The following is a 72,089-nucleotide window of genomic DNA, read 5'->3' on the forward strand; positions in this document are numbered from 1 at the left end:
TTTATATAGAAGTTACATTTCATGTAGCTATAGAAGTTACATTTACGTGTTTTATATAGAAGTTACATTTTACATAGCTATATCTACCGTGACATAACTATAATATTCCAACTCCATTTTTTTCACACTTTTCAACATTTTAAAGATTTGTCTATTTTAGTGTGATTATGAAATTAAATAGTTGATATTGTTTAAGATATCTCCTATTTACAACATTTTGATTTCTTAAGTGGGATCTTGGGTAGGTTTTTGTTAGTACCATATATCATGTTTTAAGTAGATGGTGTTTTATAATTCACCCAAGAGACTTTAGGAGAAACCTTGAATTGCATGCTTGTTTCCATTATACATCTAATATTTGCAACCTTTTCCACATGAAGAACCCAATAGCCCATGTTGAACATGAAGAAAATACCTCAAAAATTGGGGAATATCAGTTATTCTATTTCCAGAGAAGGCATAAATGGCTTTTGTCAGGTTGTATTTAATGAAATCCCACTAGAATTTGCTACTAAAGTAAATCAACCGATGAATTTGAAGCTTGAAGGTAGTGTTGAATAGGTGTTACAAGGTATCTCTATAACACTATCTTTCTACATGATTCTAATTCCATGAGATGGTGTCTCAATAACACTATTGTCCAATGAGGGGTGCTAGATATAGATAGCTTTCTCATGTCCTACAGGTAAACCGTATCATTATATTTCTATGAAATCTCGGAATGTGTTCAAAGTTTATCTCAAATGAGGAAATATGTATGTATTCTTGAATTTATCTATGTTGTAATAAGATCAAGAATAAAGTTGTCATTGCAAATAATTGGGATCTACCATGTACGTTTACTTTACTACATGAAATTCTTGATTTGTTAGATCCTAACTAGTTAGGTTTGAATTTTATTTTGTCATTTTAATCACTGAAATATACCGTGTAAGATTTATTCACTACATGAAATTGTTTATTTGTTAGAGCCCAACTTATTAGGATTATTAAGAGTCCTCTTTCATGAAAATATTTAGGAATGATCTATTATTTCTCAAAGAATTACATATTACAGAAAGGTGGAAAGTAAATGCAATGCAGTTGAATGGTTTCTGTTTTAAAATGTGTGGAGGGAGTATAAAATCATTTTCAGTTGCATTCAAATATTTTGGTGCACTCACTAAAGTGCTTCATTTTCCTCCTGGTTAATTCCATTTCTACTATCCCAATGCTTCTAGAGGTCCTTCTCCAAAGTGATCTCTTAACTATCTTGGAGGGAAATTGATTACTTGATTGGAACCCATGGATTACAATTTGATTAGGAGCAAGGGATAAGAAAGCTTCATATTCTTCAATATATTCCTCAAGTTAAAATCATATCGAACGATTTCTTTTCTATTTAATTGATACAACAATCACTCAAGCATTTGTTAGGATTTTGAGACCTTTTACAATGATTTTTTTTTCTTTCTGAAAGTTATGTTCTCAATTAAAGAAATTAAAGAAAATGTAAAAATGATGCAATGGAAGGATTTTATGTTTTAGTGCCTATGAATGCCTTGCCAATGTGAAGGGATTGGTATTTTCTTGACTCAAGATTAGTCATATTTGACTTCCTAACATTTCTTTTAATTTCATTTTTGTTGTGTTTATATTGTTATCCTTGAAGTTGGTGATCTACTGTGTGTGTAATAGGAAGTATTAATTACTAATCACTCTCAAAGGTGATATTGATGGATGACTAACTTTAAATGTCCCTACTTAACACTTTAGTATTACATGATCATGAAAATAAATTATTAATCAATATTAAAGTTAACGTGCAGTGTTTCTTGGCTTGTCATATAATTACTGCATTTTGGTCCCCAATAATATATTTGAGGCTACTTTTTGGTTGTTACTTGTGGAGCTTCCCTTTGGCTCAGAAAAACATCAAGGATAAATGTCCATTGCATTGGCATTGGACACCATCAAAGAGGAATTCACCAAAAGCAATATAGGACATGGGAGAAATTGGTACAATGAGCGGATAACCACTAGAGAAACACCGAGGCACCATAATTTCTTATGTATTTAGATTCACTCGATATTAACTAGTCACAAAAGTACTATTTTTCCGAATATTTTCATGTATACAAAAATACTAAAAATGAAATTTCAGACTAATTATTCAAACTAATAATTATCTTATAGTCATAATTTATAATTAAATAGTATAAAATGATTAATATTATAGGACACAACTATAGGGTCTGACTCTGAGGGGTATGGTGACAATATATGTACACTTCTCATTGTATTAGACAATCATGTCTCAAAGTGTGATATCCATCCAACGAAATGCACTCCTAGAGGCCATTATGGGATTGGAATTTTCTTGTTTCAGTGGACAAGTGGTGATATATTTTCTTAGGCCTTAGTGTTCTCCTTCCCTAAGGTTTTGACACTACTCACAGCTAGCACCTTCACTCCACAATCCAATATGATGTTGGATCAATCTCAAGATCCTAAAAACATAGGTCATAATAGCGAGGAACTTTTACTATGAGCAAAAGAATATCCAAATTTAAGGAACATGACTCTTAGAACAAGCAATAAGGATATTTTTACACTGATCTTTTTTTTTCCATTTGTTTTAACAAATTATCAATTGCCTGATATTTTTAACATGTGACTTAGTTGGTATGGTTGTGCCTAAGGTTTTCTTGAAGGTTAAATTCTAAGTTCCTGAGGTGTTATTTTCTATGGTGACGTTTTATTTGCTTTTTTTATACAAGTCATCTACCCACATAGTGGCCACTATCAAATGTTGAGGTATATGTTGTATAAATATTTTATAGTCTACTTTATTTTATATTTAAGTATTCATTGTCTTTCATGTCTTATACTTTGCATTGTATCTTATTTCACTTTCAGGAGAGGAACTCAATATTGATGGTAAGAAGCAGGAATTGAAGAAAGAGGAGAACAATAACACTGGAGCGACAAATGCAAAATGAGAGAGAGAAGAAAATTTTTCTAGTGATACACTTAGAGCCAATATCTTGCATAAGACACACTCATAGAGACTGGTGGTCAAGCCTTCAGAGTTGGTGAATTCACTTTCAGTGCTTTGGCAACACAGTGATAATGTTTTGAAATGATGAAACAATATTTCATGTGTAAATTGTAGTCCAACCGATATTAAGTTGGAAACTCATATTGTAATACTTGATATTTTATATAATAAAATTTATATGGTTGAAATTATTTTTATTTGCACTTGATATTATTTAGCCTTGTAATTAACATATGTAACTTTGCATTATCATATTAGATAAACATGCACATTTTATGGCATTTTTTTAAAATTTAGTCGCAAAATTATACTAATTAATTTATGTTGATTAATAATGAACACATAAAATCAATCTAAAACTACTAAATTAGTAGTTTATATTAATTAATGATGAACACAAATAAAATGAATATATGACTTTATTATTCGTTTATAATGATTATGAATGAAATGAATATAAACTACTAAATCAGTCATTTATATAATAATTATGAAAATACCAAGAAAAGATAAATGACTACTACAAATGATAAATTTTTTATTAAAATGATGACTAAATTTTGCATATATATGACTATTAGTAGCTAATTTAGAGTATCTTATAACACTACTAAAATTTAGTCATATTTCTTTGGTCATTAATTGATTTCAAATGATGACTAAAATTTACATATTGTAGGTTTTAACCCTGTACATAAATTACCTACATACAAACTCTAAAACACATAAAAAAACAATGCGAGAGAATAACACATAAAACACATATACACAGATATTTTCCCCTCGATTCCAAAACCAAGACTACCAGATTGATTTTTCATTATGTTCCTTTCAATGTTACAATACATATTTATACATGCCAAAGCATCCAATACCATGGACCGAAAACCATCACATCCAAAACCATGGACTGAAAACCATCGAGTCCAAAACCATGTGCAAAAACCATGCACAAAACCATAGGTAGGTCCGCCCAACCTAATATAGGGTCCAAAAAAAAATTCCCAAGGCGCTACCCTGGACCCCGTAGAGGGGAGCTACCCGCCCCCCACTACACAATCGGCACAACGAAGGGGGGGTTTCACCACCCCTCTAACCCCCCGATTAACTAGGTAGGCTAGTCGTGGAAAGAATATAACACAACCCAACATTCTCCCACTTGTTGTTTTCTTTCCACAGGAGAGCTTAGTAATTTATCCAACCCTAAAATGCCCATTGTTTCTCTACACCAAGAGAACTTCTCAGAGCTCACAAATTTTGTCAATGCATCTGCATTATTCTTCAAAGTGTCCACCTTTACCAGCAACACCTTTTTGTCTTCTATCATATCCCTCACAAAGTGATACTGAACATCAATGTGCTTTGTCTTTGAATGGTAAGCAGGGTTCTTTTCCAAGAAAATTGCACTTTGGTTGTTACAATCTATCCTTATAGCTCCTTGTACTAACCCCATACTTGAACACAATCTCTACAACCAAACTGCTTCCTTTCTTGCATGAGTGACTGCCATGTATTCTGCCTCTGTAGTTGATAGTGCCACTACATATTGTTTCTTACTCATCCAACTGACTACACCTCCAAATAGGTTAAACACATACCCACTTGTAGATCTTCTCTGATCCAGATCTTTAGCCCAGTCTACTTCAACAAAGCCATGAATATCCAACACTCTGTCCAATCCTGGTCTTCCTTGGTAGCACGAACCATAATCACTAGTGCCACGCAAATACCTGAAAACCCGCTTCACTGCTGTCTAGTGCTCCTTCCCGGGTTTTGACATAAACCTGCTCAATACTCCCACTGCATGTGAAATGTCTGGTCTAGGATAGACCATTTCATACATTAGGCTACCGACTACACTTTCATATGGGACACGAGACATGTCCTCTTCCTCTTCTTGTGTCTTGGGACACTATTCAGCAGATAACTTCACACCTACAGGAATAGGAACCTTCATCGGTTTACTATCTTGCATATTAAACCTCTACAGTATTGTCTCGACATACTTCCTCTGGTTTAACCAGAGCTTCCTCTTTGCCCGATCGCTTTTAATTTCCATGCCCAAAATATAGTTTGCAGCACCAAGATCTTTCATGTCAAATTTGGAGGACAATTGGGTCTTCAAATCCTAGATAATTTCTTTGTCATTTCCAACTAGCAACATATCATCCACATACAAGACCAGATAAATAACATGGTCACCAATTAATTTAAAATACACACAGTGATCTGCTTTGCTTCTGGTGAAGGCAAGTCCCCATATAAATGTATCAAATTTCTGATACCACATCCTTGGTGATTGTTTTAACCCATACAGAGACTTCTTTAACTTGCATACCAGTTCTTTCTTACCCTTCACCGCAAAGCCTTCAGGTTGCTTCGTGTAGATCTCCTCTTCCAGATCCCCGTGAAGAAATATTGTCTTCACATCCATTTGTTCTACCTCAAAATCAAAAGTAGCAACAACAGATAAAATTAATCTAATAGAAGCTACCTTGGAAATAGGAGAAAAAATATCACCAAATTCAATTCCCGGCACCTGGGAATAACCTTTTGCTACCAACTGAGCTTTATATTTCTCCACTTTTCCTTCTGCATTTTTCTTCTTCTTGAACACCCATTTGCTGCCAATGGGTTTCCTTCCAATCGCCAACTCCACCAGATCCCAAGCCTCATTTTTGTGCAAAGATGCCATTTCATCAACCATGGCCTCTTTCCAGAGTTTGCCATCCTCTGAATCTACTGCTTCCTTCATAGTTCTGGGATCATCATCAGTAACAGATAAAGAAAAATTCGAACAGAAAGTAGATGGACTATACCTTTCTGGCTTCCTTCTTTCTCGAACTAATCTTCTCACACCCGAAGTTTGTGGCTCTTCATCTTCTAATTCCTCCTCTGCTGTAGAGTCTGATTCTTTCTCCTTAAGCTCAAACTCTATCTTCTTAGGTTCCTTTAGCTGGAATTCATGTTTAATAACATATTTCACCTCTCTGAACACCACATCTCAGCTGTACACAACCTTCCTTGTTACTGGGTTCCAAAGCTTATAACCATTTAAACCATCCTTATACCCAATAAAGATGCACTTTTCATATTTACTATCCAACTTGGTTCTTTTCTCCTTTGGAACATGTACATATGCATCACATCCAAATACCATCATATGTGAAAGAGAGGGTTTTTTACCAGACATACCTCTTGTGGAGTCTTATCCTCCAACATTGATGAAGGTGATCTGTTGACCAGGTAGCATGTTGTCTCCATCGCCCTTGCCCAGAATTCCTGTCCTAACCCAACACCATTGAGCATGCTTCTTGCCCTTTCCATCAATGTCTTGTTCATTCTTTCTGCAACTCCATTTTGCTCAGTTGTGTATGGAGTATTCTTATGTTGTGCTATACCACACTTCTTACATAATTCTTCAAATTACTTGCTACAAAACTCTTCACCATTATCTGACCTCAACACCTTTATCTTCTTCTCTGTCTGGTTTTCCACCAGATCAGCCTTAAATTCTTTAAACCTGTCAAAGACTTCAAATTTCTTCTTAAGGAAATATATCCATGTATTACTTGAGAAGTCATCTATAAATTATACATAGTACACAGACTTACCCAGTGATGGAACCTTCATAGGTCCATACACATCACTGTGCACAAGCTCTAATATATGTTTTGCCCTCTACCACCAGAGGGGAAACTCGCCCGATTCTACTTCCCATATAAACAATTTTCACAGAAATCAAAATCCAGAGAGCTATTACTCATACCTTCTACCATACCTTTACCATGAAGTATTTGAAGACCCTTATCTCCAATATGTCCAAGCCTTTGATGCCATAGCATGGTATCCTCTCCAGAGACCACTAGATTTTCTACTGCACATTCAGGAACCATAGGACTGTTGCACCCATCAACAACAGTGCTACCCTGTAGCTTTTACAAAATTCAAACAAACTGATGCACTTATCTTCCTCTAAAGTTTTAATATCAACAGATAATAACTGACTTACCACAATATTAAATGCGTTCAGATGCCCTATCACCAAGTCTCCATCTTTCATCCGCAAGTTATACAGTTTTTCTGCAAGAACAGTTTATTCACCAGAGACTTAGATTGGTACAAAGTCCCTAACTTTTCCCACAAAACCTTCGCCGTAGCTTCCCCTGATACATTCAACAATACTGAATCTGAGACACAATCGTATTGTGCTCTTTGCCTTCCAATCCAACTTCTTCCATTCTTCATCGAACAATCCCGTTGGTTTAGTACCTGGATCCACTGTGATCCACTGATCTTTATCCACCAACAGATCCTCCATCTTGAGTTTCCACAACTCAAAACTTTGACCATTAAATTTCTCAATCTCTATCTTTCCACTGCTCGCCATCTTCTTTCACCACCAAAATCAATCACGCAGATCTCCCACTGAACAGGGTCTACCATAGGCCCAAGCGAAACCCCTCAGCAACAAAAGCGTCCCCTTGAAGCCAAAACAGCTCTAATACCAAATGTAGGTTTTAACCCCATACAGAAATTACCTGCATATGAATTCTAAAACACATAAAATAAACAATGTGAGATAATAACACATATACACAAAGATTTTCCCCTGGATCCCAAAACCAGAACTACCAAATTGATTTTTCATTATGTTCCTTTCAATGTTACAATACATATTTATACATGCCGAACCATCCAATACCATGGATCGAAAACCATCGTGTCCAAAACCATGGACCGAAAACCATCGCGTCCAAAACCATGTGCGAAAACCATGCACAAAACCATAGGTAGGTCTACCCAACCTAATATAGGGTCCAAAAAAAAAATTCCCAAGGCGTTGTCATGGACCCCGTAGAGGGGGGCTACCCTCCCCCCTCAAATCCCCCTGTCAAGCAATCGGCGCACCTAAGGGGGGGCTCCACCCTCCCTCTAACCCCCCAGTTAACTAGGTAGGCTAGTCCTGGAAAGAATATAACACAACCCAACACATATATATGACTATTAGTAATTAATTTATAGTATCTTATAACACGACCAACATTTTGGTCATATTTCTTTGGTCATTAATTGGTTTTCTCGAGGATTCATATAATAATTGTTTTGTTGTATATTTGGTCATTAATTGCAACAATTAATGACTAAACCAATGAAAAATTTATGACTAAATATACTGCTAGATGGTAAAATTGAGGAAAACAATTAATGACTAAGCTAAACATTACTAAAAGTTGGTCGCATTATAAGATACTGTAAATTAGCTACTATGGGTCACCAACTGAAGACTGGTCATTTATATGCAAATTTTAGTTTTTTTTTTAGTAATTAAGTAGTAATTTTGTACTAGTGTATGAAAGTATCCCTATCCATGTCCACACATTTATTCCATAGGACAAGGATTCTCAAGTGGTTCATAACATCCACCACTATTAACTTGATGAGGCCATGGTGAGCTAAGTGTTGGTGCTTCCCCTCCCACACCTTCTGACTCATCTCCATGATTGAATGTAGGAGAAAATGGGGGAAACTAAGTCTTTGAGGGAGAGGCAAATCTACCTTCAACCTCAACTCATGGAGCAATCTGAAGTGGTAGGCATAAACCACACTTAATCTTCCTTCACAAGATATATACTTGAGGATATGGTAAGCTACCTCATCCCAAGGGTAAGGTAGACTTTCCCTTCTCACTACATTCTTATATTCTACAGGCTTCACTTTTGAAAGGAAGATTTTTTTCCTAGTTGTAACACTCAGTTGCTTGTCTTCTTTGCTCCACCTAATTCCTAGAGGAAATTTTTTCACTTTTCTTATGGTTTCAAGGCCGAGAGAGATTTCCAACCCTCTGATAAAAATAGTGGCACTGGATTCCTCTTGAGAGTGTCATGCCATGGAAAATTCATGAGCACAATCATCATCATACCCCTTTAGAAACTCAAAGAAACCCAACCATTGGTGTCCTCTTAAGATGTCCACTATAGGAGGGTGTTGGTGAATTCTCCTAGTGTCTGAAGGTTCTCTTATGTTAAATCCTCCCCCAATTTCTTCTACTATTCCTCCTTGATTCTATGTAGGTGTGGAGTTCAAAAAAATTCAAATAGTCTCAATGGTGAAACAATGTTAAGTTTGTTGTAGTGGTGAGGGATAAAGGTGCTCGAATTGATATCAGCCAAACTATCTTTTTCTTCTTTGAACCACAAAAAAATTCAAAAAGACCTCCTACTAATCAATTGATTGTTACAGGCTCTTAATTTCAATTAGACTTCTCATGCCATTGGATGTAGAAATGAGGAAGGAGGGTATCACTTACTTCTTGTCAAAACAATTCTGGATGTCCATGAAGGTTTTGAGACAATATCAAGCCTATATGACTCCTTTTTCACCTCCCAATTCCTCTTGTAGCTCCTCTCTGCCCTCCTATAGCACTTGCAGGCTTGCATGTAGCTTTCTCCTGTAGCACTTGAAAACATGGTTAAAAAATCCTCGGTGGCACCGTAGATTGTCTGATACAATAGCTTGTTTTTGGAATGAGTGATGGTGCAAATGAAGTTTAGCCCAACACATAATATCCTCTTTTGGTTAAAATATTGGAGTGCTCTAGTGACTTGGCATTAACACGAGTTTCCTCTTTTGGATTGTTTTCCCCACTAAATGTAATCATTTATCTCTCCTCATGATTATCACCCCACTCTTCGAGGACACCACTTTGTTTTGAGTTGAGATTTCCACGTTGCATGGGTCACTTAACTCAAAGTTAATTTTACTAGTTGAGGGTGGCCAAGTTTACTAGCAACCTCCAACCTATTAAAACACCTCTCTTGCTCAAAAAACATTTTAGTCATTTTATGCATAGGGAGGAGGTGATGGTTTCCATACTTGAGCCTACCTGTGGATTGAATTATTGTATATGGTTACATGCTATAACTAGGCCATATATCATTCTGATCAAGGGAGTTGACTCTTTGACTTATTTCTTGTGCATGTATTCATTCTTGATGATACCTTGACTGTTGATTTTGATGTGTGTGTGCACATGCCTCTCTAATGTCAAAGCTATTATTTCTCATGGAAAGCCTCCTTGAGGATGATGTGTCTCTTCCTAGTTGCAGACAAGGCTCCATCATCCCTTCTGGTGGTGGAAAAAATAATAATATCAGTGATTTATGTTGTGTCTGCACAGGTTTCTATAGGAGGAGTTTTCTTCTGGTAACAGTCTTTTGATCCCCCCCTAAAGTCTTCAGTTTGCATGATGGTGTTGAGGGATATGATGACAAGCTATGATGATAAGGTTAGATTCATGAGTGAGTAGTGGAGACATTGGAAAAATAGAAAACAGTTGCTTCTAAGTTTTTTTAAAGGCAGGACATAGTGGAAAACTTGAGAAAATTTTTGGTGAAATGGAGTGGATGGGTGACGGATGATTAATGAGAAAACCATTGGAGGACCCTCTTTTTCATTTCCTAGAGTCATAATGGTCTTTTGGCCTTTTCTCCTCTTATATCTCCCTCTTGTAGCTTCATAGGCTCCTCTTGTAGCAATACAAGTCATTCCTGTAGCATATCAGAGAGGAGGTGAAATTTGAATTTCTTGCTAATGAGATGGTGGAGAGATATGGTAATATGAATGGATAGGATGGATATGAGATATATGGATGGAAGGATGGATGGTAGATTGTAGGTTTCTCCCTGTAGCCATGAAATATTCCAATGTGCAAGATCTTGCAAAACAAGAGAAAGGTTAGCATACATGGTATAAGCTTCTTCCTTGTGTTCTTCTTTTCCTCTTTTTTTTGTTTTGTTTCTTTTTTTCCATTTTCTTGAGAAAAACAGGCTACTTCTGAGGACGTTTTCAACCTGCATGCCTTCCCTAGGTTCCTAAGAGGAGGTTTTCACCTAGGGATCTTTATTATTTTTTCTCTTTTTTTTTTTTTCTCCTGGGTTGTCTTAGAGAGGTTTTCAACCCTGGAGTTGGCCTAAAATGCCTCATAGATATTTTCATCAAGGCCTTTTTATTTTATTTTTTATTTTTTCAAATTTCTAGGAATGTTGTGGACTAGAAGCTATGAAACTCCCAATCACATTTAATTCTTTGTTCATTGAACTGGTAAATTCTTCCTTGGATGAAGGTCTTCTATATAGCTTCATCCTATAACCATTTAAAAGTAAGGGAATTAATATCTGAACTGAGACTTTTGTGATCCATACATTGGATATGAGAAAAATTGCGGTGAAAATCACATCATAAGAAAATTGTTGACAAGTTTTGAACCATCCAGTGTGGTTCATTGTCAGGAATTCCTTCCTTGTAAATAGTTTTGATCTGGACAAATTCATTTTCATGACACTTTTCTACTAGGTATGGATCCAACCATCTTTTCATTAGCTTCCCTTTGAAATATTTGAACCTAGAATCATATAACAAGGCCCAATCCCCTTCTTTAAAAGTCCTTTCTTTGATATGCTTGTCATGCCAGACCTTCCTTTGCAGTTGTATGAATTCAGTGTGTAGGAGAGTTTGCATTTTGAACTCATCTAAGCCATTAAGTTGGAGAAACCTTTCTTGTTGTGCTGTAGTGAAGTCTAAGTCCAACTAATCCACCATTCTCAAAGTGTTATATTCAAACTCAATAGAAAGCAAAGCCTTCTTTCCATAAACCAATTCATATGAAGTGAATCCATTTATGGTTTTTCATGTGGTGTTATAGGCCCAAGTGGCCTCTACTAGTCTCTTTGCCCACTCTTTCTTGCTATTTCTAACAACCTTGGTGAGGATTCTCTCCAATGCTTTGTTTGTGATCTCTACTTTCCCATTTCCTTGAGAGTGATAGGCAGTGGATTTATTGTGCTTGATATGGTGTTGCCTCATGAGATCTTCAAACAAATTTGATGTGAATTTTTCTCCTTGATCAATGACTAACTCCCTAGATACCCAAACTTGTAGAAGATGTTTTCTCTTAAAAGCTTAGTAATTTTTTTCTCAGTTGTTGCTTTGATTGCCTTTTTCTCAGCCCACTATGTCAAGTAATCAATTCACACAATGATGTACCTCTTCTATCCTTATGGTGGATCAATTGGCCCAATGAAATCCATGCCCAAATTTTCAAATGGATCTAAGTCCACTTGAATTTGTAGGGCCATTTCATCCCTGACTGTGGGTTTTCCCATCCTTTGGCACTGATCACATCAAGTGGTGTATCTCCTTGCATCTTGACATAAAGTGGGACAATAGTAACCATCCTGTAAAACTTTAAAGGTTGTAATTTTAGCAGTAGAATGACCTCTACAAGGTCCATCATGACATGATGAGAGGATGTAAAAGACCTCCTCTTATCTACACATCTCCTCAAGATCTGATATGGTCCCAATCTGAAAAGATTTCTCCCAATCCAAGTGAAAGGAGAGCTTTTCCTTACAATCTTGCTTTTCTCTCTAGATGATAGGTTAGGACGGAACCTCCGAGCAACCAAGTAGTTGGATATGTCACTAAACCAAGGAGAAAGCACTGAGATGAAAAGAGGTGTTCATCTGGAAGTTGATCATCCACCATCTCCTCATTACCTGTAGGCAAGGTCAACCTGGACAAAAAATATGCAACCACATTTTCTTTCCCTGGTTTGTCAATAATAGTCAATTCAAACTGTTGTAACAATAGCAACCATCTAATTATCCTAGCACTGACATTAGTATTATTCATCAAATATTTAATGGCTACATGATCAATATGAACAAAAGTTTGATACCTAGTGATATAGTGCCTGAATTTGTTTAAATAATATACTATAGATAAGAGTTCTTTTTCAGTGACAGTGTAATTCAACTCAGCTTTAGACAAATTCTTACTAATGAAATAGATATCATAAGGAAACTTATCCTCTACTTGTCCTAAAGCTCCCCCCACAACTTTATCTAATGCATCAATAAGGATATGGAATAGCAATGCCTAGTTGATACCCCTTAGGATGGGTGCAGCGGTCAATTTTTCTTTCAACACTTCAAGGGCCCCTTGACAATTGCTTATCCAACATAAATCTGAATCCTTGGCCAATAATCCAAAAAAAGTTGAAGCCACTTTACTAAATTCTTTGATGAATCTTCTATAATACCTACCTAGTCCCAATAAACTCTTGACATCTATTTTCTTTTGAGGGGTAGGGACCCCTTTTATGATGGAATTTTTTTTGGGTCTATCTGTATCACTTCCTTGGATATGGAATGGCCAAGGACATTCCCCTCATTCATCAAGAATCACAATTCTCAAGGCTCAGAGAGAGATTCATTTCAATACATTTATTCAAGACCTTGCACAGATTGGAGAGAGATTCATGGAAGTCATATCCATAAGGAGTGAAATCATCCATGTATATTTCAACCGAGTCATGAACAAGTTCAGCAAAAATACTTAAAACTTCCCTGTGGGAAGTAGCAGGGAATTGCACCCAACCGACTGGAAGGACTCTTTAACCAAAAGGTACCCCAAGAACATGTCAATGTGGTCTTATCTTGGTCTTCAAGGCTAATCTGGATTTGGTTGTATCCACTAAATCCATCCAGGAAGGATAAGAATTTCTTCCCTACAATTCCATCTAGGAGTTGGTCAATAAAGGGTAAAGGAAAATGGTCCTTCTTTGTAGCCTTGTTAATTTCTCGATAATCAACACATATTATACACTTCCCATTGTTCTTGGGAACTAAAACAAGAAGTGACATCTACTCACTATCTGAAATGGGGTATACGAACCCTGCATCCAGTAGCTTTTGCAATTCTTCTTTCACAATGTCCTCAAGAGTTGGGTTCATCCTTTTCTAGGGTTTACACATAGGCTTGCATCCCTCCTTGATGTAAATATGATGAGTAATAAATGAGGTATGTACACCTTTCATTTCCTTATAATCCCAAGCAAAAGCATCCCAGTGTTTCCTCAGCACTTTGCACAACTATTCTTCATGTTTGGCCAAGAGAGAAGGGTTGATATTTAAGGTTCTGGATGGGCCAAACTCTACAATATTGACATGTTCTAGACTTTAGTCAATAGGGCATAAGTCAGTCCAAGGATTACTCCCAGATACTTTCATCAACTCATCAATTGGTATGGGATTGTGAGGATGGCTCTGAACAATATGGTCAATGAGGTCATCTTCATTAGGTTTCCCCCCTCCTGTAATAGTATCTATAGTGCATATTGGGTAGGGGGTGGTGTGATACATTTCATCCTCTTCCTCCTTTCCTAACCACCAGGGCAAGTCATGCTCAATAGAAGGTTGAGAAGGAGGATACAATACCATTTGTTTTAATAAATGTCCATCCTTAATGGCCATGTTCAGAGCCCTACAACTAATGTAAGAATCAACAGTGGCCAACCATAGTCTTCCTAAGATGAGAAGGTAGCCATTAAACTTGGTTTTGGGTTGGAGAACCAGGAAATCAATAGGATACTACCAAGATTCAATGAAGACCATAACTTCTTAAACAACTCCCTCAGGAGCTACCATGGAACTTTCTACAAGATGCAACATTGTGGTGGTCTTCCTCAAAGCCCCTTGGAGATTTAGCTTTAGCGTGGTTTCCTTAGTCTTCACATTGATTGCAGCCCCAAGATAAATCATGGTATTAGGGACTATAATTCTATCAATGTGCACATCTACTATTGGGCTTCTAGGGTCTAGATATTTTTGGAAGATCACCCTCCCAAACATCAAATCAAATAGTTTTCTAACAACATTTATGGTGGGGGTGTCTTTTTTTCTTCTCCCAGGGTTTTTGAAACATTTATCCTTGATAAGCTTATTATAGATGGGAACATCTTTAATTTCCTAGAGAAGGGCTATCTTAACACACAAATTATTCAATTCTCCCGAAAGTTCAACCTCTTCTAGGGTGTGCTGGCTAGGGTAGATCAACCTCTAAGGAAAAGGAGGTGGATTGAATTGAGGAACACTCTCTTCCTTCTCTTCTTCAATCTTTTTAGGTGTACAAGATGGGTGGTTATCTGGAAGCACTCTCCTAGACTGAAGCTTGATCTCCTAGATTTCCACAACATAAGCAGGACAGGATGTCTCTCCACTATATACATGTTGTGATTTCTTGTTGTTCAGGTTCAGATTGGTTTGAGAAGGAATTTTAGGTTACTTAGGTGGATTAGGATGAGTGAGTTTTTGTTGAGGTTTGGGTGGAGGAAGTAAAGCAGGAGGATGGGACTTGAGGCCTCCACCTTCGTGATGTGTTGCCCCATTGAGAATACTGGGGTGGATATGGCTGAAAATGATTGTTGACGGGTTGAGGAGTAAATGGAGGATCATAAGGCCAAGAAGGAGGTGTGGACCAGGATGGATGATTGGAAGAGTACCAAGGTTGCAAAGGTGCATTCTAATTTGGACTGTAATAAGAGTAGTGTTCACCTTGCATGCCTTGTTGATATGGTCGAGGTCCTTGAGGTCTTCTTTGATTAATGAAGAAAAGTTTCTTTGACCCACCTTCTTTCCCTTGGTATTGTTTGTTGCATGATTTTCTTCACAGACTAGGAATACTTCTATGACATTTAATGGGTATTCATTTGTAGGATGCCTTTTGGTGCATCTAGGGCAGAAAAGAGCTAGTTCCCTTTCTACTTCCTCCTACTTTCATTTGATTTGCATGGTATCCATTTGCAACCAAAAGGTATGCAACATTTCACTCTTTAAATCTTCCAACATGTTTCCTATCTCATTCTTGATGGATGTTATGGAGGGAGAGGAATTAACCAAGCCTTGACTAGCCCTACCCTTCTTCCTAGAAGCCCTAGAGTGGTTATTGAACACAATTTTTATGTCATCATAGGATAATTGATAGATATCTCCTCCAAACAACATTTTTGAGGGTTTCCAACATATCCTCCCTTATCCATTGGAGAAGAACTAGCTTGAGTGATTCGGGATCAAGGGTACAGTTGGCTCTCCTATAACTGAGTTGAAATCTCTCCTCATAGTCTTGTACGGATTCATCAGGTCCATGAGTCATCCTAAAGATTTATTCCTTTTTTTCTTTGGACCTACAGTAGTCCCTGTACTTTTTATTGAAGGCATGTTGCATTTGGGCCTAGGTAGTGATACTACCCCCAGGCAGACCCATAAACGAGCCCAAGGCTGCATCTTTAAAGGTATAGGGGAATAACTTTAGCTTCTGCTCATCAGAGGCATAGTCATAGGTCCTAGAAACAACAACAAATTCAAACATGAAGGTGTAAGGATCCTTAAAAGTTAAGCCATGGAAGTGTGGAAGGGAACTAGGCTTATATTCTTTATTATAGCCTCTCCATTGGCCTCTTTGATAGGGAAAACCTCATTGTCCCTATTTTTAGCCATATTTTGGGTAGGTGAAGTCAGTTCTTCCTCTTCCCGAATAGGCTCTTAAAAAAAGTCAGGTTTCTTACCTAGAGGGTCTTCCAACTCCCCTTAAGTTAGAGAGGGAAGCTCATAATGACCAAATAAGAGTGAAGGTTGACTATTTGAGGGTGTGGGGTCTTTTGGTAAGAATTTTCCTTAATTATGCCTACTCCTATGAGGCATGAAATAAAAATTGGTTTATAGTTTTTTTTTTTTACTTTTTCAAAAACTATATTCAAAATAGAAAACAAAGCTCAAGCATAAACAACATCTACTTAGACACCTCCCTGGAAACAATGCCAAAAAGTGGTGATCCTTGGTATTGCATCAAAAATGTTGCAACTCCCAAGGGCTCCGCAACTCAATTTAATAACCCAAGGTTCGTACAAGCTTAGAGGTGACAATGTTATATGCACAACAGATTGGATTCCACTCATGCCGCCCTTAGTAATGACATTAGATCAAAAGTGCTCAGAGACCATTCCTCCTACTGAATTAAAATGAAAGCTTGCTGATTAAGGTACAATTGGAAACTAGTTCTAGCTATGAAAGCGGAAATTCCAATTACTCAATTTTTAGATGCTTAATTAATCAATTCATGAAAGGATAAGTGTTAATCTACTAGAAGAAAGAAAGGTATTTTATCTTGAAAAATCCATCAAACTACCAAATATACTTGCAGAAAGGAAGTTATTTTATCTTGCATAATTCATCAAACTACCAAACATAATTGCATGTATCATCTACCTAGTTCACACTTGCTTTAAAATCAGTAGCCTACTTGCATCATACTTGTGATAAAAAAAACTAATTCTACTTTGTTTGCAGTGAAGAAAAGGAATGGTTCGAGTGGCCTAAGAGCCTCCCCTGATCATTAAATCATAGATGGGGGTCATTATTCATCTTGATTGAGCTAAAGATGCAGTAAGGATCAAAACTGATGAAGGAAAGTGGTGCTATAGGCATGCTATAGGTGGTTGCTACATGAGGTCTTGTATTGCTACATGAGGGCCTGTAATGCTACATGAGGGGTTATGAGTGGATTTTGAAGGTGAGAATGATGTCTTGAGGGTATGGAGACGTGGACAAATTTTGAAGCAAATGGAGGGAGGTTGATTTGATCCCCTAGCCAAGCTCAGGACTTCTCAGAGGTCTGTCTTGCACTAGGGTGAATGCCCATGATGTACTAGGAAAAATGACTATTGGAAATAGTTTTTGGACAGAATTGAAGTTGGAAAGAGAATATAAAGGAGTTCAAGATGGAAGTGGTGAAGGTTCCATTCCCTACAGATCAACACAACTCTACAATCGATCACATGCATTCATCCATTGATCGTTAACAAAATGAGATAACCTATGATGGGAAATATGAGTTGAATTTAAATAACATATATTTGATGCGATAACACTAATCTAATCACTAAAATGACTTCTAAGCTATAGAAAGAAAATGTAAATAAGAACAACTAACATTCATCTATTTCCAGGAAATCATAAACACAATATTTTTTAACTGAGGTTGTGAATCCTTCCACTCATTCTCCCACAAGAGAGGTGATGTACATGCTTGCAACCAAATGTTTTTATAACTTGATCTCTACTTAAATGAAAGAAACTATGAACTTCATGGAATCAATAAGAAACATAAGTACAAAAAGAGGGACCAAAGCCTCTGGTTTGGGCCCAAACCAAAGGGTCTCAACCATCTGAAACTAACTCAGATTCAACTTAAAATACAATTTCTCATAATCAAAAAGTAAAGGTATCATACATCACATAAAATTTCAAAGTAATAATGTCAAGTTTCAAGCTCAATAGCTACACCTAGCTGAACAAAAAATTTGAATCCTAATGATATTTTCTTCTTGCTTATTTATACAAAAGGGAAGTTGATAGTAGATCCTTTGAAAGTAGTAGTGATTCCCTCGATCTCAGAATTGGTTGATCTTGTCCCTCTTGAGCTTCACTTGGACTAGGGTTCACTCAGCTACCAATGAATTTGAACTGGTGAGAGAGGATGATGTGATCCCAAGCCACGTTAGGGAGTTCAGAAGGTGGACAAACCCCCTAGATTCTCTCCTAGTTGTCTCCATCAATCCCCTGCATAGTAATTGCCTAAAAAATGCTTGTGTTTCCTGGAATTAAACCATATTAGGCCACATACTATGACAAACATCTTTTACTCCTCTTACTAAGCATAATATAACAAAAAATGTGAAAGCATGTGAGAGAATGATAGTTTTAAGGTTGGAGGATTGCTTAATGATCTTCAAAATATACGTATTGATGGGACTTATCAAATATATCTCCCTTATTTTGTTGGCATACCACAGATTCCACAACAAAATCTTGCAAATCTAATTTAAGACCTTCCCAATTTTTTTTCTTTATCCTATGGTATTTCTTTAAGAACCTTGAATGTCCTCCTACATGAGAACTGTGTATTGCAAAAGGACCTTCTATTTGAGTTGAGAATTCTTACATAAGTATAAGAAATCTTCATACCACAAGAAATCATTTTTTCACATATTTTTTTATAATACAATGGTGTCCTCTTGTGGTTATTCAATGATATTGCATATCTTGTCATCTTGCTCCCATTTTATCATTGCTTGTTCCACCCATACAAACTGTGGAATGGATATAATTCATAGTACACCATTTGTGTCTTCCTCTTTCCTTGAGAGTGCATCTGACACAATATTTTGTTTTCCATTTAGTAGATAATTTTAAAGTCATAACCAAAACTATTTTTGACCCCTTTTTATTTCTCTTATGAAGATAGTCTTTTCTCCAAGAAGTACTTCAGACTATAGTGATATATTTTTACTTCGATGTTCCTTTCAATTATGGATACCATTTCTTAACTCATATAGTATGGTTGACATTTATTTTTAATGTAGGGTCTAAGTAAGTTCTTTTCTTTAATTTTACTATTTTCAAAGGCAAGGTACCTTACTTCTTGCATCGAAACTCCATTGATGCCATGGCATGAGGCACCACACTCTACAATGAAGGTTTTTGTTAAGTTAGGTGTCGCCAAGATGGGAGTTGTACACAAAGTCTCTTTAAGTTATTCAAAATACTTGGTTACTTATTTAGTCGAAGAAAATGATTACTTCTTCAAAACATTTGTTAGAGTTGATTCCATTTGACCATGATTCTTAAAACACTTGCATTAGTATCCTATAAATCCTAAGAATACTTTAGTTTTCTTCAAGGTATTGAAAATTGGTCATTCCCTCATAGCTTTGATTTTGTTAGGATCAAGCTTAACACCCTCATGTGATTCAATATGACCCAAATATTCCACTTCTTGAACCCCTAAATGCACACATGGAAGGATTTGCATAGAGCTTTTTCTCTTCCAATATTGTTAATATCCTATAAACATGTTGTACATGCACTTCCAAAGAATTTTTGTGGATCAGTATGCCATCAAAAAATACTAACATAAGCTTTCTAAGGAAGGATTTGGAAATATAATTCATTAAGCTTTGAAATGTTGAAGATGCATTTGCAAGTCTAAATGGAATAACCAAAAGCTCATAATGACTTCCATGTTTTCTAAAGGCTGTTTTGGGAATGTCTTCTTCCATCATTATGATTTAATGATATCTAGAATGAAGATACAACTTAGAAACTAAAAGTTCCCAATGTGATTCATCTAATAATTCATCAATGATAGGAATAGGAACTATATTTGATTGTCATTTTGTTGAGTTGTTTTTAATCTAGACACATATGCCATGAACCATCCATTATTGAGTTGTTTGTAATCTAGACACATACCAAAGGCATACTTGGAAGGATTTTCATTTTTTTTTTCTCTTCCCGTAGTTTTAATATCCTATCAACATGTTGTACATGCACTTCCCAAAATTTGTTGTAGATTAGTATGTCATCAAAAATACTAACATATGTTTTCTAAGGAAGGGTTTCAAAAAATACTTCGTTAAGCTTTGAAATGTTGAAGGTGCATGTTCTAAAAGTTGTTTTAGGAATGTAGTCTTCCCTCGTTATGATTTTATGACATCTAGAATGAAGATCAAACATAGTAAAGAATATTACTCCATGCAATTCATCTAATTATTAATCAAAGACAAGAATAAAAAACTTATATTTGATTGTCATTTTGTGTAGCTATTTGTAATCTAGAAACATATGCCATGAACCATACTTTTTTATAACCATCACCACTGGTGAAGAGAAAGCGCTCTATATAGGTTGAATAATGCTTTCCTCTAACATTTCTTGAACCATAAACTTAATCTCACTCTTATGTTCATGTGGATACTAATAAGGCATAATGTTAGGTGGTACACTTCTAAGTTGAAAATGAATAGCATGGTCATGATATCATGTATATGGAAGACAATTAGGCATCTTTCCAAATACCTTAGAATGATTGTTGATAATTTTTTAGATATCCATTGGAATAAAGGATATAGATGTTTGAAAATACAGTGAACATAATTGTGCAATTACATCTTGGTGTCACTTTTTTAGAAATTTTGTAATTATATTAGAGCTTATCACTTTACTTGGTTTCCCTTTGATACCTGTAAGCTAAAATTACTTTCCTTTGAGAAAACTATTATGAAAATATATTTAAACCTAGTAAAAGTGGCTCTGACTCAAGTTCTTAACTACATCTCGAACTTCAGCCTTGGCTCCAACTCATGGATCTGATTCTAGCTCTTGGCTATAGTTCTAGTTTTGGCTCTATCTCTCACTTGTGGCTTTGGTTATTGGCTCTCATCCAAGCTATGACATTAACTCTAGTTTTGTTCTCTTATTATTACTTAATCTTTGCTGAATATCTATGTTATTTTCCTTAACCTAATCCATTCTCCTCAAATAAATGTGATTTATAGATGGCAATGTGCTTTCCTCTTTCTTAGTCCTTTCTTATTAGTGAAATGGAAATGGATATATATGTGCTTTGTTATTTCTTAATCTTTGTTTATTGGTGAAATGGAAATGGACAGCTATGTGTTTTTTACTTATTTAGTGTGGAATTAATGGAAAGTTATTTCATTCTTCTTCCTTAGTCTCTCCTCATTTGTGACATGAAATGGAAAATGCTACCTATGTTCTTTGTTCTCACTTACTCTTATGCTTATGGATGAAATGGAAATTGATAGATACCTGCTTTGTTATAACTTATTAGTCTCAACTCAACCTAAAATGAAAATGGATAAGTATGTGATTTGTTCTTCCTTATTAGTCTCAACTTGATCTATCTTCTTCCTTAATTGTTCTTTTATTATTACTTAATCTCTATTGGATATATATTTGATTTTCTTTGCCCTAATCCATGCTCCTCAATTAAATTGGATTTATAAATGGAAATGCACTTTTTTCTTCCTTAGTCTTTTCTTATTAGTGAAATGGAAATGGATAGCTATGTGATTTTATCTTCTTTAGTGTGGAATTAATGGATATTTATTGCTTTCTTTTTCCTTAGTCTCTCCTCATTTGTGACATGAAATGGAAAATGATACCTATGTGCTTTTTTCTTCCTTACTCTTATGTTTATGAGTGAAATGGAAATCGATAGCTACCTATTTGTTCTAACTTATTAGTCTCAACTCACACTGAAATCCAAATGGATAACTATGTGATTTGTTCTTCATTATTAGTCTCTACATAATCTCTATTCTTACTTATTTATGCTCTATTATTACGTAATCTCTATTGGATAGCTATCTGCCTTGTTGTACCCTAATCCATGCCCCTCAATAAAATGTGATTTATATATGACAACGCGCTTTTATCTTCTTGGGTCTTTGCTTCTTAGTGAATTGGAAATGGATATCAATGTGATTTGTTCTTTCTTAATCTTTGCTCATTGGTGAAATGGAAATGGATAGTTATGTGATTTGATCTTATTTGGTGTGGAATTATGGATAGTTATTGAATTCTTCTTCCTTTGCCTCTCCTCATTTGTGACATGAAATGGAAAATGTTACCCATGTTCTTTCTTCTTCCTTTGTCTCTCCTCATTTGTGACATGAAATGGAAAATGTTACCCATGTGCTTTCTTCTTCCTTACTCTCATGTTTATGAATGAAATGGAAATTGATAGCTACCTACTTTATTCTAACTTATTAGTCTCATCTCAAATTGAAATCCAAATGGATAGCTATGTGATTTGTTCTTCCTTATCAATATCTACATGATCTCCATTCTTCCTTATTTGCGCTTCATTATTACTTAATCTCTGTTGGATAGCTAAGTGAAAATATGTACCCTAATCCATGCTCCTCAATTAAATGTGATTTATAGATGGCAATGTGTTTTTTCTCCTTAGTCTTTTCTTATTAGTGAAATGGAAATGGATATCAATGCGCTTTTTTATTTCTTAATATTTAACACTACAATAAAATAAGCAATTTACATTGGATTTAGCATTAGAATTTAGTGCATTTTTTTACAATTGGGATGATCAACCTGATGCTAAATCTGGATCTATTGTACATGTTTTAAAGCGTCCTTTTTGCGCATGATTTTGCATCCTTTTTCACAATAGATTTTTCATCCTTTTTTACACTATATTATGCATAAATTTTTGCGTCAAATTTTGCACCAAGATTTGCACCTGATTTTATGACAGGTTTTGCTTCTACTTTTGTGCCATTTTTTGCATCTATTTTTGACCCATTTTTTTCCTATTTCGTGCCATTCTTTTCTTCTATTTTTACATCATCATTTTCATCAAGTTTACACCATATTTTGCATCCATTTTGTGTTGGTTTTTGCATTTAGTCTTACGCTGGGTTTTGCATATAGTCTTACACAAGTTTTTGCTTCTAATTTTGTACCTATTTTTGCATCTATTTTTGCATGAGATTTGGTGCCTATATTTGCACCATATGTTGAATTTGATTTAGTACCAAATTTTGCATCCATTTTTGCATCTTTTTTTGGACCATTTTTTACGTCCACTTTTACATTTGATTTGTCCCTCTTTTTCACATCCATTTTAAACCATATTTTACATCATTTGCTACATCCAATTTTTCATCATTTTTAACACCATTTATTGCATCCAATTTTACATCCTTTTGAGCATCAAAATTTGCATCTATATTTGCACCCTATCTTAAGCTATGTTTTGTTTCCAAATTTGCACCCCATTTGATGTCTAATGTTACATTCAATTTTGAGCCATTTTTTACATCCACTTTTGCATTTGTTTTTGCACAAAGTTTTGCATCACTTTTTGCATCCAACATTGCATCTCAATTTGCATCCAATTTTGTGCTATTTTTATGCCCATTTTTGCACCATTTTTTTGTGTCTACTTATGTGTCAAATGTTGCACCATTATTTACGTCCATTTTTTCATCCAATTTTGCATCCTTTTTGGTCTCTATACTACTAAAAAATGGCTAATTAATTACTAAAAAACAACTAAAATTTGCATATAAATGACCATTTTTCAATCAATGACCAATAGTGGCTAATTTACAGTATCATATAACGCACCCAAATTTTAGTCGTATTTAGCTTAATTATTAATTGGTTGTCTCAATTTTATCATCTGGTAGTATATTTAGTCATAAATTTGGTCACTAAATTAGTCATTGACTTAGTCATTAATTGCCAAAATTAATGATCAAATACACAAAAAATATACTACTACATGATCACCTGAGAAAACCAATTAATGACCAAAATGTTGGTCATGTTATAAGATACTATGAATTAGCTACTATTAGTCATATATATGAAAATTTTAATCATCATTCGAAACCAATTAATAACCAAAGAAACATGACTAAATTTTGGTTGTGTTATAAGATATTGTAAATTAGTTACTATTAGTCGTATATATGTAAAATTTAGTCGTCATTTGTAATTACTAAATTTATCATTTATAACAACCATTTATTTTTATTTTTGTAATTTTATATTCATTATATAAATGACTATATTTAGTAGTTTATATTCATTTCATTTACTTTCATTAATAATCATTATAAATGACTAATTTAGTCATTGTATATTCAATTTATTTGTGTTCATGATTAATCAATATAAACTACTAATTTAGTATTTTTAGATTGATTTTATGTGTTCATTATTAATCAACATAAATTAATTAGTATAATTTTGCGACTAAATTTAAAAAATGCCATACAATGTGCATATTCATCTAATATGGAAATACAAAGTTACATATGCTAATCACAATACTAAATAATAACAAGAACAACTATAACTAATTTCAACGACATAATTTATATTATATGAAATGTCAAGTATTAAAATATGAGTTTTCAACTTAATATTGGTTGGACTATAATTTACACGTGAAATATTGTATCATCACTTAAAAGCATTATCATTATGTTGTCAAGGCATTGCAGGTGAATTTTCCAACTCTAAAGACTTTACCATCATTTTGTATATGTGTTTCGCATGCAGGATATTGGCTTTAAGGGTATCACTATACCGGTTCTCATTTCTCTCTCTTTCTGCATTTTTCACTCCATTGTTATTGTTCTCCTCTTTCTTCAATTCCCGCTTCAAGGAAAAAGATACATCATCACCCATGGAACTTTGAAACCCATGGAAGGTTCTTGTCCACCTTCAAGGAAATGATACATCGTCACTATTACCAAAAGACATGACAAAAGAAGAAAATTTCAATTACTTTCCATACATCTAGTACAGTCCAATTTCAAATGAATTCAAAGCCATAGTTGTATGCTTAAATTTAAATTTTACAATTCCTTCCGAGTCCTAAATAAGGCACCTTAATTTCATATCATCTTTACAAATTTCCTGAACACCACAATATTCATCCACTTGTATAACATTCCAACTCAATTGAGCCAATGTAGCAACATGGAATTAATACACCCATAACACTCTGAAATCAAACACCAAAGTAAGCTAAGCAGTTATGTTAATTTGATGGAAAGTTTGGCCATATTCATATGATGGTAATTATTTCTCTCTATCTAGTTCAGGAAATCCTCATGTGTATTCAAAAATATGGAATAACATTTTCCATTAATTAAATGGCCTCTCTTATCTACAGAAACTAATTGGATACTTCGTTGCATGCAGTGTTATATTTGTATTCATAATGATTCTTCATGAGTGGAAATACAAATGTCGCAAGAAAAAATATGGAATCCTACATGGATTATTATTGATACTTACAATCTTCAACTTCTTTTGCATTGTTTACATATATAAGTATTTCTTTGCAAACAAGATGTATTTAACATGCATTTACTTCAATTCTAATTTGTTGAAAACTATAATAAATTGGATATTCTTTTGAGATTTTTATAGAAAAATTGATGCTTGCGCTTACTTATACCTATAATATTTCCATTATTACTTCTAGACACTTAAGGCATGAGGTGTGAATTCCAAGATGAGATTCACCATACCCATCCAGTGAAATGCAAATAAATTAAATTTATTGAACACGTGACATTGACAAAAATCACTAGTTCTAAACATTGTGTAAGAGAAGGAAAACATTGATTACCTTTGAAAGTTGAGTTGTAAATTTTGCAAATTACTTATGAAACCTAGTTCACAAAGAAGTATCTGACATGTACCAAGCCTACAACTACTAAGTCAAGGTGAAATTTTTAGATATAAATTATGGTGTCCAACATAGTGGGAAGATGTGCACATTACATCTAATGTCATGCAAAATGGGTATTATTTGTTCAAAACCTTCTAGATATTTAGTTATATTTATATATCCAGTATGATGTTGAAAAAGATGAACAAAATGACAAGAGAAACTAACCCAATAGAAAAATTTGTGTCCCAATCATGGCACCACTCTCCATTGTTTCTGCAAAGGAAAGAAATGGATATTGCAAGCTACAAAAATACAAAATATCCATGTTGTAGTGAAGGTTTTAGTTTTTAAACTAGACAGGGGGAAACAATATTGTGCCAAAATAATATGTTCATTGGTAGATCATAAAAGAAACCTTTTCAAAAGGTGTTTCTGACATTCGTGTTTTGTATTATTCATACACCATTGCTACCAAAACAAAATTGGCTAGTCTTGAGCATATCCTCATCATATGTGTAGTAGTATCAACCAAGGATTAACATTGATTTCATGATTATAAATAATAAAAAAATCATTTGGCAAATTTGACACTTTTACAACACATTTAATTATTATACAAAATTTATTAACAAAAGCGAACCTGTATACTTGAATATGAGGAGCTTGGAACATTTCATGTATTGCAGCTTCAACATCTTCCATACCTAGAAAAATTTTAATTGTACCTGAGGCATTATAAAGATCCATGTTATCATAACCTAAGATTGTTTTCCATAAAAAAAAAAAATAATAAGTTGTAGGCATAACATGCTTTATTGTGTTTCTTAAGTAGAAGTGGGTTGTGTTAATGAAATATGGTAAGCAAATAAAGGCTTAATATTTATTGTTAGCCACTAATTTTAGCATTAGATTCATTTGTGGCATTATCAACAGAGATGGATTGTTTTAGTCTGAACTCTGCAAGTTTTGTAGCATGTCCTCCAATGCTCGACGAGTATACCCAGACATTGCTACAAGCTATAATACATTATTTCCACCGTTTTGGTTTATTAAGACAACAATTATGACACCTTTGCAATAAAATCCCATGCATTTTTCACTTTATGGCGTCTATAGTAGATAAATGAATGTGAAATTCCAAATAACTGGCAAAGCTCTTGAAACTTTTCATAATCCACATACTTTCCATTATGCAAACTCAATAGTATGTTTTTCAAATGCATCAATTCCATTAAGATGACTGGAAATTATTTCTTGTAGTTGCTAATGAGAAAAAGGGCCAAAGCATAACTTTTTCATTCCCACGTGACTTGTTATACATGGAAGCAACTTCTCTAGTAGATCTATTATATTTGATATACCTACTAAATCCAAATGTATTATGTGACCAATCTAAACATCAGATAATCACTTGGATTCATTTTCTTTAAGAATAGATATCATATATAGATAGTTGTTTTCCTATAACTACCAACCATGACCAAGATCTGGTGGGCCAATCAAATATGTTGTATAAAACCTACAGGCCAATATATAAGACATTAAATCCCATCCATGGGAATGAGGGTTTGATGCATATTTTAGTTTCAAATTTTTGCAGCAATATTCAACAAACTTCATGCATGTGCTACGATCTCCACACAACACTTTCTTGGGCAAAGCAAGAAGAATTTTTCTTTTTTCATTTTTTTGTAGGATTTGTTTTTGGGTGGTGAGTTTGCAGATCATATCTGAAACGTTCGGTGTAAAATTTACAAAAGTAAATAACAGATATGGATTCCTTGCGAAAAATTACCCAAATTCAAAAAACAATCATCTGAATCAAAGTCTGGATGAGGGAGATATCACTGATTTAAAATCAGCTATGTTGTAGAAATTTTTCTGACGACAATTCGTGTACGATGGCTCTCATACCATTTTTTGCAATTTTTTTTGCAGAATTTTATAAAAATGATTGTATATCTGAGCTCCTATCAAAATATCACTCAATTTCAAAAACCCAATTGGTTGAATCAGAGTTCAGATGAGGGAGATATCGCTGATTTAAAATCAACTATTTTTTCAAAACTTTTGTGACGACCAAACAGTTGCAGCGTGAATCTAAGTTTCCATAGTGTCCAAGTATGGATTTCAATCACATGGGAACATGAAGAATGGTCATCTATTTCTAAAACATGTTATAATAAATATTATGAGTTATATTTAACGAGTTATGCCCATTTTAAATCTGGATCAACATTCAGAGCGAGTTCCCTTTGGAGATGTGCCCTCCCACCCCGCTTTAGTAGGCACCTGCTTCACATTCATCAGTTGCAGCGTAGTAGCATCGGTCTCAGGTTCTTTGGAGACATGCCCTCCCACCCCAGTCTATGTAGGCAACTGCTACTTCATCAGAAGTCAACATCATGGTTATGGGTCAACCACACAAAATCCTTGTCATTGAAGTCCATTTGCTAGGCTGCACATTGTTAGTATCAGAGTTGGTCACAAGCATTATAGGGTATCTCTATCCTCAGATCTTCATTTTTCATGGTTATGGGCCATCCACAAACCCACACTTCATCGAAGTCGATTTGCTAGGCCACACATTGTTAGTATCACAGTTGGTCACAAGCATTATAGGGTATCTCTATCATCGGATCTTTGTTGTTCATGGTTATGGGTCATCCAAAAACCCACACTTTATTGAAGTCCATTTTCTAGGTCGCACCCTATCAGTATCATAGTTGGTCACAATGACGCAGGGTTACCCCCGCTTACACCCACAATATGCATATAAAATGCATAAACACATCAGTCCCAGGTGTTTAACTCTCTAAGATGTCTTCAACCATCACTGGTTAAGGCCTATTCCTCAGTTCCTTTATATCGGAACTCAATCACCCTACTTAAACCTTCTATCGGAACTTTAAACCTCCTCATAACCTTTTATTAACCCTTAAGTCCGCATATATATTTAAACCCCATTTATAAGTGGACTTACACATAAAATCCTCCTATCAGTGCTTAATCCTTTATAACCCGTTTACAAAGGAAATATACGCATAAACATACCTTTTTGCCTTTATACGGCCTCTACACACTTCCCAAGGTCACCTTTATCGCAATCGGGGTATCGCTCCTCCATGGCACACTCCATATATGCCTCATCACCCCTTCCCCTCCGATATGCGACTATCGGAAGTGTTTAAATAACGCTTAAGTCTTAAAATACTCGGCACAACACTTTTAACGTAATATAGGAATACATAGGAAATACATGGAAAACCCCACTATAAACCCTTGGGCCGGATCTCAAATATTATACACCCACGTTCACAAATATCGTCGAGTCCACTCCTTCCAAGCCTTCCTTCAGCGCTCCGCCGATTTCCATTCTTCGACACCTCCGATCTCCGATCGTCGATTATCGGCTATCAGTGCATCACTTCATCGCAATATCGCAAGTCGGAGTAATTCAAGGGCCGGTGCTACAACACATAAAAGCTCCAATGCGATCAGGCTCATGGACCCGATAGGATTATAAATCCACCTTCATACAATTTCAGATCTGGTTCTATTGCATTATTGGAGTTCGGCAGTTCAATAGGCCCAGTTCCTCTCCACGAAAACGATGTGATGCGATAGTGTTTCGCCGATGCGACTTAATCCTAGCTGTTGATCTTAAAGATCCAACGGCTGCTGTGCAACCATACTTCACTTCTCCGTTCATCCCTTTTTACTTGGTTTTTACATTGTTTCTTCAATTTTTCCCTCTGTGGTTCGGTTCTTCAATGGTTCTCGTCCTTCACTGTTTCCACTGCGCAACTTCCTTTGAACTTTACTCTTTTGCGAAATCTCCCTTCTCTATTTCTCCCTAGAGCTTCACTCTGATCTTCAACCAGATTCAATGACCCATTTATGATTCCTCTAAATCATTATGCGCCTCTGCGTATCCTTTAGAATTATGCCTACAACCCTGTTATAGAACCTACGAATTCACAAGTAATTCATCCATGAAATACTCGTTTCACACACTGACACAGTCAGGAATAAACCTCTATATATATAAGAATAAACAAACGATTACATCCGAGACTCTGTGTCTCACACAGGCCTGATCTTCAACTATCAGTGGCCTCCTCCTTTCACTGTACCCGTAGGCTTACATTTATACCAGAAAGGTTCTTTGAACTAATTCTGGTTCAAATCCTAGATCTACTGAACTGACTCCTAAATGTCCTCTATCCTCTATGTCCACTTCTAATCTTCAATTAATTCCTAAGAACTCTCTCTAGTTCCTCGAATCATGAATTTCCTTAAGAGTTATAATTGACTTCTAACTCTTTTGTCATTATTGACCACTCATGTTCTCCTTAATTTGAGAGCATTTACAACATCCTCACATTTTCTAATTAATTCCTATTTTAACCACTCAAGAACCTAATTATTACATTAATTCACCACTTAGGAATCCAACTTCCTAAAAACATATGACCCCCTATGTCTGCTAAAATATAATGAATTTATCTTGGGTTGAATTCTCCTGCATCACACAAGAATTACAGGGTATCTTTATCCTCGGATCTTCGTTCATCATGGTTATGGGTTAACCACACAAAACCCTTATCTTTAGTGGCTCTTCATATTCAACAAAGGCTTATCAGGAGGTAACTTCACACAATGGGAACCATTGCTTCTTAAGGAGGGAGGAATGATCCAAATGGAAAATAACATCTACCCATAGTATTCATTCACCCATGGAATTTACCTATGGTATTGTCAGTGGCATCCACCCATGGTATTTATCCACCCATGGAATTTACCCATGATATTGTAAGTGGCATCCACCCATGGTATTTTCCCATGGTATTGTAAGTGGCATCGACCCTTGGTATTCATCCTCCCATGGTATTTATCCACTCATGGAATTTACCCATGGTATTGTAAGTGACATTCACCCATGGTATTTACCCACCCATGGAATTTACCTGTGGTATTGTGACCAAAAAAGGTTATAAGTAACAAGTCGCATTTTGTAAAAGGATAGATTGTCCACCACAATGTAGTCTTTACAGTTATTATCTGTTTTAATGAAACAATTTTCTTTGTGGTTTTGTTATTGTGTGTTCTCCTCTTTTCTTCTGGAATTTCAATTTTTTTAGATGTTGAGGGCCTCCCCCCAAGATCCGGATCAAAAGTGGAAATTTGGAGTCCATAACCATTCCTCATTTTCAGATTTGAAGATCTTTGAACACATTAAACTACAATCTATTCATAGTGGATAAACTTCCCTTGCTAGTCCCTGGAACTCCATGTATATAAAGACATATACCCATACATTGGTTACCTACAGCTAGTGCTCCTGTGAAAAATCAATTTATCTCGTCTATTTCTCTTTTTGTGACAAAAGAAACAAGTTACTAATGAATAATAAAGTAAACAAATTATCTGCTAGAAATGCACTTCAAATTTATAGTTTAACATCATAGCTGCACTAAAAATTGATTCTTCCAACAAGCATACATACTTGTTTCTGCAAGACAATGATCCAGGAGAGGAAGCTAGCATAAGAGTTGCCTTTTCTTTGTCAAGATCAATCTTCATGTGATGTCTTACTTTTGGAATATCTTTTGCACCCACTTTTTCTAGTCCAATAATATGCCCCCTGTATACATTCTATGTTTACAGAACATCAATAATATATCTAAAATGAAAATAATACCTATGTAGTAAAATGTTAGAGGATAGGTTTTACCACAACCTTTGTAGAAAGATGAGCTTTTTGGCTACATGGATTCTTGGTTTTCGATCTTATTTTGACATGCTTCTATTCACACACTTCATCCTCATCATCCTCAAAATTCTCACTAGAATCCCAATCATTCTCACTAACTGATACATATTATTGTTCTACAACAAGGGTTAAGTTTACATCACCAAACTTATACTTAATGATAGCAAATCAACATACTTATGTTATCAATTCATCAATGCAACAATACAAGAAAATGACCATTCTAGATAGTTCAGTGAAGTTAACCTCTTTTTTAGCATCTGCATCTGTCATGCGCTTAAAAGTGTGCCAATGAATATCATACTCATACTCACAAAAGAATAGGTCATCTCCTTCATATATTTCTAAAATTCTTTGGGACCCTTCACATAGCAATGTCTCAGGATGGACTTCATCGACACATGCAAGATTCAACATTTTTCCATAAACTTGTTAAAAGAGTAAGAAGAAAAGTAATAATGGATAGAACTCACAACACAAATAAATCCTCCAATAAGCAACTTTATAATCAAAATCAATAACTACACATGAAACAAGAGAGATAATATGTTGCATTCTAAACAAATGCAATTCAATAAGGTTCAATAAATATGCATACCTTAATCCTGAAGAGACAACAAAAACCTTGGATATCAAACCTACAGTGTAAAGAATCAACAGGGTAAAAGTGACCCTAGTTCCATAACCACATAATTGATGAATATAGAGTTATAAGGCAATATAAAGGCCATATTTAAGAGATTCCAGTTTCTTCTATCTATCTGTAAAGACCTAAAATTATCAAGACTTCCATTAAAAATTGTCCCAAATAACATGTTTGTATCCAAGTAAAACTAAATATCCTGTTACTACAAGGTTCAAGGACAATGTGACAGGACAATATTCATGTGTTTTCAAATGCTACTCTAAATATCTTATTACTACAAGGTGACAAGACAAGGTTCCTATGTAGTTGGACACTACCCTAAATATCATGTTACCAAAGGGTTCAAGGACAAGGTGAAATAACAAGAGTCATGTGTAGCCATATGCTACCCCCAAATTTTGAAGGATGTGCAAGATGAGAATGTTGACATAAAATATTAGTTGAGACAGATATTAATTTTTAACAATATAAGAAATAAGATGTAATCAGACATACAATAAACAAAAAATAGATTTACTATACATGTACCATAATGCATGAATAACCAATTTTCTCATAGTAAATGAAAATGAAAATACAATAGAAACATCAAACAAATCATACACAAACAAAATCATAATTGATTCTACACGCAACAATGTCAAATTTAACTTTATTGTGTTGATAAATTATAGTATTGAAGCATGACTGCAAAATGTTCAAAATGTACATCAAAGAACATCTATTCTACACTCTTCCTCAAGGTGTTCCAAAGATACATAGGCTTCATCAACTTCCCCATTATCATTATCACTATCATTCTCCTCTTGAATAGGCATCCAATCGCACACCAACCAATTTCGATTATCCATTTGTAAGCTCCTACTCATTAACCCATGAAGCATCCTCTAGAACCACACCCCGTGCTTTTCTAATCCTTATAGGTACTCCAATCACCTTTGTCCAAAGAGAAAGGATACTATGCATGCATTCCAACTATTCCTCACTTAGAGGTATATATGTCCCTCTCAACAAAGTGGATTGAGTGTAGATGGACCAATTCTTCTTGGAAAATGAGGAATTGGCAACCCATGATTGTGATCAAATAATAATTTGACAAATCTCTTGATATTCATTTTCAAGCTTTTTCCACCATCCATTCGGTTCTTCCTAGCTAATGGTTAGCTTGTACTCCCTTATGTTTTGTGTTGATGGAATGTCTAATCTCAACAAAATATATAAAAATTTTAGATTATTCTTGCCTCTTCTAGTATACACTTTGAGATGGCATTTTTAGTCCCTACACCTCAAGGTCATCTTCAACTTTCTCTCTACAACCTTCAAAAACACCATTTTGGATAGAGTGTTCCCATGTGAAGAGGAGTATTCAACTCAAGCTACCTTTCTATGTGATGTCTGATTTGTCCAAAGAAACAAAAGTAAGAACGTTCTAAGGATATAACTTCATTTCCTTATCATGTCATTACTCACCTTATAAATCTTCTACAAGAGTAGGAACTTGAACGCGAATTTGTAACATGGCAACATGGGTCCTTAAAAATTGTGCCACCTTATCATTTTAAAAGTGATGCAATTGGGAATGGAAAATCACCCATGTAAACGCAACATGTAAGAAAGATTTGCAATAACTAAAGGTCTGGTGCTAAAAATGGAACTCAATTTGGATCTAGTCTTACTCGAACCAACCAGTTTCATGTTTCAAACTGTTTAAGGTTGATTCTATACCAAAACCAACCATTTCCATACTAGAACTAGTTGGTTTTATATGAAACCAACCTTAAAGCACCAAACCGGCTACTTTGGTATGATGCCATATGACACAAACCACTGAATATTAATTTTTTTTATTAAAAAAAAACTTAAAACGAAAGAAAAATATCTAACCCTAGATCCCTACAAAACATAACACTAATAATTAATCTTGAAGTAAAAGTTGGCATTCTTCTTATTTCCTTTTCTCTCCTTTTACTTAAATTTTTAACCTTACCATTAATTGTTTCAGGATTTTTGAGAATGGTTCCAACCTTGTTGGACTTCATATGGAGAAAATACAATTTAATATCCCATTCAAAATTAAACAAACTTAACAATTTTTAGGATTTTAGGGTTGGTAGGATTGCAATGTTGCTACTGAAATCTATCATGTATGTGAGTATGGAACTTACCAAGAACATTTAATCAAGAGCACCAAGACCTCTTTGTGCCTTGTCATTAGTTGCATTGATTGTTGAACTCCTATGTCATGAATTGTCATTCAATCAAGAGAACCAAGCCCCCTTTGTACCTTGATGTTGGTTGCATTGGTTGTTGAACTCCTCTTCCATGACTCTAGTGTCTCTATGGCTTAAGTTAAGGATACATTTTCATTAAGGTCGTACAAAAGAGTTCAACAATCAATGCAACCATGGATAGTCACTAATATCATATGATAAAATCGCAACGTTAATGTTTGTAGCATTAGATATGAAAATCCACACAAGTATAGTTCCAGGCGTGTGGAAGTCATCCAAAAAGGTCATTTCTATTTTGTAATTCACTTTAATTAAAGTTAATTATGAAAATGAAGAGTTTTTTATTAGTGAGTTGATTAATGTCTTAAAAAAGGTAAAGCATTTACATTAGTGATTTAGATGTCCATGGTTGCAACCATGTCAATATCAAAGTTTTTAGAACATAAAATAACACTAACTGCTTTCCTAATCAATGAAAATAACTGATGGCTAGCTTGCAACTGCAACAACAAAAAAGATCTTTCATGAGTTTCTCTCCCTTTCCAACCTGTCTGACATGACCATCTACTTGGATCAAAATCACAACAGCTAATATTGCACATGCATCAACTAATGTAGGTAGGTTGGTATACCCATTTTGAAGTTAAGGAAGATACTGCAATGCTAAAAAATATGGTTGTACATTATGATGCAACACATTATGATGCAACTGTTGGCATTATGTTTCTGGTATGGCTCTATGTTTCAAATGTTGTACTTGATGGCAACACCCATGGCAATGCTCTGATCAGGCTCTCAATATGTTGAAAATTAAGAAGTACGCAGGAGAACAGTTCAGAAGACGCGTACACGCAGGTACACCGTGAAGGGACCGCGGCCAGACACGCAGGTCCGCCGTTCAGGAGGTGCGTACCCCCAGTGCACTCATTTCAAGGCAGAGAAAAGCACACGTGGGGTTTCTTATGTTTAACCCTTGGTATTTAGCCGACGGTATTTGTGTTATTATGGTTTTGGCTCGTGGTATTGATCCATGATTTTAGGAGGAACTTGCCTATATAAAGCAAAGGAGATCACTTGGCTAAGTATCTTTGCAATTGAATATCTTAAGATCTGAAATATTGGGTTATTGTCTTAAAAGCTTGATCTATATGAAGTTGAAAGCGAATCTGTGAAGGGTGATCTCTCGAGCGCATGATCAGATCTGGGCATCTGACTAACTGTGCCACACTGGTGGACTGCCAATTCGGCCCTAATCAGAAGTGCGCAGGTGTTTAACGGTACAGGTGCGTGGGTACGCAGAGCAGAAACAGGAGATCTGCGTGGGTACGCAGAGCAGAAACAGGAGAGCTGCGTGGGTACGCAGAGCAGAAACAGGAGAGCTGCGTGGGTACGCAGAGCAGAAGAAGAAGAACTGCGTGGGTACGCAGAGCGACAAAGGTTCAGGTGCGTACGCACAGCAAAAGTACGCGGCGCGATAGTATCCTTGAGTGCGTGGTTTCAGTAATGGTACGCGGCGCGATAGTGTCTCTGGGTGCGTACCTACAGTAACAGTACGCAGCGCGATTGAAGAAGCAGTGCGTGTGTACGCGGTGCAGCAGAAGGCTCTCTGCGGGTATATGCAGGGAAGCGGAAGGTGAAGTGCGTAGCGACGCAGACCACAGAAAGAAAAACTGCGTATCTGTCTTAAGATCTTATGTTGATTGAATCTTTCTGTTGATAAGGTGTTATGGGTTAGTTCTGTTATTGTTGATCTGGTTACTGCAATTGACTGTGTAACTTACATGTACTTGATGATCATTTGATGCTTTATGAAAAGTGATCCTTGTAAGAAAATAAGTAGGGGGTTGTAGCTCCCTTCCAGGAAAGACTGGAAAACGAGAGAGAGTTGTAGCTCTCTGCAGGTTGCAGCCTGTGTACTGGTAAAGGACTGCACCAGTACAAAATCATTGTAAAAGAAGTTTCTAATTTGAAAGAAGATAGAGACATATTGCAGCAAGTGGTTTTCACCCACATTGGGTTTCCACCTTACATTTGGTGTTCTTTGGTGTGACTATCTGTTTTTCTTGTTCATGCTCATTATTTTATGGTACTGATATGCAAAAATAATTCAAAGTATAAATAAGGAAGATTTGTTAGAAGAATTTGATAATACTGATTCACCCCCCCTCTTAGTATTATTTCCAACAATTGGTATCAGAGCAGGTCCTTCGGAGAAGCTTGATCGCTTGAAGGAAGATCATTCATCATGAGCAACTACGAGAGGGAAGCATCAATCAGGCCACCAATTTTTGATGGGACAAACTTCAATTATTGGAAGGTAAGAGTTACTGCCTATCTTCAATCTCTTGGTACAGAAGTTTGGGATATCATAGATACAGGCTACGCTTTTCCTTCAACTACTCCTACAGATGCGGCCGAAAAGAAGAAATATGAAACAAATGCTAAAGCAGTCAATACTTTGCTGGGATGCTTATCTCAAACAGAATTCATAAAGGTTATGCAATATAAATCCGCAAAAGAAATATGGGACAAGATTGTCTTGAGCTATGAAGGAGCTGAACAGGTAAAGCGTGCTAAACTTCAAACTCTCAGGATTCAGTATGAGAATCTCAGGATGTATAATGATGAAAGTGTGGCTAATTATTTTCTTCGGGTAGATGAGATTGTTAATTGCATGAAAAATTTGGGTGAAGAAATAAAAGAGGCTATTGTGGTTGAAAAAGTTCTAAGATCATTGTCCCCCAAGTTTGAATCTAAAGTGTCTGCAATAGAAGAAAAGGAAAATCTATGAATTCTTACTATGTCTCAGCTTCACGGAATTCTAACTACTTATGAAATGAGAAAGGGAGGTCCTTCAGACAGAAGAGAAGCTGCTTTCAAGGCTTCAGGCAAAGGAGATTATTATGAAGCAAGTCACGTCACAGAAGAAGAAGAAGAAGAATCAAATTTTTTCAGAAATCTTCAAAGGGGTTCTGGAAGGTTCAGAGGTAAGTTACCTTTTAAATGCTTTGCTTGTGGAAGAGTAGGTCATTATGCTGCAAAATGTCCTTATAAGGATAAAGGAAAGGAACCTGCTAGATGGAACAAGAAACAGAGTGCAAATAAGAAAAGCTACTACACTCATGAAGATAGTGATGGTCTATCAAACAGTGATGAAGATGAACGAGGTAATGAATATAAATTGTTAATGGCATTTGAAGATGATGATTATATGGATGCTATAGATGTGGATAACCTTTATGAAGAAATTACTAGACTCAAGAGATGTATAGAAGAAAAGAATATGATCATTGATACTCTACAATTTCAAATTGATGAAAAGGAAAAACATCTTGAAAAATTAGAAGGTGAAATTGTTGGTCTTAGAAAAGAGATTGAGAAAACAAAAGCTATTAATCTTAAGTTTGTCAAAGGATCTGAAACTTTGGATGAGATTATCAATGTGCAGCGGTGTCCACTAAACAAGATAGGTCTGGGCTATAATGGAGAAACTTCTCAAGCATCCACCTCAAAAAGTTATCTTGATGCAGCAAGAAGAAATGAGCAAAAGCACAATGGAGACCATCAGGTAAAGCAGGGACGAATTGCAAACAGAGACTATCAGGGGCAATCCGTCTTAAGGGTGAACAAAAGCTACAACCAGCCACAGGTAAAATCTTCTCAATTTGGTTCAAGAATGGATGACAATAGAAATTACAATCATTTGGCTGGTAGATTTGATAACCGCAGAAGTTTCTTCAATGGACAATGCTTTTCTTGCCATAACTTTGGTCACAAAGCAGCTCAATGTGTTGCATATAAAACGATCATGACGAGAGAAGCTCAAAAACAAAGAAGTATGACCGGGATTACAAAAAGGACCTACAACAACTTTTCGGTTCTTGAAAATGAAGTTGAATGTTCTATTTGCAATAACTTTGGTCATGAAGATTCTGAATGCAGGAGCAGGTTTCAGCAGAAAAAGGAACAAGCCTCAAGCACCAAAACATGGAGAATAAAGGAACCACAAACAGAAAGATGTGGGATAGCATTTTATGCAGAGGGACAGGAAAATCTATGGTACATTGACAGTGGATGTTCAAAGCATATGATAGGTGATAAAGAAAAACTGGAGTCATATTCTGCTCTAGAAAAAGGAAAGAAAGTTTCTTTTGGAAATGATACTCCTGCAACTATAAAAGGAAAAGGCATTGCTCAGTTAAAAGAAAAGGTCAAGGCTGGAAATGTTTTGTGTGTAGATGGATTGAAGCATAATCTTCTAAGTGTCAGCCAGATGTGTGATCAAAGAACCGAGGTGACATTCAGATCAAATGGATGTCTTGTTCGTGATCTTGATACAGGTAAAACAGTGATCAAAGGTAAAAGAACTCCAAATAATCTGTACATATTTGAAGAAGGACAACAACAATGCTATCTGAGCAAGGATGATGAGCACTGGTTATGGCATCGGAGGTTGGGGCATCTAAGCTTTTCACAAATAAGGAAAGCATGCAAATATCAGGCAGTTCGCGATCTTCCAGATATCAAAATTCCTGACAACACCATATGCAAATCATGTCAGTTTGGAAAACAAACCAGAACTAACTTTCCAGAGAAGGAAGGATCAGCTAGCATGCCTCTTGAGCTAGTACATACAGATACATGCGGTCTATTCAGGAAAAGAACACCTCGAGGAGAAGAATACTTGATATTATTCATTGACGATTTCTCCAGGTTTGTCTGGTTAGGACTTATGAAGCACAAAGATGAAGCATTCGAAAAATTCAAATCTTTCAAAGCCTTGGTTGAAAATGAATCAGGTCACAAAATTAAGTGCCTCAGATCCGACAGAGGTGGGGAGTTTACCTCAAATGAATTTTTCGATTTCTGTGAAGAACATGGGATAAGAAGAGAATTCTCTACAGCTAGAACTCCTCAGCAAAATGGAGTTGTGGAAAGAATGAACAGAACAGTCCAACAAATGGCTTGTGCTATGCTTGATGAGTCAGGAACTCCTGCAACGTTCTGGGGTGAAGCTGCACATGTTGCGGTTGTTATTCTCAACAAGACAAATGTCCGGGTGAACAGTACTCAAACTCCTCATGAGCTCTGGAGTGGTAAGACTCCTTCGGTAAAGCACTTCAAAATCTTTGGGAGCAAATGCTATATCAAGAATACTGATGAGCAGCTTGGAAAACTTGAACCTAGAGCAGATGAAGGCATTCTTCTTGGTTACTCTCCACATAGCAAAGCATACAAATGCTACAATAAAAGACTTGGCAGAATTGTTGACAGCATTGATGTAGTGGTTGATGAGAAGGGATACATTCCTAGGCAAGTACATCATGAAGACATCGAAGAAGATGAAGGCTACCCTCAACGACAGAATGATGAAGAAGAAGAACCTCAAGAAGAACCAGAGGAGCAGACAAGAATAGAAGAAAAGACTCCATCCAGATATGTTCAAAAGAATCATCCAGAATCTCAGATTATGGGGCAGAAAGAAGCAGGTGTACAAACAAGAAGAACAGTTGCAGAAGCTTCAAGCTATTTGGCATTACTTTCCTCTACTGAACCACAAAATGTGAAAGAGGCATGCAAAGATGAATGTTGGGTGAAAGCAATGGATGAAGAACTTGAGCAGATCGAAAAGAACAACACTTGGGAGCTGGTTCCTAGAACAAAGGATAAGAATGTTATCGGAACAAAATGGGTCTTCAAAAATAAATTGAATGAAAATGGAGAAGTAATTAGAAACAAGGCCAGACTTGTTTGTAAAGGGTATGCGCAGCAAGAAGGAATAGACTTTGAAGAAACCTTTGCTCCTGTTGCAAGACTTGAGGCCATCCGAATGTTCCTTGCTCTCTCAAGTTTTCAAAACTTCAAAGTATTTCAAATGGACATGAAATAAGCCTTTCTGAATGGAGACTTGGAAGAAGAAGTATACATTGAGCAGCCAGATGGGTTCATTCTTGGAAATGATCCAAATCTTGTATGCAGATTGAAAAAGGCTCTCTACGGTCTCAAACAAGCTCCAAGGGCTTGGTACTACCGTTTGGACAAATATCTTCAACAACAAGGTTTTTCAAAAGGATCAGCAGATAGCAATCTTTATATAAAAGTTGAAAATGACAAATTGCTAATACTTGTTGTGTATGTAGATGACATTATTTTTGGCAGCAATGAAGAAGCTATGAGTCAAAGCTTTGCCTTGGTCATGCAGAAAGAATTTGAAATGTCCTTGCTGGGAGAACTGACATATTTCCTTGGTTTGCAAATCCAACAAAAAGAAGGAGGAATCTTTTTATCTCAAACCAAGTATCTCAAACAGATTTTGAAGAAATATGGCATGGAAGATGCAAAACCAGTATGTACACCCATGGTCACAGGATGTAGCCTCAGTGCAAATGATGAATCTGCAACAGAACATCAACCAACCTACAGATCTATGATTGGAAGTTTACTTTATTTGACAGGTACCCGATCGGACATCATGCATGCAGTTGGAATAGTTGGAAGATTTCAGGCAAATCCAAAGGAGACTCATCTTCAGGCAGTGAAGAGAATTTTCAAATATCTTCAAGGGACTCAAAATTATGGCTTATGGTATCCTAGAGATACAGATCTCACACTTCATGCTTATACAGATGCAGATTGGGCCGGAAGCATGGATGACAGGAAAAGCACAAGTGGTGGTGCATTCTTTATGGGTTCCAGACTGGTATCTTGGTTCAGCAAGAAACAGAGTTCGATTGCCTTGTCTATAGCTGAAGCGGAATATGTTGCTGCTGCATCTTGTTGCACTCAACTCCTTTGGATGATGCAGACTTTGCAGGATTTTCAAATCACTTGTACACCACCTATCCCCATCTTATGTGATAACACAAGTGCAATCAGCATCTCAAAGAATCCTGTCATGCATTCAAAAACCAATCACATACCAATCAAGTATCATTTTCTTCGGGAACAAGTGCTTGAACAGAAGGTCAAGTTGGAGTATGTTCCTTCTAAGGAACAAGTTGCTGATATACTCACCAAACCATTGTCCAGGGACACTTTTGAATATCTCAGGAAAAAGTTGGGGGTTGTTGATGCATCATCTTATTGTTGAAACTCTTCTGATTGATGGCTGTACGCATGGTTCATCTGGGGTATATGCGTACATGTGTTGGGTGGCTGATTGGTTGAAGACTGATGGCACAGGTTCAGGGGGAACATATAATGCATTGTTGGCATTATGGAGGATGTACAGAAGGAGATCATGGAAGTAGCTGCAATATGTCTCTATCTCTTTCATGGTGGATTATGGTTCTTCGTTGCAGATCTGGTTCATATTCAGGGGGAGCATGTTCTTAGGGGGAGCATAACCCTTTGCCCTTGATGTCAAAGGGGGAGAATGAAGCTGAAGTTTTTGAGGTTGCCATCAAGTCCAAAGGGGGAGATTGTTGGCATTATGTTTCTGGTATGGCTCTATGTTTCAAATGTTGTACTTGATGGCAACACCCGTGGCAATGCTCTGATCAGGCTCTCAATATGTTGAAAATTAAGAAGTACGCAGGAGAACAGTTCAGAAGACGCGTACACGCAGGTACACCGTGAAGGGACCGCGGCCAGACACGCAGGTCCGCCATTCAGGAGGTGCGTACCCCCAGTGCACTCATTTCAAGGCAGAGAAAAGCACACGTGGGGTTTCTTATGTTTAACCCTTGGTATTTAGCCGACAGTATTTGTGTTATTATGGTTTTGGCTCGTGGTATTGATCCATGATTTTAGGAGGAACTTGCCTATATAAAGCAAAGGAGATCACTTGGCTAAGTATCTTTGCAATTGAATATCTTAAGATCTGAAATATTGGGTTATTGTCTTAAAAGCTTGATCTATATGAAGTTGAAAGCGAATCTGTGAAGGGTGATCTCTCGAGCGCATGATCAGATCTGGGCATCTGACTAACTGTGCCACACTGGTGGACTGCCAATTCGGCCCTAATCAGAAGTGCGCAGGTGTTTAACGGTACAGGTGCGTGGGTACGCAGAGCAGAAACAGGAGATCTGTGTGGGTACGCAGAGCAGAAACAGGAGAGCTGCGTGGGTACGCAGAGCAGAAATAGGAGAGCTGCGTGAGTACGCAGAATAGAAGAAGAAGAACTGCGTGGGTACGCAGAGCGACAAAGGTTTAGGTGCGTACGCACAGCAAAAGTACGTGGCGTGATAGTATCCTTGAGTGCATGGTTTCAGTAATGGTACGCGGCGTGATAGTGTCTCTGGGTGCGTACCTACAGTAACAGTACACAGCGCGATTGAAGAAGCAGTGCGTGTGTACGCGGTGCAGCAGAAGGCTCTCTGCGAGTATACGTAGGGAAGCAGAAGGTGAAGTGCGTAGCGACGCAGGCCACAGAAAGAAAAACTGCGTATCTGTCTTAAGATCTTCTGTTGATTGAATCTTTCTGTTGATAAGGTGTTCTGGGTTAGTTCTGTTATTATTGATCTGGTTACTGCAGTTGACTGTGTAACTTACATGTACTTGATGATCATTTGATGCTTTATGAAAAGTGATCCTTGTAAGAAAAGAAGTAGGGGGTTGTAGCTCCCTTCCAGGAAAGACTGGAAAACGAGAGAGAGTTGTAGCTCTCTGCAGGTTGCAGCCTGTGTATTGGTAAAGGACTGCACCAGTACAAAATCATTGTAAAAGAAGTTTCTAATTTGAAAGAAGATAGAGACATATTGCAACAGGTGGTTTTCACCCACATTGGGTTTCCACCTTACATCTGGTGTTCTTTGGTGTGACTATCTGTTTTTCTTGTTCATGCTCATTATTTTATGGTACTGATATGCAAAAATAATTCAAAGTATAAATAAGGAAGATTTGTTAGAAGAATTTGATAATACTGATTCACCCCCCCTCTCAGTATTATTTCCAACAGCAACAACTTTAGCTAGCATAGTCTTGCTATTCCCAGGTGGCCCAAAAATAAGTAAACCTAGCAAAGAATGTGGCATAATATTTTAAGTCCTTATCAACCATGATACATACAAAATATGCATTATCATTTTTGGCCTATTTACAGAAGTAGGAATTGATAGAAATGCACCTCAAGGAGGTTTCCTAAGACTAGTGAAAAGAGCACTTCTTTGGGTAGGTAAAATAACCATTTCCCTCAAAGATTGTTTGGATTTTGCAAGTCTAGTTGCAATGAGAAAAATCAAAATTAATCTTCGACAAAAATAAAATATAAAATAAGGAAATGAGACATTAATGAATTCAGTATCTCTTAACAACATCATCCCACCTATCTATTGGGATTTTATCTATCAACAAAAAAACTTTCTATTAGTTCAAGAAGGATCAACCATGTTACCATCACTTCGATTGGATTGAGAACTCTCAGAAAGATCTATTGGGCCATTCCTTCTAGAATAACGAGATTCAAATTAGATATATTTTTCTTCGAGTGAGATAAACTCTTAGGAATAGTTGACTTGTTGATCTAGCCAGCGTTTAATATTGTAGGGCCCTTGATACTTTATGGAAAACATAATGGAATTATTCGTCAGATTCACAAAATGATTGGATGCAAAAGCCACCAATAAAAGTAAATGAAATTAAAACAGATAGCACTGTTATTACAAAAAAAGGATCTTGACAAAGTTTAATGTAATTATTTCTTTCAATAAATTTATTATGATGTTGTCATTAATATTTCAAAATATCTACCAAGTCTATAGTGTTTTAGATCAACACCTGGTTTGATGATTGCACTGTTGAAATGGTGGTCCAAATATAGCACAAGAAAACACATTACACATAAAAATTCTTGCAAAATCATTGTCATTGGAATCAAGATAAACCCAAAACTTTCTGAAAATAGAAACCATTTTCTACTCAACAAAAATAACAAGATTAAAATTGCCAACCTCCAATTTAAGAGTATATTTAGAAAAATAATAATAACATAAAATAACCAACTAAAGAAGGCAATCTATAATCAAAATAACCTTGTATAGAAGAAAATATAGGTGATATTTCTATTGTCTCATCATGCAAGGGTACATTTTGTTATGCAACCTGATCATAAAATAAAAGAAAATATAGGTCAATGACTTGAAATTATCCTCTTTGAATGGGAACCTCCTTTACGTTACATAAATGAAAAATTCTTGGATGATTCAAATGAAAGTACCTCCTTGGTATATATGTAGGAGTCTAAAGGGTCACAATATAATCAGATCCTATATAACAATAATAATGTAAGGGCACAATAATAGAAATAGTGGGTTTCTATGGGGCACAACGATAACAATAAGGGAACTACCCAAACAATAACAATAAGGGGGATATACTAGTATTATAGGGACCTAACATGCCCCTCTCCATCACAAAAAGTGTTTTCCTCTATGCTTGAGTAGTTCTAGATGATTCATATAAAATTCTCATCCTCCCATTTGGAATCTTCAACAGGTAAGTTCTTCCACTTAATGAGGTACTCTGAACTTGATTGATTCCACAATTGTCAGGTTCTTGTTTTCGTGACTGCTTCAACCCTTAATATGATTTTTCCTCCCTCATCAAGTTCTGGTAATATTGTTTTAACTGATAGCTTGTCATTGATAACATTCTTTAAGCATGAAACATGGAAAACTGGGCATACTCGGGAAGATGCAGGAAGCTCTAATTTGTATGCCATAGTATCAATATTTTGCAACAACTTATAAGGACCATAGTACCTGAGTGATAATTTATTATCCTTCTTAGCTTGATTGCGAAAATTTGTTTGTATGGTTGTAGCCGTAAAAATACTAAACCGCCTACATCAAAAATTCTTTCACTCTGATGTTGATCTTCCTGTTGTTTCATTTAATTATGCGCTAGATTGAGTTTATGCTTTAAGAGTTGGAGAAGTTGTTGTTGATGCTCAATGTGATATTCCACTGATTGAACCTTAGATTTTTTTTCTTAAATATGATGTGATGGATGGTGGATGATATTTATAAAGTGCCATAAATGGGGTCATTTTTGTTGTAGTATGGAAGGAAGTGTTATATAACCATTTTGCTAGAGGTAACCACTTGACCCATTTTGTTTGTTTATCATATACAAAGCAACAAATATATCCTTCCAAACATTTGTTCACTATCTCAGTTTTCCCATCAGATTAAGGATGATAAGATGAGTTGTGAGCTAATTGAGTACCAAGACAAGAAACTAATTTCATCCAAAAATTTCCAATGAAAATGGGATCTCTATCACTTACAATAATATTTGGGTTTCCATGTATCTTTTGAATTTTTTTGATAAATGCAATAGCAGCTGTAATGGCTTTAAAGGATGAGATAATGCACGAAAGTGTGCATACTTGGTAAGTCTATCAACTACCACCATGATGACACTATTTCCTTCAAACTTGGGTAAACCTCTAATAAAATCCATTGAGACCTCCTCCCAACGCTAAATTAGAATGGATAAAGGTTGTAACATAACTAGAGTCCTAATTGTCTCAACTTATTTTATTGGAAAACCAAACATTCGGCAACAAACTTCGAAATATAAGATTTAAGACCATCCCAAAAAAATTCCTTCTTAACCCTATGGTAAGTTTTTAAAAATCTTGAATGCCCTCCTAAAAGAGAGGTGTGCAATTCCAAAAGAATCTTTTGTTTGAGTTGGGAATTCTTACATATATATAAGCGATATTTGTACCATAATGAGTCATTTTTCCATATAAATGTATCAGATGTACTTGGTATTATATATTGCTGCAAATTTTCAATGAGTGTCCACACCTCTTTGTCATTGTTCCATTCCTCCCTTTCTTTAGTTATCCAATTAGGTTTGATAATAGAAATCGCATAGATCAATGCTTCCACATCTGCATCTCTTCTTGGGACTGCATCTGCAAAAACATTTTGGTTCCCTTTTTTGCAGATAATTTTAGAATCCTAACCCAACATCTTAGTGACCCATCTTTACTGATCTTCTGAAGATAATATTTGTTCCAAAAAGTATTTAAGACTATCATGATATTTTTTTACCTTGAAGTGTCTTCCGATTAGGTAAGGGATCCATTGTTTCAGGGCATGTAGTATTTCCAACATTTCCTTCTCATAAATAGTTTTGTGTAAATAATTTCGCTTGATTGGGTGACTTTCAAAAGTAATGGGTCTTCCTTCTTGCATTAAAACAACACCAGTTCCATTCCCTGAGGCATCACATTTCACCATAAAGGGTTTTTTGAAGTCTGGTGTAGCTAAAACTAAATCTTGGCACATTACCTCTTTAAGATGTTCAAATGACTTAGTTGCTTTTGGAGTCCAAAAAAATGCATCTTTCTTCAGTAATATTGTTAGAGGTGTTGCCATTTTCCCATAATTCTTAACAAACTTATGATAATACCCTATCAACTAGAGAAATCCTCGAAGATGCTTTAGGGTTGTGGGGATTTTCCATTCCTTGATGGCTTTAATTTTGTTAGGATCTATCTTAACATCCTCACGAGATACGATATGACCCAAATATCCCACCTCATGTATCCCAAAGAAACATTTGGATGTTTTTGCATACAATTGTTTCTCCTCCAATATTTTAAGCACCCTATCAACATGTTGAACATGATCCTTCCAAGACTTTTTGTAGATTAGTATGTCATCAAAAAATACTACCACAATTTTTTTAAGGAAGGGTTGGAAAATGGAATTCATCAAACCTTGAAATGTAGAAGGTGCATTAGTAAGGCCAAAAGGCATGACCAAAAATTCATAATGACCTTCATGAGTTACGAATGTTGTTTTCGGAACGTCTTTAGCCTTCATTCTGATTTAATGATATCCTAAATGAAGATCCAACTTGGTGAAGTAAATTGCTCCATGTAATTCATCCAAAAATTCATCAATGGCAAGAATGGGAAATTTATATTTAATTGTGATCTTGTTGAGCTCCCTATAATCCGGACACGTATTCCATGATCCATCCTTCTTGTGTACCAACACTACTTGTATAGAGAAAGAAATTTCTCTAGGTTTAATTATATCTACATATAGAATTTATGCAACCATACATTCAATTTTACTCTTTTGGGTTGTTGAGTAATCTAATTGATAGTTAAATTACTTCATTAATTGTCAAACCAAGGTTCATGTACTTGTGAAGTGCATGTGCACAATATATGTTAGGAGTTCTATTTTTTATCAAAGCAATGTTTAATGTATTAAAGGAACCTTATACAACTAGTGTTATCACAATGTATCACTATAGGGTCCATTGGTCCTTCAAACAAGTCGGACATCAGCTTCCTTAACGAAACATCTTATCTGCTTACTTCACAGACTACAATATACTCAACCTCAACCCTACTCAAAGCAATTGTTTCTTGCTTCCTGCTCATCCAGGTGACCATGGAGGATCCCATAATAAACCATCCTCCTGTAGTGCTTCTTCCATCCTTCTCAATTCCTCCCTAGTTAGAGTCTATATATCCAATCAAGTGGACATCGTTCCTCCTTTCATACTTGAGGAAGTAGTGGATTTTCCCTTGCATATATCTCATTATATGCTTTGTTGTTATCCAATGATCATGCTTCATCTCTACTTGGAATTAACTGAGGACATTCACTGCAAAACATATGTATGGTTGACTATTCACCAAGTACATCAGTGAGCCAATCAACTACCTATATTTGGTTGGATCCACAAGGCTTGATTCAAAACTCCTCAGCCTCTTCAAGTTTGTGATCATCAATGTTGTCATTGGTTTGAAATTTGTCATGTCAAACCTTTTCAAAATTTGAATCACATACTTTCCTTGACCAAGATAAATATCATTAGGTCCCTGCTAGACTTCCAGACCCAAATAGTAGTGCATTAGCCCTAGATCATGTCAAATTATGATGCTAATTTCCTCTTACATTCTTCAATTTGACCTTCCACACCTATCAAGAGAAGATCATGCACGTATAGAAGAATGATTATAGGCTTACCTTTCCCCACATTGATATAAAGTTTCAGATCAACATGACTCTTTGGGAAGCCCAATCTTTGTAGTTACGCATCCATCCTAGCATACCATACCCTTGGAGCTTGCTTAAGGCAATATAATTCCTTCTTCAGCCTATACACATATGATTCTCTATATTTGACTTCAAATCCCAAGGGTTTCTCTATATAGACTTTCTCATCAACTGTGTCATTCATGAATGTAGTATTGACATCCATTTGATGTATATTCCATCCCATTGATGTTGCCAAAGAGAATAGTGATTGTATGGTTGTATACCTTGTTGTGGGAGCAAATGTCTCTTCATAGTCAATGCCTTCTTGTTGAGAGAAGTCGCTAGCCACAAATATTTCGTTATATTTTTCAATACTTCCATCTATTTCATGTTCGCTTGTAGATTTATTTGGAGGTTACCATAGATTTATCTTCAGGCCTAGGAACAATCTCCCAAATTCCATTCTTCATTATCGATTGATATTCTTCATTCATGGCATCCTTCCATTATTTGTGATTGACAAATTCCTCAAAGGTGGATGGCTCTGCTTCTATTAATTTTGTCATATAGGTTGCATACCCATAATACCTTTTAGGCTTTCTACTTTCTCTAAATGTGCCCTGAACAACTCCATGACCTTCTGCATTTAGAAGTGTATATTTCAACCAATTAGGTCTATTTCTTATTTCAAGAATGACCACAAGCTAAACAAGCTCACTAGGACCTTCATATTCATGATTTGATTCTTCTTATTCCTTGGTAACTTCCTCTTCAAATATAGGAATTTCTTCATCATCAGAGTCCATAGGGAGATCTTTTGACTTCTTGAATGCAATAATTTCGTCAAATATAACATCTTGACTGACTTCTATTCGGTGTCCTTCTTTTATGTAGATCTAATAGGCCTTAGAGGAGTTACTGTAGCCAACAAATGTTCCCTTCATGCCTGATGGATCCAACTTATTTATTTTATCCTTTGGTATATGAATATAGACAAGACAACCAAAAATTCGGAGATGATCCACGCTTGGTTTCTTCCTAGTGAATGCTTCTTTAGGAGTCATGTTATCCAGTGATCTGTGGGGACTTCGATTTTGTATGTATACAATTGTTTTTGTAGCTTCACCCCACAAAAATTTTGGCAAATCTTGATCATGTAGCATGGATTTTACACTTTCTTCAATGGACCAAATCTTTTGTTCTACAAGTCCATTTTTCTTGAGATTATATGGGACTATCATCCCCCTCTTAATCCCAAACTCCTTACAGAAGGCTATGATTTATTTTAAAGTATATTCTCCTTGATTATCAAGCCTCAATATATTGATCTTCCTTTCTATAAGGTTCTCCACTTCGTCCTTGGATTTCATTAGATAAACCCAAATTTTCCTTGAATGGTCATTAATAAATGTAACATAGTATAGATGACCTCCAAGAGCCTTTGGAGTCATAGGACCACATACATCAGAATGAATGAGATCCAATAATTATTTTGACCTTGAAGCTGTTAGGATATTCCGACACATAGGATATAGTTAAGTTCAACTTGGTCTAGTGTAGAGTTAGGTATAGAGTTAGGTAAAGTGTGTTTCTTTACCGTTGTACATTTTGTAACTTACAATCCGATGGTCACGATATGTAGTGATCCGACGGTTCACTCTCACCTCGGTATTACCGACACTTGATCCGTGGCTTGACACCCGATTGGTCCATGAGTTCTATTTAAAGCGCATGGAGGGTCATTGTTCGGGTAATCCGTGCATGAGAGAAGCTTATGTAAATTTTCATTCTTTGATTAATAAATTTCCTGTAGTACCCACGTTGGGACAGGCCGTGGACTGTTTCCCTCTTTGAGGGTTTTAACCACGTCAAAAATACTGGTGTATTGATCTGTGATCTGGTTGTGAGCGGTGTCCTAAAGTTGATGCTACCTTATACCGTCAACTTGTAGGAAAACTCTTGTATTTAACCCATACTCGTCCTGATCTTTCCTTTGCTGTTGGCCTTGTTGCTCGTTTTATGCAAAACCCCCGTGAAAGTCATTGGAAAGCAGCTAAAAGAATACTTCGTTATGTTCGAGGTACAGTACAGTTTGGGATTCATTACAGTGCCAAAGCAGCTCCTCTGTTAGTTGGTTTCACTGATTCTGATTGGGCTGGTGACCCTGATGATCGGAAGTCTACTGCCGGTTATGTCTTCACTCTTGGTTCAGGACCTATTACATGGGCTTGTAAGAAACAAGCTGCCATTTCTCTTTCGTCAGCAGAAGTAGAGTATCGTGGTGCCGTGGAAGCTAGTAAGGAAGCCTTGTGGCTTCGTCAGATCCTATCAGAGTTTGGCTTTGAGCAGCAGCATCCAACCACACTTTGGTGTGATAATCAAAGTGCCATTCAGCTATGCAAAGATCCAGTCCAGCATCAGCGCAGCAAACACATTGAACTACACATGCACTTCATCAGAAAGCTCATTCATGACCATGTTCTTGAAGTGCAATATTGTCCAACAGATGATCAGGTTGCAGACATCTTCACAAAGGCTCTCACAGAGGCGAAGTTCACTAAACTTCGATATATGCTTGGAGTTCAGGAAGTTGTCACTGAGGGGGGATAGGCTCTAGTGCCTCCTTCCTTCTCCTATTGTGTCATATTTGTAAATCCTTCAATCCTATCCCAAGTTGTTCTTAAGGGGGGATGTTAGGATATTCCGACACATAGGATATAGTTAAGTTCAACTTGGTCTAGTGTAGAGTTAGGTATAGAGTTAGGTAAAGTGTGTTTCTTTACCGTTGTACATTTTGTAACTTACAATCCGACGGTCACGATATGTAGTGATCTGACGGTTCACTCTCACCTCAGTATTACCAACACTTGATCCGTGGCTTGACACCCGATTGGTCCATGAGTTCTATTTAAAGCGCATGGAGGGTCATTGTTCGGGTAATCCGTGCATGAGAGAAGCTTATGTAAATTTTCATTCTTTGATTAATAAATTGCCTGTAGTACCCACGTTGGGATAGGCCGTGGACTGTTTCCCTCTTTGAGGGTTTTAACCACGTCAAAAATACTGGTGTATTGATCTGTGATCTGGTTGTGAGCGGTGTCCTTTTGGTATTCTTTCTGAGGAACTTACCCTGTAAATTCCTACAGAAGCACTACTTCCAAATGGTGTTTTGGTATTTTTTCCCAATGCACGTCCCTTGCATACTCCTTCATGGTCTTCCTTGAGCTTGGGATGCCATTCACCATTGCGTTGAGAGTTGGTAATATTTTATAGTGAATATGGTTGAATATTCTATGCCAGAGTTGACATGGGCTGACTTCAATGTGAACCAAAGCTTGAGCTAGGGGAGTTAAAAATATGTAAAGTCTTCCTTCACGAATCCCAATCATCCTTTCATCTTTTATGCTTGAGTTCTTATCCCATACCACAACCTTTCTAGCTATGAAATCAACTCTATCATCTTTATCTTCTAGACTTGAAATGGAAAGTAAATTCTTATGCAAACCTTGAAAAAATAGGATGTTGTTGAGATGAATGTTCCCTCCATTCTCCAGCTCTAGCGAGGTTGATTTGATTCCTCTTACATGGTAGCTCTTATTATCACCAAGCTCTACGGAGTAGGAGGAATTTCCTTTTGATAATGCTTTTAGTTTCTTGTGATGACATGCCATATGTCTTGATGCTCCACTATTAATTACCCAAATGCTATCATATTTAAATGTGCCACTAAGTGTTGATAAGAGTCCTTCATCCTTTATAGATGTATTCATGACTTCGTTCTTTGGAGTAAATAGTAGATCCCATAACCTTTTGATACCTTCCTTAAGATGACTTGTTTCCCTTGAACATTTTTCTAGGAACTTCTTCCATATAGTAGATATCTTCATCATGCCCTTAGCCAACCTTAGCTCTGATACCATGTTGAGAAATCTAGAGGGAAATAGATAGAATGATTTATCTTTCTATGATAATTGCTTGTGATGTACTTTTAATTTTTCTTACTTACTTATTAACTTCTTCTCTTATTATTATGTTCTTTTATCATCAAACAGATATAAAAAACATGAAGAACAAAAGTACACAAGTACACAGGATGTAGGCTGCAAGTCAGGGTCAAAACATCTCTACTTGAGAGAAAAACCTATAAATCTCTTCTTTTCATATAGATTCTTCAATTGACGAATTCCAAGACCTTTAAACCAAGACCAATACCCTCCAAGACCAATTCCAACCTCTTTGGATGATGTGCTTCCTTTGTCCAAGTCAAACCCAGTCAAATCTCTTCCTAGTTTGAATTTTGCCCCCCTACAACGCTGCTGCAACCACACGTGTGAGAAAAATTAGCCTTTTAAGGCCTCCCAACAACTTCTCTTGCCTTGCTTCTTTTTCTAGGGATAGTAGTTGACCTATTAGGTCCTTCTTCTAGCAAATTTGATCCTTTTCCAACACATAGATAATTTTGACCTCGAAGCAGCAAAAACCCTAGCTCTTCTTCGCACAGGAGAATTAGACTAGAAACAAAATTTCTTTGTCATCTTCCTTCTTCGCTAGCCTTCTTTCTCTTCTCCTTCGCTTGGATGAGTGAGTGATGATTGTCTCTCAAGGAGTTAAAGTATACTCCTTTATATAGGCTTCTCAAGGTGGACGTTGCTCATCAAAATAGGTCGACTTTCGAGCTACTAGACCGACTTGGCCTTGAAGGGTATTTTGACACTTTTATAACAAAAATAATTTTATTTACAAATTACAATGTGCCCGAATGGGTCTTCAACATATGCCAATGACTTTTTGACCTCTTGGCCTAGGAAAAACCCTAGAAGCGCTCAATGGGTGCTTGACCTATAAAACAAAATACCTTGAGCATGAAACCCATGCTCCAAAAATAAAAATAATAAATTTTCTTTTATTTTACAATATACAAGAATCAAAAGTACATTTCATATTTATGAAGACCGAACCTAGTTACACATTTTTCAACACTAAAATGAGCCATGAAACATGTTTTATTCTCTTTCTTTCCTAATTAATGCCAAATGTTTTTACTAATCAGATCAGTTTGAAAAAAAAACAAGGGTAAGGAGAAAACAAAGAAGATTTAGTAGACTTGGAAAGTTTCCTTCATATGATTATGGATAAAGTGTGAATTCAATCAATAAAGATGAAGAAATCGTTCATTGATTCTATAGTTAAAATAAAGCATTAAAAAACATCTAACCAATCAAACCATAGATTTGAAATAGTATCTTAAATTGTTACAAAACATTAAATGTGCAACTTGCAACAATCTAAGGAATTGAAAATTTTCAAGTACTAAGTAGAGTTTGAGAATGTTTGTGTATACCCTGATAGGAGTATCCTTCTTTAAATCCATTTTCTCAAGGAATTAACGTCCAATTTTCATCCAATAAACTTCACTTGTTTCTTCCCCATCATTGTTGTTGTTGACTTCATTCCTTTGTTTATTGGAAATCAAATTGCAACCCACCCATACATAGACTTCATTTGCATATTTTGGATCTTCATGTCCTTGGCTAGGTACTAGAAGAAGGAAAATTGTAATATAATCAAGATAATTTGTATCAAACATGTCCATGTTTTCTAACTTGGGCCAATCATACAACATTGGTCGTGTCCATTTATAACTACTCTTCTGCTCTGGATTAATAGGGAAAGGTGACTTGTTCTCTTCTATACAAGCATCAATCATTACTTCACTAGGACTAATTGAATTTCCTTCCCAGGAAGTATCTATATTTAGGCTAAATGTTGGGAACCTTGAATTATCAGAGTCTAAAATACGATCTTACAATATAAGTACTTTAGTTAATATTCAAGATTCTGATTTATCCATTGACAGTATTTTACTGTGTGCTAGAAAAGATGGTATATCATTTTATCTCAAGAATTATACAAAAAAAAAAAAAAAAAAAACACTTTATAGGGGTCATAAAATTTTCCAAAACATGGGGAATTTATCCCAGCCTATGATTATTGAATGTGTCAGGGCCCTGAATTGATGCACTAGGCATAGCCAAAATGAAAATAAGAGAACATACTATACTAGTCATATATAATTTGGGGTAAACATGGCCATTTGAGTCCAAAAAAAATCCCCACTGCAGAATATGGCCATGGAAACATAGCCACCAGGAAGAGTGCAACAACCATAACACAATTGCATGGGTAGTCTTCTCATTAGTAATTGAGTCAATGTTTACTAGAATGTCAAATCAAGAGCACAAAACATCCTCTATATATATATTATATATTAAGGAAAATTTATTGTGCAATGGAACAAGTGACAAATATTGTTAAAGTTTTAGACCAATATTCATTTGTGCATTTTCTGAGTGCACGTCAAATTTGTAGTACAGAAAGGAACACTGAAAGATGGGAATTTGAATGTAAGCAGGATGGTGAGAGTAATCATTCATATTCTTTTGGCACACAAAACAACCCTTTGACTTACAAAATATCATGTAAGACCCCCTCCCAGGTCTACCCAAACTAACCATGCCAATCGGGGTAAACATGAGAAGAGAGGCTACTATGATCAGATTCAACCTCCTATGTCACCTTAAGGAAGTGGAATCGACAGAACATCACTTATAGTCATCCAACATCATCAACAGACCCCTCAAGAGACAAGTCAGCCACTCAGACAGCCTTTCCTTGGGTCCCACTACTATTCTACAACTCTTAGGCCTCAGTCACTCTCATGTTATGGGCAAGGGAGCGACCAACAACCTAAAGTTTCTCACACAGGCCTACCTGCCAGCGACTGCGGTCCAAAATTTCCAGTTATGTGCCAGCGACCCCGAGAATTGAGCCACTTTTCTAGTCTAGAATCCTAGCCTTTACCTAGAGCTTGTTGTAACTTTCAGAAATCATTAAAAATATGATAACCATGTTGATCAATCAAAATCACCCTCAAGACTAGGCCTGAGCATCCCCAACTGGGACTAGCATTCTATTAAACAATTGGCGTCAATGCAACGTACAAGTTTAGGATACAAGACAGAGCATAAATGACTGAAACAACTTATGAAACATAACCAGAAGGATAACCTCCTTCTCCATTGAAATAATACATCATCAATTAGGTCTTGCATCCATCCATTTAACAATTACAAGTAAATATATGAAATAACCATGACATAAACCAGTCACAGAACCATGCTTATAACCAGCATCAAACCATGTAAATATTAGATATATGACAACCATTAAATCCACATATAAATCAGTACAAAAATAAGAGAACTTAGCTTTTATTAATCATAGGCAAATCCAACCAGGTTTGGGACTTCCGCTTACCACTCAACCATAGACATGGTTGAACCAAATCTCTCTTTCAGCTAGTCAACCACATGCCATATTCCAAGCATGAATGTGGGATCTCATAGAACAACTAATCCAAGAACATCCAAGAGAATCCAAAGGTTAAACCACCTCCACCCTCATCAAATTATGATCACACCAAGACCGGTGCTCCGATCACAATCGAACAGAACTTAGGATGCCATCCCAAATCCATCACTATCCTTGAGGAATTTTTTGTCTCCTTGTCTCTCAAGCTTTACCGCAATCTAAACCGAATCACTAGGCCCTAAACCGAGACCAGTCTCTCAGGATTTACCGCAATCCAAACCTAGATCACAAGGCCCTAAATTGAGACTTCTCCCTCAAGCTTTACCATGTATCCTGCTAAAACCGATCAAGGGATTCCTAGGCCTTTGGGAATGGAACTTGAGACCACCTCTGCCCCAGATTTTGAAATCCATCCAACAAACCAAAGCTCAAAAACCGAAATAAACATCCCAACACCATGACATCTAGAAAGAGGCTAGGCTAGGTTGAAATCCACTGTCATAACCTGACAAAACCATGCCACTGACAACAAGAGAACCATACATCAACATTCAAAGCCATGCATGTCCAAACCAGCTAGGAAATTGCACATGCAAAAGGTTACCTACAAGTATTCTTGTTGAAGTTGCTTGATACTGCTTTCCTTTCCTTGATCCTTTCTTGCCTTTCCTTTCCTTTCCTTTCTTTCCCTTTCCTCTGCTCCAAACTAGAGTGCTCCAAGAAAACTCTAAGTGACCAAGAGAGTGAGAGAGAGAGAATAATGAGAGAGCTCCAAACTTGAACTAACAAAAGGTTGAACTGACTAAGAGCCTGCCAACTGATCTGTGGAAGCCTTTTTATTAATGAGGCCTCTATTTTCTTCATTTTCCATTATTTTCCTTCAATTTCCTCCTCTAATGCAACCTGTAACCTTTTACCTTCCTTTTCTCCTAATTTCCTTTATTTTCATAAATAAATGTTCCAAAATGTGTTTTTTCCTTTTAATGCCTTTGCCTTAGCCTTTGCCAATTTCCTTAGCCAAAAACATAGATCTAGTGATGCCCACTAGGATATATTTGCCCAACATTAAGCTTGGAATACATGTCCCTTACTTGTGGTCTTATTTTGCCTTTATCTACTTTTGTTACACAAAATTTTCACGGGGACTATTACAGAACCCTCCCCCTTGGGGAACACCATCCTCGGTGTTAAACCACACCAAGACCTCAACAAAACTACTGAAAAACAAACATACTACCCATGGAGCTTTATAACTTAGCTCGTTGCAGTATTTATAATGAAGGACCTGCTCAAAAGAAAAACATCATGACAACCTGAAAATATAACAACCATACCTCTTACTGGAGCTTTATAACACAACTCATTACAATATTTACAATAACCACATATACACATATGCACATTTGCTAAACTAGAAAATAAAGGGATACGATGCCTGTATCAATCAACAAGGGAATCCAGAGGCTCACACCTCCACCCTCAAAGTAATACAAGGATTCACCTCCTTCCCACGAAGTCCAAAATCAACTATCACAATTAAAGTTGCATCCAATGTCCAGTGCTACAATCGTGCTCCACTTGTCCTCTCAGTGAACAGTTATCGACTCATTTTTCTAGGGTGCACTCCCAATGTCCATCAGATTCCATCTAGCAATGCTAATGACCAAAATCAATATAGCTGCAACCTTCCCTTCTCTACTACATAGTCCCTCGGCAAATCCAGTCACCCCCTTCGGTACAGTCACTCACCTTCCAAGTTCCCTGAAATCCCCTATCCTAGGCGATCCATCCCTTGGTAAGGCTTCCTCGCGAAAGATGAAAACCGAAGGCATGTACTTGCCTCAAAACTATCATACCGGTCATAACATGCTCATGTAAATCAATGGAAACCATTGGGTACCAACGTCCCACAATGGCCCTGCTCCTGAAGTGTTTTACCAACATACTATTACATCTTCCAATTTATTTTGTTGTTGCTGCTAATTCTTGTAGTCGATTTCAACCACCCAATCAGGGATGTTCATGCATTCCTATTCCAAGCACATAATTTCCATTAGATTTAAAATAAATTGAAATAAGTTCAAATTATACCTCATTGTTAGCCCGTCGACAAGGTGCACTTGCAATACCGCTCACTTCTTGTCACAACAAGTCAAACTAGCATCTTGGACCAATCATCATGTATAAACATATCACATCAGGTTAGCTTAAAACACAACCATCATATATCAACATCATAAATCACATGTAATCATCATAAACCGGAATCATAGATCACATATAATCATCATAAACCAAAATCATAAATCACATGCATAATAAGACTGAAAAGAAAATGTTGATACTTATCCTTTAGTCAACCCTTAGCTTCTACCTTTTTATTTATTCTATACGCACTTCGTATTGGTTTCCACACCAGACAAACACCCAGTGCCTTCTCCTCAGCCATGTGCACATACACGTAGTGTGCATCACACACATACAACTACACATGTCATACAACACCATGTAATACATGCATCTACACCAATACCATATGTACCGCATGTACACAATACCACCTATACACTGCAACCACCTAAGCAACGTGTACAACATCACATGTGCACGACATCACCTGCACCATGTGTACACAATGCCACATGTACATTGCACCATTGTACAATGTGTACACAATACCAAATGTACACAACATCACATGCACGACACCACATGTACATAGCATGACATGCATGACATGTACACAAGACCACATGATCACAACACCACATTTACATGACACCACATGTTCACAACACCACTTGTAAAATCATGCACACAACACCATATGTACATAGCACCATGTGTACAACATGCATAGAACACCATATGTACATAGCACTGCATATCCAACATGTACATAGCATCATTTGTACACAACACCACATATCCAACATGTGCACAATACCATATGCACACAACACCGCATATCCATCATGTACATAGCATCATCTATACCCAACACTGCATATGCAACATTCGCACAACACTATCTATACCATCATGTACATAACATTTCATAAACAACATGTACACATGCTATGTATACACAACACCACATGTGCACAACATCATAGATGCAACATGTACAACATATACAACATATGCACAAAAATAGTACCTCACATCCAAAAGCACACTGTCTCTACCAAGAAACCTTGCTCCCAGTTTCTTATCTATGCTTGTCTCAGCATGTTGCAGACCACACTGCTTTCATTTCACTGATGTATCCTGCCACATTACCTATCATAAACATATGAATAATACAAGTATACAATATCAATTCATATCCACATGATGTTGACCTCATATATTTGTTATGACTACTCTTCCCACTCGATTTCTCATGAACCAGGAATCTCTTCATGCCATTCACCTGCATAAGAAATCATTCCTCCACAAGAACGATCCTTAACAACCCTATCACATAGTGACAACATACATACATAAATATAATCATTAACATAAAACAATAATCATCCTGTTAGACAACGACATACATACATACATGCATGCATATATAAACATCAACATAATCATGATCATGACATAATTGCTAGATAACATAATGTCTAGGTTAAGAGAACTTCCTTTATCCATGTACAACATGTACAACATTGAGAACAATCATTCCCAACATAGCCAAGGCATCTGACACCTAAGATCCATTTAATTTACCTTTTTTAGTTACCTTTCTCATGTATGTCCTATCATCGTCCATGTACCACAATGGACCCAACTAGTCCAACCAATTGTCATAGTCCTACCTTCCAGAGTGCTTACTCATGCATAAAGCTTCGTTTGAGTCTTACCTTACCTATTGGGTACCACACATCTCTGCCCAACCTCCATTAACTTTCCTCTTTCCTGACCAATTCCCAAGACTCAAAACATAAAAGGCAATACCAAGAAACAACCAAGAAGAAATCCATGAAAACCAATAACAACATGACACCGTAATAAAGTGGCATAGCTTTGCACCATACACACTCAAAATCATAAATCAAGTGCAACAATAGCAAAATACCAAAAGCACAAGACTAACCACAGACACCATGACTTAATCCCCATGGTTCCCAAGGAAAGATCGACCTGAGCCTTCTTCGAGATTTCATGGGAACTTCTCTTGCTATGCAATTTCCTGCATCATATTGCCATAAACACATAACTATCAGTGCATAAATAAACATAATGACATACTAGTTACCTTACCTTGTTGTGCCAAGCACGTTGCCTTGTAGTTGAACACATCCACACCATCTCTCATGGAACTCCAATTCCTTGACAAATGCACCTCTAACTAGCTAACATATCTATCAAGTACATGTTCATGAATCTAGCACATATCCACATAATGTCAAACAAAACCAAGGTTAAGAAGACTTCCTATATGCATTCCAACCATTTGTTTGGAATTAGTGTTTCCAAACATAGCCAAAGGAATTCTTTCCTGATTCCTTTCCTTTACCTTTTTACTTTTCTGCAATCAAGGCTTACTATGTACTATCACATCACCCAACTATTAGTTATATAAACATATCAACTATTACCTTGTCACTCTAATACCAAGCATGTTTCCTACAACTGCTCACACATATCAACCACATGTTCCAAATATCAAGCCAATCATATATATCAATTTGAAATCAGCTTTTACAAACAATCATGCCATAATCCATATTCAACTCATAATCATTAGACACGAGGCTACAACTATCACCTACTATACTCAAGTACATACCAACTATCTTGAAACATATATGTTAGTACAATCAACTTAAAACAAAACCATTTAAACACATTCTCATATTATGAAATTCATCAAACATTCAACCAACTTGTAAACATACCATGTTAAATAAATCAACTAGACGACATAATCAAACCGTCAAGCGCCAAATATATGACATAAGCGAGCTCATACCTTAATGTATCTCAGGGGAGGCAATCTTGTCTACACAATAAATCTAGTTAGCAAGATATAACTTCACAACATATCAACTCAAACATAAATAAGATCATGATATCGAAATAGTCACTAGCTAGCATGTTTACATCATAACCCACACACAATTATCATTCACACATATGCAAAGTCAGTCTATGTTAGTACAACACCACATCACAAATATGTCAGCTCATACCTGAATGTCATAACCCTGACCATCTAAATAGGCCAATCCAATTTAGTGTGATACATATAAAATCAAGGTATAAATGCTATAACCCAAATCATCAAGCTAACTATCATTTAACAACAACAAGTTAACCTATAAGATACTTCATCAATAACATATAACATAATCATCAGGTTATCTAATATAAAACAACAACAACAATGCATGCAACTACAGGTTACTATAATTCTGGATTATCTGACACATGTGCATATAACTACACTAATTTACTAACATCCATCATGAAGATAACCCTAACATCAAAAGACATGTACATAAACCTAATGCATATAATAATCCTTAGCTTACATACCTGGATGCCAACATACAATACCTCTATGATGATCTGCATCTCCCGTTCTATCTCAGCCAACACATTAGCATCATAACAACCAATATCACCCTGATGACCTAAATTGCATACCATGACTTCACAAGGCATGTTTGACCTACTATTCATGCATAACTATAACAAATACCATACATGCATGACCACAACCATTACTCCATTGTACACATTTCCTCATGCAACTATCAACCTACATAAGCAATGCTTAATCAACTACATATACGCATAACCACATGTAGTTGAGCATAAGCAATCAATTCTTGTAATGAACCTACAAGACTGATGCATGTAATTAAATAACCAAGAATGCAACCCAACATAAAAGGATGTAATCAAGTTTCATATACTTATGTAACCAGTCATATACTCCCGACGACGCATTCCATAAAATCGACATCAATTTCCTCATGATAAACTTACTACTACCATGATCAATATGATGCAGTGCAACAAGCACATGGAACACAAGTGTAAGAGCCACACACGCAACTAACATGCATGCACGACCAACACATTCACCCATATCTGTAGCACCAGATATGACTCAAAGAGAGCGCAACCATGCTCTGATACCACTCTATAACACCCCCTCCCAGGTCTACCCAAAGTAACCATGCCAACCAAGGTAAACATGAGAAGAGAGGCTACTATGATCAGATCTGACCTACTATGTTTCCTTAAGGAAGTGGAATCGACGGAACATCACTTACAGTCATCCAACATCATCAATAGACCCCTTAGGAGACAAGTCAGCCACTCAAACAACATGTCCTTGGGTCCCATTGCTATTTTGCAACTCTTAGGCCTCAGTTGCTCTCATGCTATGGGAAAGGGAGCGACCAGCAACCTAAAGTCCCTCTCACAGGCCTGCCTACCAATGACTGTGGTCTAGAATTGCCAGTTTTGTGCCAACGGCCACGGGATTTGAGCCACTTTTCTAGCCCAGAATCCTGGCCTCTTCCCAGAACTTGTTGTAACTTTTAGAAATCATTAAAAACATGATAACCATGTTGATAAATCAAAAATCACCCTTAGGACTAGGCCTCAACATCCCCAACCAGGACTGACATTCTATCAAACAATTGGCATCAATACAACCTACAAGTCTAGGATACAAGACAAAGCATAAATGGTTGAAACAACTTATGAAACATAACCAGAAGGATCACCTCCTTCTCCATTGAACTACTACGTCATCAATTAGGTCTTGCATCCATCCACTTAACAATTACAAGTAAATATATAAAATAACCATAACATAAACCAGTCACACAACCATGCTTATAACCAACATTAAACCATGTAAATATCAAAGATATGACAGTCATTAAATCCACATATAAATCAATGCAAAAGTAAGAGAACTTAGCTTTTATTAATCATAGGCAAATCCAACCAGGTTCGGGACTTCCACATACCACCTGACCATAGACATGGCTAAACCAAATCTCTCTTTCAGCCAGTCACCCCCATGCCATATTCCAAGCATGAATGTGGGATCTCATAGAACAACCAATCCAAGAACAACCAAGGGAATCCATAGGTTAAACCACCTCCACCCTCATCAAACCTTGATCACACCAAAACCGGTGCTCTGATCAAAATTGAATAGAACTTGAAATGCCATCCGAAATCCATCACTATCCTTGAGGAATTTCCATCTCCTTGTCTCTTAGGATTTACCGCAATACAAACTGATACCAGTCTCTCGGGCTTTACCACAATCCAAACCCGCATCACTAGGCCCTAAACCGAGATTTCTCCCTTAGGCTTTATTGTGTATCCCGCCAAAATTGGTCAAGGGATTCCTAGGCCTTTTGGAATGGAACTTGAGACCACCTCCACCCCAAATTCTGAAATCCATCTGGAAAACCAAAGCTCGAAAACTGAAATAAACATCCCAACACCATGGAATCTAGAAAAAATCTAGGCTACATTGAAATCCACTGTCATAACCTGGCAAAACCATGCCACAAGCAGCAAGAGAACCATACACCAACATGAAAAGCCATGCATGTCTAAACCAGTTAGGAAATCACACATGCAAAAGGTTACCTGCAAGTATTCCTACTGACGTTGCTTGATCTTGTGTTCCTTTCCTTGATCCTTGCTTTCTTTTCCTTTCCTTTCCTTGCTTTCCCTTCCCTTTGCTCCAAACTAGAGTGCTCCAAGAAAACTCTAAGTGACCAAGAGAGTGAGAGGGAGAGAGAACAATGAGAGAGCTCCAAACTTGAACTGACAAAAGGTTGACCTGACTAAGAGCCTGCCAACTGATCCTTAGAAGCCTTTTTATTAATGAGGCCTCTACTTTCTTCATTTTCCATTATTTTTCTTCAATTTCCTCCTCACATGCAACTTGTGACCTTTTACCTTCCTTTTCTCCTAATTTCCTTTATTTTCATAAATAAATGTGCCAAAATGTATTTTTGCCTTTTAATGCCTTTGCCAATTTCCTTAGCCAAAAACACACATCCAGTGATGCCCACTAGGATATATTTGGCCAACATTCAACTTGGAATACGTGTCCTTTACCTGTGGTCTTATTTTTCCTTTATTTACTTTTGTTACTTGAAATTTTCACCAGTGTTGTTACATATCATATGATGGAAAAAATAAATGGGTACCATTCAAGTATAATGTTGCATGTTCCTTTGTCTTTTGTGAATGTACGTTTGGGAAACTACATGACCTACACAACTAATAAATTGTAGGAATTTGAATGAAATGCAAAACTTAGTCCAACATAATTCTTCCCTTATAAAGGAAGCTACTAAGCTTGCAAAACATTGTAAAATTCACAGTTAGGTGATATTCGAGGAGGGTACAAAAGTGCCTTAAATGTTTGAAACAAAAGCAACCTTCATCTTTGTGGACATATGTTTTTTTATGTTTCCTATCCTGTTTAGGTCTTAAGTTGTGGATGTATAAACCATAGTGGAATTTAGTTATCCTTAACTAGTTTAGATTTTATAACATAGTCTATAAGACATAAATTTAGTATGTATGCACATAGAGAAGAAAGGACAAGGAATCACTAGCTGCCATATCCTTTGAGAAGATAACTTTGTTGACCTAGTCTTGGGAAACAAAGAATCTGCCACTAGGATATCCATAGCATCCATCACTTACATCGGGAAACCTAGTAGTAAGGTAAGGTGGTTCGAGAATGATGTCATCAATAAAAACTAGATCATTGTTACCTATAGAAGGAGCACTTGAATATGTTTTATCCTCACTGTTGACAACTAGATAAGAATCACAACCAGGGATTAGGCCATAAAGATAGAATTGTTAACAAGTTTGTATAGATTGGATAGAAGAACACTAACCAACAAACTATATCAAGGAGAAGATTATAATCTCCTCAGGAAAATATGATCATCAACCAGTGACATCCTAGTTAATTATGCTTTGAGTTCAAAGCATTTAATAGTGGAAGGTCTTGTAATGTACCTAGGATATATTATGTAATAATATAATAATAATCCACTAGAATTTATATTTTTTCAGATCGTGCGCGCTCTGCTCTGCTCTGCGGCGTTGTGATTAGGTCTGCAGCCGCCGTCGAGCTTTGACGCCGCCATGAGCGGTCCTGGGGGTGGGGAGTCCTCTCCCACCCCACCATCATCTTCTGTAGACGCATTCCGTAGCCTATTAACGCAGAAAGGGAAGAAACGCCAGATCTCTGAAGTGCCGAAATTCATAAAAAAGCTCGAAGAAATACCAGAGATTGCACTTCCAGAGGAACAATCGATTAAAATCGCTCTTGCTCTGGCTGACAGAGGCTTGGTAGGGCAGTTTATGGGCCGCTGGCCTTCCACAAAAACCACGGACGATTGGATTCAGCGAAACTGGAGACCTCAGCTGAAAAATAACGTGATTTGTTATGCTGTGGGAAGAGGCTATTTCATTTTTGAATTTACCTCCAAAGAAGATCGTGATCTGGTGTTCAGAAATGGGCCGTATTTTATGGGAAATCAGGGACTGTATCTTAACAAATGGAGCCCCGATTTCGATCCCTCTGTCGATGTCCCTAAGGAGGCGCCGGTCTGGGTTCGCCTCCCTAACCTCCCGATACACTGCTGGAGCTATCAATCCCTGCAGAAGATTGGTAATGGGCTGGGTCGTTTCATTGACAAAGCTGATCACAAGGGCCAATATACCTGCGCTAGAATTTGCGTGGAAGTCGATCTGGAAGCCGGTCTGCCAGAAGCAGTCAAACTTACAGTTGGAGAATGGCAGCATTACCAGAAGCTGGACTACGAGCAGTTGCCTTTCAAATGCCGAACCTGTCATGAGCATGGACACTTCCAGCGAAACTGCCCAAAATCTCCAACAGGGAACAAGGTTGAAGAAGAAGGATGGAAAGAAATTAAAAAGGGAAAGGCTGTTCCAAAGCCCCCGGGGCAGAATAACTCCGTACCATTGGGGAAGCCACAAACTAATACAAAGGCCACTGCTGCTTCTAAAGATGGCTCCTCCTCAGGAGAAAAGGTGGATGTCATGGAGACCCAAGAGGATACAGAAAATAAGTTGAAGCAAGTGAAAGAAACTGAAGTCGAATCAACTGTTCCACCAGTTGATGATGGTCAGAGGGGAAACGAAGGCAACGAAGAGCACATCAGTCTCGCCTCCGATTCTGAGGGAGAATCAGAAGAGAGAGATTCTGAAACTGACAATTCGCAAGTCACTCCTATCAAGACGACTAGGGGTCGGAAATCCAAGAAGAAACAGAGAGAGGAAAAAACTTATCTAGATGTCCTCCAAGGTTCCCAAAAAACCCTCAAAGGAATGATGAATACCAGATCTGGGCGCAAGAGTAACAGGGCTCCAAAAGGAGCCTCAATCCCCCAAGTCAGTAAATAATGAAATACGTCTCCTGGAATTGCAGAGGTTTAGGTAGCAGGTTGAAAGAGGAAGCCTTGAAAGACATAGTGAGAATATATTCGCCTGAAATCCTCCTCATCCAGGAGACAAAGCTGGAGGATCTTCTTCTCCTCCAATCTAGTAAAGTTTTTTGGCAAAAAGGTCATGGAAGAGCGGTTAGTGCTAGAGGCGCTTCTGGTGGAATAGCCACCTTTTGGAACAGCACCATATATGATCTTATTCAAGAAAAAAGTAGCCCCCATTGGCTTTTCACTCAGCTCCTCCACAAAGATTCTGGTCAACAAGTAAGTATGTTTAATCTTTATGCTCCGGTATTGCCAGGCGAGAAAAAAATTTGTTGGAACTCGCTTCAATCCTTTCTTTCAGAGCAAAATCCAGGAAATATCATTATTGCAGGTGACCTGAATGTCACCCTTGCTGTTGATGAGAAAAAGGGAGGCTCCATTGTCAGGGACCCTGCCAGAGAATGGGTTGAAGATATTATGCTGGGCTGGGATCTGGAGGATATTAAACCTTCTTCAGGGAAATACACCTGGTCCAACAAAAGATTAGCCCCCAATCACATTGCTGCCCGTTTGGACAGATTCCTTGTCCACTCTTCTTTCCTGACATGCGGTCTTATGGCCACTTCTAAAATTCTACCAAATCTCACTTCTGATCATAAGCCCATCCTCCTCGAGCTTTCCCTGGATGGTAATCTAGGCCCCATCCCTTTTCGTTTCAGTCCTCTGTGGATTCAGCAAGAAGGATTCCAAGAGGTGGTTTCTGAAGCCTGGAATAGGCCTGTCCATGGTTCTCCATTCTTTGTGTGGGAAGAGAAAATCAGGGGCCTGAAAAGAAGTCTTAAGGAGTGGGCTAAAAGATTGAAAACCCCTTCTGCCAAAAGAAAAGAATCTCTTAATAGTCTTGCTGCTCATCAATTAGCTATGGAGCACAGTCCTGTAACACAAAGTCTTCTCCAAAAAGAAGTCGAGCTGCAAAAAGAGGTTCACAGATCTAGCAGGGAGGAGGAAGAATTCTGGAGACAGAAGTCTAGGAATCTATGGTTACAGTCCGGAGATAAAAACACCAGCTTCTTTCATAAGCAAGCCGAAGCTCGAAAGCATTTCAAATCAGTTTCTGAGATACATTACCAAAACACTGTGGTTAAGGATTTCGATGGCATTAAGAGAGCTGCTTACTCCTTCTTCAAAGATCTTTATTCGGCTCCTGAAGAACCCCCTATTGATCCTCATGCCTACCCGATTGACTTAATTCCCAAGTGCGTTCAGGAATCGGATAATGCTATGTTGACTGCTCCGATCAGTATGGACGAGCTTAAGAAAGTTCTGGATTGCATGGAGCCTGATAAAGCCCCAGGCCCTGATGGGTTCTCTGTCAGGTTTCTCTTGACTTGCTGGTCAACAATCAAAAAAGATCTATTGAGAATGGTCAGAAAGTCCCAGAATTGTGCAAAGCTGGGCGGTGGCATCAATTCGGCCTTTCTCGCCTTGATCCCAAAAGAGAAAGGCGCCTCCGACTTCAGCAGATTTAGGCCCATTTCCTTGTGCAATTCCAGTTACAAGCTGGTCTCCAAAATAATTGCCAACAGGCTTAAGAATATATTGCCAGCCATCATCCCTGAAAATCAAGGCGGCTTCATAAAAGGAAGAAAGATATTGGACAACATTGTGCTGGTGCAAGAAGCAGTTCACTCTAGCTGCCAAAGAAACGAGAAAGGAATGGTGATTAAGCTCGATCTGGCTAACGCATTTGATAGGGTGAGACATGAATTTTTGTTCATTGTGATGAAGAAGTTAGGCTTCTCAACAGCCTTCATAAATTGGGTGAATGCCTGTATTGCCTCGCCATGGATCGCGCCACTGGTCAATGGCCGTTCTACTGACTTCTTCCAAGCCTCTAGGGGCCTTAGACAAGGATGTCCTTTGTCTCCACTCCTCTATGTTGTTCAGGCCTCGGTGCTCAGTTTCCAACTCGATCATAACCAGCAGATTCAAACCCTGCCTGGCCTCAGAACGACTCACAAGGTGAAAGACATTAATCATGCCCAGTTCGCCGATGACACCTTGCTGCTTGGAGGAGCCAGCATAAACTCTGCCAGATCCTTCAAGAAGGAGCTGGACATTTACAGGTTGTTCTCAGGCAGCAAGATTAACTATCGAAAATGCTCTATCTATGGCTGGAACTGCTCGATCAAGGAGCTGTCAGATATTGCAAGGCTCTTAGAAATGGACGGAATTCGAAATTGGGAGTCATTTAAATATCTCGGGATCCCAATCTTCAAATCCAAGCCTAAAGTTGCTCATTGGCTGCCACTGCTCGACAAGCTAAAGATCAGAATCCAAGCTTGGGGAGCCTCTTGGCTGAATAATGCAGGGAAAGTCATCCTTATGAAATCGGTCCTTATAAGTATGCCTCTATATCAACACTCCATTCTCCTTGCCCCCAAAACCTTTCTCAGTAAAATGGACAGTCTGTTGAGAAGATTTCTGTGGGAAGGTGGGAACAACAACGATAGAAGGCTCCACTTAGTGAATTGGGAGACTCTCAAGAGACCTCTTCTGGAAGGAGGCCTCCACCTGCGTAACTTGGCTGCTCAAAACCTTGCTTTGGGATCCAAGATCCTGTGGAATTTAGTCTCTGGAAACTCTAGCTGGAGTAAAAGAGTCATTTGGAAGAAATATTTCCAAGGGCAACGCTTGAGATGCTTGGATAAGCCCCCAAGATCTTTAAAAGGATCTCCGATCTTCAATCTTTGCAGTTCTGCTATGGAGCAATTCAGCCATTATCTCTACTGGATCCCTGGTAATGGGAGAAAAATCAAAATCTGGGAAGACTCGATTCTGGGTGATCAACCTTTGATTCAAGTGGAAGGTCTAGCAAATATCAAAGCTTGGCTTCAGTCCTGCAATTTGTACACTCTGTGGGATATATCTAACTGGAAGGATGATCCCGGTAGACTCTGGGATTGTTGGAATCTGGGGGAGGTTCCCCTTATGTTGCAGGGGGAAGCTTCATTACTGTTAGATCTGCTTCAAGGCAAATCTCCCTCAAAGGCCACTTCTAAGGACAAAAGAGGCTGGGGCTCCCTTTCAGGCTCTTACACTGCTTCCGAAGGTTATAAAAGAATGATGGTTGTTCCATATGCTCCTCCTGACCCAGCTCAATGGAAATTTATATGGGATTTCCCCTCACTCCCCAAAATTGACTTCTTCTGTTGGACTGTAGCGCACCAAAGCATTCTTACCAGAGATAATTTGCGTAGACGAGGGATGGAAGGGCCTTCCAGGTGCCCCCTTTGCTTGTCTGATGAAGAAACTGCCAATCATCTGCTGTTGCTTTGCCCCTTTGCTCTGGTAGTCTGGAGGGGAGTACTGATGTTAGGTCCAGCTAAACTTGACCTCCCAGGCAACATTCCTTCTCTGCTCCGAACTTGGGCCAGTTTATCTCCCTTTTGCCTTACAAAAAAAAGTCTTCTTAAAACAAGCTGGATGTGGATCCCTAAATTCATCTGCTGGAAGCTGTGGTTGGAGAGGAATAATAGAATTTTCAGAGGAGAAAGCTGCACTTCTACAAGAGTTATTTCTAAAATCAAAGCTTTGCTGGGCGAGGCTTTGGAAGCCAATACTTCCTCAAGGAATGAAATGAGTCTGGTCAAAGAGGAGGAGCATTGGCTTAAAGAACTGGTTCCGAATCTGAAGGAAAGGTCCATTCCTCCTGCATTTGCCCATGCCAACTGGGAGATTAGGCTGGAGGAACTGGAGTTTATCAAGTGGAGATCGGCCTTGGATGATCACTGTTTATTCTTCGATGGGGCCTCTAAAGGAAACCCTGGGGTTGCTGGCAGTGGTGGGGTTCTTCTGCGTCCTGGAGGTTCATCGGAATTGCGGTTCCATTGGGGTCTGGGTATCGAATCCAATAACAGAGCGGAGGCTCTCGCACTGTGGCAGGGGCTGAATCTGGCGATTAATAGAAATATCCTCTCTCTCTCTGTCTTTGGAGATTCCAGACTTATCATCCAGGCGTTGACCTCTCATAAGACCCCCCATCAGGTTCATTTAGCCACTATTATCAAAAAAATCCGGCTCTTATTGCCCAAGTTCAGTAAAATCTCCTTCTTCCACATATTAAGGAATCTCAACTCTCAAGCTGATATGGAGGCCAATCTTGGCTCCCTCTGTAAACGGAGATCTCTGGTGGTCAATTCGATTGAATCTTCCTGTTCCATTCCTTAATGTTCCTGCTGATCGGACTTCCTTTCCTAATTGATCCTAGGGCTATCATTCTACTCCTCAGTACCCTGCTCTTCGGGATCTCACCTCATTGTATTATCAAACTATTTAAAACTGTGGTCTCAGGCCTGTTCTCATCTCCTGTTAGTCTTCCTTTCAATGGCCTCTGTTTCCTGTCGGCGCCCTATGTTTCAAGCGTCCACAAAGGACCTTCAAGATGCCAACTCAGTTCCAGTATTGACTTTTACTCTGCTCTCAAATCTGAAGCCCATTTACATCATTATCAAAGTTTCTCATCTCCGAAAGGCTGCAATCTCGACTTGTATATCTGTGCGATGCAAAAATTGGGCCCTGCGTTGGAGCTTCTCCTTTACAGCAGCAGCATCTCCAAAGTAGAAGCGGATAATCACTACTTTCCACCAATCAATTGCATCGTTGCTCTTATGTATTGCACGAAGGAGGTCGCCACAAACATGAAATGCCCAGGGAAGTCTTCTGGCCCTTGTGCGATGCTTCGCCCATTGCCCTACAGCACCTCACTCAGCTTTGAGGGACATTCTCCTGTCAAAGTAGGCGAAGCGAACAACCCATTGAACCCGATCACTTGTCTGCCTGGTAATATCCCTAAAGTGAGGCGAACCTTTCTCGGTGATCTGTCTTCTGGTTTCTTTGACAGCAATTCCAAACAGCTATCCACGAGAATCTATCTCTGTCATTGCTGTAATGTAAGAGCATGCGGCAGCTAGTTTGCCGCCCTAAATAAAAATATCCGTTATTGTCAAAAAAAATATATATATATATAATAATATGATATATAAGTGGATATATAATAATAATTATATAAATGAGTCAATAAACACATTAATCAAATATAATATACAAATCAGTTGTATACAAAGGACATGAATTTTCATATATGTGAATATTCAATTTATATTTATACAATGTCATGTGCTATGGTTGGTGGATGGTAGATAAAGTTAGCACACTTTTCGAGCAACTCACTATATTAGCTATATGTTAAATCTCCTGTAGTAGATGTAGGCGGTCATCATTTTGTGGGGTTGCTTATTCTTCCTTGACAGACACCACCTAGTTCTGAAGTATTTTGTGCTCCATCTAAATAAAGGAACTAGGGTGCACCTTAGTTGGTGATCGCCCTAATATGAAGTATTGTGTAAACTAAGAGATCCAAGGTTCAAATACCTCATAAGTAACCTGGTCATAGACAAGGGAAGTTGTAGGCCCCATAGATATAGTGGTAACAATTAGAGTAGACTCCATGTCGTGCAAGTACGAGCCTAACCCAATTACCAATTCCTTTAGTTACAAAAAATAAAAATAAATTATATAAAAATAAAATAAAATAAAATTATTAATTATTAAGTAAATAAAATTGAGTTAAAAAACTCAATTAACCGTTGACAGTTTTTGGACTCCAGGTTTTGACAACTCATAGTTTT

The 72,089-nt window shown here is 37.1% G+C and overlaps 1 non-coding gene and 2 pseudogenes across 1 annotated transcript; all 3 read right to left on the reverse strand.

Moving 5' to 3' along the window:
- Window positions 1-24,955: 24,955 nt before the first annotated feature.
- Window positions 24,956-29,336, reverse strand: LOC149161064 (origin of replication complex subunit 1B-like; annotated as a pseudogene).
- Window positions 29,337-31,203: 1,867 nt separating this feature from the next.
- LOC149161065 (origin of replication complex subunit 1-like) lies at window positions 31,204-32,131 on the reverse strand (annotated as a pseudogene).
- Window positions 32,000-32,075, reverse strand: LOC149161066 (small nucleolar RNA snoR28). The gene has a single exon (XR_016262162.1). It is a non-coding gene; the product is annotated as a small nucleolar RNA snoR28 (small nucleolar RNA).
- Window positions 32,132-72,089: the final 39,958 nt, after the last annotated feature.

The sequence above is a fragment of the Pinus tabuliformis genome, chromosome 5_2 (assembly GCF_031772625.1).
Source record: "Pinus tabuliformis cultivar Carrire ecotype Pingquan chromosome 5_2, CPIR1, whole genome shotgun sequence".
In the NCBI taxonomy this organism is placed as follows: Eukaryota; Viridiplantae; Streptophyta; class Pinopsida; order Pinales; family Pinaceae; genus Pinus; species Pinus tabuliformis.